The sequence below is a fragment of the Telopea speciosissima genome, chromosome 7 (genome assembly GCF_018873765.1).
Source record: "Telopea speciosissima isolate NSW1024214 ecotype Mountain lineage chromosome 7, Tspe_v1, whole genome shotgun sequence".
Lineage (NCBI taxonomy): Eukaryota > Viridiplantae > Streptophyta > Magnoliopsida > Proteales > Proteaceae > Telopea > Telopea speciosissima.
Genome location: NC_057922.1, coordinates 22,361,929 through 22,422,876, shown reverse-complemented (window position 1 = coordinate 22,422,876; position 60,948 = coordinate 22,361,929). Strand labels below are relative to the sequence as shown.

General features: G+C 39.6%; 2 protein-coding genes across 3 annotated transcripts in view; both read left to right on the top strand.

Moving 5' to 3' along the window:
* Positions 1 to 205: 205 nt before the first annotated feature.
* Positions 206 to 54,561, top strand: LOC122670103 (CLIP-associated protein-like). The gene is made up of 21 exons (XM_043867068.1): positions 206 to 670; positions 1,317 to 1,472; positions 1,581 to 1,643; positions 12,557 to 12,625; positions 12,793 to 12,958; positions 24,598 to 24,759; positions 26,629 to 26,726; positions 27,835 to 27,909; positions 27,993 to 28,061; positions 28,136 to 28,221; positions 28,333 to 28,450; positions 33,433 to 33,531; positions 33,612 to 33,963; positions 34,135 to 35,924; positions 36,069 to 36,164; positions 43,562 to 43,666; positions 43,760 to 43,834; positions 43,914 to 43,982; positions 44,087 to 44,155; positions 46,093 to 46,194; positions 54,096 to 54,561. Exons 1-21 carry the CDS (start codon positions 338 to 340, stop codon positions 54,255 to 54,257), a joined length of 4,314 nt encoding a protein of 1,437 aa, XP_043723003.1. The 5' UTR covers positions 206 to 337; the 3' UTR covers positions 54,258 to 54,561.
* Positions 54,562 to 58,555: 3,994 nt separating this feature from the next.
* LOC122670104 (chaperonin CPN60-2, mitochondrial-like) overlaps positions 58,556 to 60,948 on the top strand; it is a 23,955-nt gene continuing 21,562 nt past the window's right edge. For both annotated transcript variants that reach the window (XM_043867070.1, XM_043867071.1), the window contains exons 1-6: positions 58,556 to 58,698; positions 58,803 to 58,827; positions 58,974 to 59,105; positions 59,635 to 59,794; positions 60,257 to 60,432; positions 60,562 to 60,657. In XM_043867070.1, the coding sequence (XP_043723005.1) occupies positions 58,661 to 58,698; positions 58,803 to 58,827; positions 58,974 to 59,105; positions 59,635 to 59,794; positions 60,257 to 60,432; positions 60,562 to 60,657 (627 nt within the window). In that variant the 5' untranslated portion in view covers positions 58,556 to 58,660. The remainder of the gene's footprint in view (positions 58,699 to 58,802; positions 58,828 to 58,973; positions 59,106 to 59,634; positions 59,795 to 60,256; positions 60,433 to 60,561; positions 60,658 to 60,948) is intronic.

Below are 60,948 nucleotides of genomic sequence, written 5' to 3'. Positions count from 1 at the left end.
CTTTGTTCTACCTACGGTAACATGTTCTGGATCATTTACCCGCGAATTTTTTGAAAAAGAAAAGATGGAGTATAACGGCAAAGACAAGTGGCATACTCCCGTAAATTACTCGTAAATGACTGGTAATTTCATAACTACCGATACCAGATAGACATATCGTCCCCTCCGTCATTCCGGCAATGTTACGACCAAAGTTTTATTCACTCCCTTTTCAGTCACACACACTCTCTCTCGGCAAATTTTAGCGAGGCACATCGGCTAAATCTAGAGCAGATCTGCAGTTCGTTGACCAGATCTCGAAAAGAATCGGTGAGGTTGTTTGTTCCTCCTCACAACAATGGAGGAGGCGTTGGAGATGACTCGTTCTAAGGATACCAAGGAGAGGATGGCGGGGGTAGAACGGTTGTACGAGCTTCTTGAAGCTTCGAGAAAGAGTTTGTCGCCTGCAGAGGTTACTTCACTTGTCGACTGTTGCTTGGATCTATTCAAAGATAACAATTTTAAGGTTTCTCAGTTGGCTCTTCAAGCCCTAGCTTCTGCTGCTGTGCTTTCTGGTGAGCCTTTGAAGTTGCATTTCAATGCACTTGTACCGGCTGTGGTTGAGAGGTTGGGAGATGGGAAACAGCCTGTTCGAGATGCTGCGAGAAGGTCGTTACTTACTCTTATGGAGGTATGGTTTTTGTTCTTTCTCCGAATGAAATTTTATTATAATTGTAAGATTTAAGAAAAATCTATGTGCCGCGGAATCGGATTTGGGTTCGTTGTGTTGAGTTTGATTCATTTGGTTGCTACTTTATCTTTTAACTTTCCACTTATAATCCAAATTATTATATTTTTGGTGAGATGATTTTACTGTGTCTTTTTTTGTTTTTTTTTTATATTTATGTTGAGACGAGTTTAAATAGTGGTGGAATTGGACGACACAGATGACTACTGGATCAAGGACTTGGATTTAATTTTATCTTTTTAATTGCGACTGTGCGGATTTCAGTGCTCTTTTTCTTTCTCGTGAATTTTTGTTTCGTTGCTTACCATCCTAGTATTTGAAACTTCCTATTAGTCTAAACATTTATCATTCATAATTTGCTTATTTATAGTATATGATACTTTAAGATTTTGTACTTACAGTTTACTTTTTGTCATCTTTCGTTTCTGTATCTAGGCCTTCTGCTTTTATTTAGAGAATTTTATATTAGGTATTCGTTCTTAGTTTTATGGCATTTATTCATGTTGAATTTGATCTTACTTTTAACCATGGACAATGTTTATAGCATTTCTTACGCATGAATCTCTACTGGCCAATGATCTGTATATAGGTTTCTTCCCCAACCCTCATTGTTGAAAGAGCTGGGTCTTATGCCTGGATGCACAAGAGCTGGAGAGTCCGAGAAGAGTTCGCACGGACTGTCACATCAGCTGTTGGTCTTTTTGCCTCGACTGAGTTACCCCTTCAGCGGGTTATACTTGCTCCTGTATGGCTGCTACACACCATTTTGATCCATAACGGACTGCTTCCCATATCATTACTCCTGTTGGCATTCTTTTACCTGATGATACCTACTTAGCTTTTGCACTATCAGATTTTGCAGATGCTGAATGATTCGAATCCTGGTGTTAGGGAAGCGGCAATTTTGTGTATTGAGGTGAGTACAACCTTTTGGTTTAATGGTTCACGATGAAGTGCATTCTTTAACTAATGGGCTCCATTATATTATGACTCGATTTGGAGTTTTATCACATTGTTTTGCAAATGTATGTCCCTGCAACATTATTTGCATTCCTACTATTCAGAGACCAGACTTGACACTTCTTAAGCACTCTGTATCTTCATGGAGAATTGCATTTCACCGGGTCCATGTCGGAGAGCGGGGCAGTCGTTACACCATTATATACTATTATTTCTGGCAAATTTCATGGTTGATACATAACGATTCTTGACATATTAGTTGTGGTTTTTAGGTGTATTCTCCTGCTTCATATTCTAAATTAACTTAAAGTTAAGGTGGTACGATAATTCCAAGTGCTCCTTTAATTAATTAGTTATTTTTTATTTTTTACAGTTTGTGTCTTTCTGAATGGATAGAAGCACTGCAGGACTTAAAAGGGGATTTACAAAATTTGTAAGAACACCATGGCAACAGCACATCATAAATTGATACTGGCACTCAAATACTCAATTCATGTATTTATGTCAACAGAAATGCAACAAAGATATAATTTTTTTCCATTTTTAGCTAATTAGGTTGGAAAGAGATGGGACTTGGAAAATCCCTTTGGTCATGACATGCATGTCATTATACCCAGTCTGCATTTGTCAAGATGTCTGAGCCCTTTGTGCAATTCAACAAATTCTGTATTACTATCCCTCAGTTACATATATTTTCTTGTACGACAATTGGGGTTGGAAGGTAGGGTTAAATTGATTGGTATGATGTTGTTCAGTTTTCAAATAACCATTTTGTGTGTTGTTGGTCACTGTATCCAAGTGTGGTTTGTTGCTTAAAACCACGTTCTCATTACAACTTGATTCCCAGTGGCCTTGGGCACATCTTATGTTTGTGATGAGTTATCGTGGCTGTGAAATCTCTCTTGGATTACAAGATTCTCATTCACCTGACAGCCATGAAGTTAGATTTTGAACTTTTCTGAACACTTATGTTAGCCATTTAGTTTCAGTCCAGGAAACCTTAAATTGTTCAGATTGGCAACAATAATCCTCTGTTTTAGGATTCAGTAGTTCACTTTGTTTTAGGTAGGAAGATTTCTGATAGTGTACCTTGGTGCTCCTTTGGGCTGTAATGCTTGGTTAGACAGCATAATAGATTAGGTTGCTTAGTGATTTTAGAAGCTTAGACTAAGTGATGCAGGAGCACTTCCTTGGACCGGCCCAAAACTCGTCGGGGAGCCTAGATGGAGATGAACCGGGTCCAAATTAGTTTTGGTCTTGTAGGATATTAGTAGTTTATTTATGTATTTGGATTTATCATGTAATCTCTTGTTTCTTTGAATAAGCTACGTAGTGGTAGAGTTTCATACTTTCATTCCATTTTTAGTCTTAGAGTTTGATTCCATTATAGTTTTAGATTGGGATTAAGAGTCTTGTATTTTTTTTTATATATGCAAGTAATGTATTGACAAACTCAGAATTTGATAATGGAATGAAAGTTTGAGTGGTTACCTCCCTGGTTGTGGAGTTGTGTGACCAGGTTGGTAGGATGCGATCTCTTCTTCCCTCTTCCTTCTTTTATTCTTGTTGTCATCTCTCTTCTTCCTTATCTCAGGTACGTTTCCCTTCCATCTTCCCTTTCCTCTTTTGTAGTTATTTCTGTCCCTCCTCTGTTGGACGGTACTTTACAGGCAATACCTTGATCTCGATCTCCTTGATACTTGTTTACCCTGAAATTTTGGTCATAAGTTTCTCTTCTATAGGTGATCGTAATCCTGGGGTTTTGTTCATGGAACTAAATCTCGGTCATGATTGAGATATCTCGGCTTCGCAATACCGAGACGAGATGGTCATTGACTTTAAAAAGTCCTATGTTTCGACCCAACTCGACTAGTTTCGACCTGAACACCTATTTAAGTCACTTATCCTCGTCGAAACTTGAGGAAACCTGGCTAGAAACCAGGACAGACACTTATTTATGCCAAATAGCATTTTTTTGTTATTTCATTTACATAATATATTATTCATAAATAAGCAAACACCCCCTATTTGAATCCAATAAAAATAGTTAAAAAATCAAATTCCAAAAGGATAAAAAGTCAACCCCCAGTTCGAAAACAAAAACTGGATTTTCGGCGGTAGGTGAAATTTTCAACTTCAACCCCTTGGGGTTATCTTGCGCTTGGAAGAAGAAGTAGAAAAGGAAGAGGCAGTTGTGGACATGAATGCAGACAGGGCCGGGGGACTTGATGGATTTTCGGGTCATTTTTATGTTTCCTGTTGGGACATGAAAATCCAGTTTTGTTTTTGAACTTGGGGTTTGACTTTTTATCCGTTTGGAATTTTATTTTTTAACTATTTTTATTGGATTCAAATAGGGGAGGTGTTTGCTTATTTATGAATAATATATTAAGTAAATGAAATAACAAATAATAGATATAAAACCATTTACTTAAATGATATTTGGCATAAATAAGTGTCTGTCCTGGTTTCCAGCCAATGTTCAAGAACAATATCAATTATCAAACTTGGGTCAAAAACCACAAGTACCATTTTGAGTGTTTTTTTGTGTGAAAATAGTTCATGCATCGTGTTTAGAATGTCAAAAATAGGTTATATACAAATAATCAGATAAAAAAAAGCATTTATTAGGCCTCGAAACCACCAACTTGAGTTGGCTGGGAAAAAAAACACAGGTTTCGACCATTTTCGACCATATCTCGGTTTCTGGCTGGTCAAAACCCGAGTTTCAGAAGTTAGAACCTTGGTTTTGTTCCCAAACACCACCCCTGTTGTGCTAATCATAACCGGCAATTAGATTGGCTTGAACTCTTCTGCCAGTTGTGATTTCAGCAATCTATTTTTTGATTAATCATTGGTTGCCGGGGCTGGTACTTGTTGGATTCAGCAGCGTTGAGTGAAATGATTCATCACCTGGCCATTTGAGAGAGCTCTTTCACTCGAAACCATCTTTTCTTCCGCTGGTTTGTTGGCCTTTATTGTGAGGTTGAAGAAGAAGCTGGTGACAATCTTTTATTTGTCACCATACCATCCCCTTTCCATAAATACTTCTCCTTATTTTCTGTTATTACCTAGTCTGTCTTTAAACTATAATTCCTAATGCCTCTTATGTCCTCTCCTTTACCTACCCAGTAAACCTTTGGAAATTATGGTTTATTACAAGTTTGTCATTCCCTTCTAGTGCTTTAACCTTTGTCGACTCGGGTGGGCCCATAGCAAACCCAATTATGTTATCTTGACCCGGGATCACTGATGCAGATAAGTCACATAATGGGCTTATTTTATTGGAAATAAGCCTTGGGTGGGGTTATGTATACATTGGTCCTTTGATTCCATGTGTTTTCTTTGTAATGGGCCACTTTAATGGGCCTAAAATGTGGGTACAAGGAAGTCATACGGGATTAGGCTTATTAGTAGCTTATATTCATGTTCCTAGGTTAATTAATGTAGTGGGTTTTACTTTCCTAGGTAGGATTAATTGGTCTTTTAGTCTTCCTAGCTTAGTAGTCATTATATCTTGTTTGTAGTTCCATTGTCTTGGGAACAACTTTCTAGGTCTTGGGGATAGTTTCTATGTATGGGGAATTCCAAAGGGCTTTTGGAATTTTAAGAGTCTCTTTAATGTTATTGTGCTGTAATCAAGATTTCCATCTCTATATAATGCAAATCCTGGCTGCTCTCAAAGGCAACCCTGAATTTTGAAAACAAAATCCTCTTTTAGAACTTTTGCTTGGGACTCCTTCGATCGTGACCTTGGTGGGACTCCGACGGTTTGGCAACTAGTGGGACTCTAGGCTGCCACCTATATATCTTCATCTTCAAGTATCATCATCCTCATCAGCTCCATCACCCATTCCCTGCAGCCACCCTCCATCGACCTTCATCATACCTACCCATAACCCACTCAAACCAGATTCAGATCAGAACCCTCTTCCAGATTCGATATTGGCTTGCTTACCCATTCGGGTTTGCATCAATCACACCACTTAGAGTGAAAATAAATCCTCTCTTTTTGGGGATACAAATGTAGTTAATCTAGACTCTACTTTTTCTCATCTTCTTCCAATTTTGAAGAAGACTCAGAGGGACATCTTATGACATAAGTGTGGGGAAAAGAAGCATCACCTGGTTGATTGGAATGGTTCTCCACATCAAAGCAAGTGGGAAGGTAAGCTAATGTAGAACCGATTCCCAACTAGACAACTAGGAACCAGCCCCACAACAGGATCATTCAATATTAAAATCAGTATCAAAACTGGTCAATTAGATAGACAGAAGACAGGTTAATAACCAGGAAGATTCAAAATTCCATAATTAGTAATTACCAAGAACTACCCATCGGCTGAACAGATCAGAACCAAGTTTTGGTCGATGGATGAGTGATGCGGATCTGGTTCCAATAACTTTTATTGGAACGCTTGTGTGCCACTCGAACAATTAAAATCCAAATACAAAAGAGAGGTTGCAATTCTGTAAATAAACTGAAGTTTTCCAAAAAGGATGGCAATTTAGTAAAAAGCAGAGTCTTAAAAGCTCAATTAGGTAGACGAGAAGGAATGGACAAGTCAGGGATTACTGATTAAAGAGTAATACTGATATTAACACAAATTAAGGATAGACACAAGAGTTAAGAGGAAAGATGGGGGTAATAATGGAAAGATAGAATTAAGGTTTTAAAAAAAACATAAAGATCATCTTCTACCTCTGATAAACAGCAAACCAGCGGTGAATGAGTTAGGTTGCATGTGTGAGAACTCGTCCACGAGGAATCGAATCGAGCTGAAACTTCGGGAGATTAATCTTAACTGTCAACCCTCTTAGTTCCGATTAGCTTATCACCCAAAGATGCAGTTATGGAGTGAGTATACCAATCCTAAAATCAGATTTGGCGGATGTTACCGGAACTGATTGTAACTTGGATACAGAACTCACGGTAGGGAAAGAATCAGGAGGCCAGGTGATGTAGGACAGGTTTGGGAAACCACATCAAACCACAAACCAGTCCTATTCTAGCCACAAGTATGATTTATTGGGGTTTTCAGTAGTTGTAAGAGCAAATGGAATGCTCTTAGGAAATGATAATGGATGTTGGGAGAAATATGATAGAATAAATAACAATGGATTTGGGGGATCAAACAGGATGGTTTGCTGTAGATATAGAGTTTGAAACAGAGGAATGAATAGAAGAAGAACAAGAAAAAGATAGACAAGAAAGAAGACCATCTTGGATTCACTCCAAGAATTGAATAGAATCACTCATGCTTTCATTCTTTCCTTGCTTGTCTTCCCATCTTCAAATACAGTCTTTTTAAACCCAAAATGAACAAAAAGAAGGAAATAACTCCCTAATAACTACTTTTCCAGCAATAACTCCTTTACAACATTAGTACATAACAATTCTGGCCCCCAATAAAAATACAACAATATAATATAAAAAACTACGCATAATGCTGGTCATCTAGCCATAATGAAGTGACATGTGGCTGCATAAATCCTTGAGTGATGTCCTCATCACCAGGCCCTAGGGTTTCACTCGCCTAAGGCAGGCTTCCTTTGGTCCGAACCACAAACAACACGGGTAAAGATGAAGGGGGATTCAATGCAACCTATGGAACTGCGGGTACTATCCGAAACAGAGTATATTAAAGGGTTTTAATTTTTGAAATAAAGAAAGTGAAACAAACGAGAGAGATAAGCAGGTGAAAGAGAAGACAGGAGGATTAGGAGGGTGCCTGAGACGAGAGGAAATATCAGAACGGGAGAGATCTGTGCACACAGCTCTGGGCAGCAACAAGGTAACCTTTTCCTTCAATTCCAAAAATCCAGCTCCCAATCTTGGGTTACATGTTAATATGTTATTTTATAGAATAAATTCCTAATCCTACCTTGAAACTGAAATCATAACTTGACTCTTAACTCCATTTGACAGCAAAACAAATTCGAATAAAACTGGAATCTTACCTTCCTATGATTCTAGTAACATGAATAAAATAAGAAAAGAAAAAATTACAAACAATCCCTATTTTACCCTTCGCGTAACTGCATCAGCCAGTTTGGTTATTAGGTATGAACCCCAGAATATCTTGCGCATTCAATGGTTAGATGTAGAGATATAATCCTTTTATAGTTGCAACAAATAAAACGAAAACAGGGGAACCACAAATCAATTCTGACTGCAGTAAACCAGACCTATTGCAGTGGAAATAAAAGGAGAAGATGGTAGGGAGGAAGAGGGAATAAGCAGAATATGTAGCAATCTCACCTACTGTAGTGAAGGTATCCCACCAATCTCCACAAGGGCCTCTTACCCTGGCTGCCTCTTACAACAGTTGCATCTCACAGGTTTCAAAGCCAAGCTTTCTCTTCTTTTTTTTTCCAAACTCAAATCGTGGGAAAGAGGAGCCCATTCTCTATATTTATAATGCTTAACATAGTCATTACAAAATTAGCAACTCCTGATAGTGTGGGGAGGTTGCTTGGTTGCCAGAAACTGAAAAAGAAGAAACTAACATAAAAATAGGAACTTGTTGGAAAAATAGAAATCTAGCGATTGACTCAATAACAATGTAAGAAAATAAAAACTACTGAAACAGAAACTAATAGATAATATCCTAACAAATATTGGCAGCATCTCATCCAAGTCAGCTGTCAATATTGGCCCCCACAACAATGTTCACTTGAACAGTATTTTTGGTCCTTTTCTTCTTTATGCTTCAATCTACAATTCTACATCATAAGCTGCTTGGGTTGTGTCATGGGGGATATAAAGAAGTATCACCCTAGGGAAGTGGCTTTGGCATTTTTTTTGGAGGAAACTAGTCATTGCGCCTGGTTTGTTTTCAAAATCAGATACTTACCAGTTGATCGAGTATATTACTTAAGCCCTTGGGTGTGTTTTTTTTCCTGTATTTTGCTCCCCGAAACAGTAGGGGTGTCTCTCATAATTCCAGAAATTAAGAGTCTGTTCGTGGAATTTCTGAAGACCTACTAATATTTTTTTTGGGTAAATTACACATTACCCCCTGGTTTTCAAACGAAACTCAAATCACTCCCTGGTTTTTGAAAATACTCAAATCACCCCCTGTATTAGACCCCAATATGACAAATTAGTCCCTACCGTTAGTTTTATGCTGTTAAGTGATGATGTCAGCCAGTTAAATAAATTTAAATCCCTAAACTACTCTTGACCTCCAAACATAGATTTTGAAGGGTAGTATTGTAAATTTAATTCTAATGTTTAATACATGGGTAAAATAGTCCTTCACACCAATAACTAACAGCAGACTAACACCGTTACTGTAGAGGGCGACGGATGAGTATTTTCAAAAACCAGGGGGTGACGTGTAATTTACTTATTTACCCTTTTTTTTTTTATCAAAGATTTCTCATTTGATGTAGGTTTTGTTGATGGGTTTTATCTCTTATGAAGAAATTTCAGAATCTTAGATCTTATTGGCCACTGAGAATGTACCATGGTCAGTCTTAATCTGTTTACAATTTGGGTCCTTCCTTGACTCCTTGTAATTGAGGACCAGTCCCCAACTAGACAAATAGGGTCTAATTCCACAGCAGGATCACTTTTGTCAAACCAATAAATTACAGAATAGCTGAAATAACAGAATATTTCCAAAGTAGCAACTTAAGGAGAACAATGGTGTACCTCTAAGGCCAAGGAACTAAAACTCGTCTCGAGTACAGGTTTCGAGCTGCCCAAATAGGGAGTTGGGTTGAGATCTGGCGAGATCTCGATGAGTTGGGGTAATTTTTTTTTCCAACTCGATGGCTGGTTTCGCTGGGTTTTAGATCTATTTTAGGGCTGAAACTTGGTACTTAGCCTATTTTGGGCCATTTAATAACACTATCAGATTTTGAAAAATCAACGTCCAAATAGGAGTTTCACATTGGACCCTAGGTTGGTAGGCGATGACGTACTAATAGACCCTATTCTACGCATAATTTAGTAATTAAAAGCAATCAAAGCATACAATTAATATAAAACAATTTAATTGATGTGAAGAACCACAAATCATGCACAAATCTTGCACCATAGTAGCTGAATGATGTCTCCGGCTGCTTCTATGACGAAATCCAGGTAAAAAATGGCTGGCAGCAGCTCCCAAGCAAGGTTTTGGTCGAGATAGAGTCCAGATCTCGCATCTCAGTCGAGATCTGGAACTGATATAAGTGTTTCTGGGTCGAGATCTGGGTCGGGTCAAGATCTCGACTCGACCGAGATCTCGCCTGAGTTGGTGGTAATTTTTCGTATTGCCCCATATCTCGTCTCGAGGTTTTCAAAAAGCGAGAAACTTGTCGAGATCTTGCGAGTTTTAGTTCCATGTCTAAGGTATAGAGCCCAACTTCCAGTCGAGAGTAGGGTATTGGGAAACAATCAAATTTTCAAAAATTAAGCACCCCTTGTCGGCTAGATCAACAGTTATGCATGTGTTCTAGAATTAGAAACAAAGATGCAGATTTAGTAACTTATTGGCACATAAGTTTCTGGTCATTGGATGATCTTAAAGTTGTTGTTGAAGGAAGACCATGACAAATGGAATATCATACCAGAAGCATAGTTGTCAAGGCGTCTAGGCAACCCAAGGCGGTGGACAGGGTCCAAAATCAAGGCGACACCAACAAGGTGCCCAAGGCACCTGCCTAGGCAACCAATGCACTTGGACGCCTTTACAACTAGAGTGCAGAAGAATGGTCTCCAGTGATGGTTGGATGAAGAGATCTGTCAACTAGAAGTTTCTTTCATAAAAACTCCAGAACAGTAGATACCGCATGGTTACTTGAGAGCCCTTCTTCGACCAGCCTCTTGGATATTGAATGGGCCCAACTTCTGAGAACACACAGTAGCCAAAATAACCGAAAAGGGAGTCTCGGTTCTTCTCACAGTTCAACAGGTTGCAAAAAAAAAAAAAAAGGCGTACCCAGTGCACGAGGCTCCTACCACTGCGGGGTCTGGGGAGGGTCATAATTTTGCAGAAAACCAAAATAGAAATAAAAGAAGAAAGAAAATAGAGAAGAAGGGGATAGATGGTTTGAGTGTCACTTGCACCTAGGCATCCCACCTCAAGGTCTCTCACCTCACATAGGACTCTATCCTACACTGCCTCACACAGCCAAAAGCAAAAGTTATAAACTTCTTCTTCATTAAATCGTGTGGAGGATCCAATTAGTCCATTACATATACAGTGTAAGTTGCTAAAACCTAAAAGGAAAAAAAACAAAATAGAAAGTCTCTTACAAAGCATTATTGAGACCTATACAAAAGCTAACTAAGATCTTAGCTATTAACCAAAATAGAAAGTATTAAAGACAAATAAAATCTAAGCTACTAGCAACTACTATTACACGAAGAATCTTTAGCAAAATAGAAACTAACTAACAGCTATTAAAGTCCCCAATGCAAGGACTGTAACTTTTCCAGAAAATATCTCCATGCAATCAAGAATGGGTCCCACAGAATATTTTCGAAATTTTCTGGAATTCTTCTTCACGCAATTAGCTAATGGGCCCCACACTACTGTTCACATGAACAGTAAGTTCCTTGAACTGCAGCACGCTTCGATCTACATCACCTTGTGTTATTTCAAAATTTTTTTTTTTCTTTCAAAGTGTTATCATTGAAAGAATAAAAAAGAAGCAATTAAGTGCTTGGGACATCTTATGTGAGAAACCTGAGAGGGAACGTTAGTGTCCAAATTTCGAAGTTGCTTTATTCTTGGCTAGATCACAGGTATTGAGACATGATGTTGGGAGATAACTAAGGTATACTAGTGTCAGGTAGGAGTTTCAGACTAAAGATATAAAAATTAAAACTACTCGTTGTGGCGTAAAAAAAATACTTGGGTATATCTTCTTGGACTGGGGATGAGGGTGATGTAATGAATTCAATTCAATAGAATAGAGGAGGAAGGTTGTCTAACCTTTGTTAATACCACTGAAGCTATACAAATATACTAGCTAGTTTGATTCATAATCATTTGAGCTCTTGCAACCTGGCTTAATTTCATATTCACTTGAATGCCAAGATTAGTCAATCAAAAATCTGATGATTTGGCTAGGCAAGGGTGGTCAAACCTGCAAATAAATTGTTCCTTATCAATGGAGGCAAATGGTGCTGCTGAATCTTTTGTCAAAGTTAGTCGATTGAATTTTTTTTTAAATTTAATTTAATTTAGGAGATTCTTTTCTCTCACGGGTACATTTTCTATTATAACATTGTGCACACTTCGTTTTTAGCAAATAGTAAAAAATGCAAATTGTAACACTAGAAGATTGAGACTGTCACATGGAGGTATGATTATGATATCTAGTCTCTTAAATAAGGAAGTTTATGATAAAAAGGGAGTAAAAAAGAGATACTGTGGCATTCTCAATGCATTATGTTGGTGCTCATATGGTCATATTCTCCTATATCTTTTAATTCTTTACATGGATCCAGTCCTAATGAACTAGATTGAGTTAATGAAGGAAGATATCTGAAAAAGGGTGTACCCAGTGCATGAGGCTCCATCACTGAGGGTTGAGGAGGGTCATAATGTACGCAGCCTTACCCCCGCTTCGCGGAGAGGCTGTTCCCCGACTCGAAGCCACGACCACTAGATATCTGAATGACATCTAAATGCTACTTTTTGCCAGGTCTATAATGGTTACTTTTTTATGTGTATAATCTGAGGTGTTGGCTAGTTTGAAGTCTGTGTTTAGTTAGTTTTCAAGTATTTTAGTAAACATTATTGGTTCGGAGTTGCCTGGCTTAAATAATGCCACTTTGCAAGTATCCAAAAGGGGGGGGGGGGGACTTTGTTAATCAAGTGGTTTGGCTTGTCATTTGATTTATTTTGCTTGTTCTTCCCCTTCCAGGAGATGTATACCCAGGTTGGTCCACCATTTTGGGATGAACTGCAACGCCATCATCTTCCTACATCTATGGTGATTATCTGACTGTTGATTACCCCCCCCCCCCCAATATATGTTCTAGGCACTGTTAACTCTGCTAGAGTGTTCAGTTATATATTTTTTAATAGAAACAATATTATGTATGCAAATTTGTAAGCTTTGCTCAGTTAATGTCATTAAATTATATTAATGAATTGCAGATAAAACATATTAATGCTAGACTGGAGAGAATTGAACCAAAGATTCGCTCTTCAGATGGCCTTGCAAGTCATTGTGCTGCTGGTGAAACAAAGCCTGCGAGTCTTAACCAGAAAAAGAGCAGTCCAAAGACTAAGAGTTCCACACGTGAGATGTCTCTCTCTGGAGGTTAGCTGCTTTTGATACAAATGTTTTCAATTATCTATAGTTTTTAACTTTGTGTAGCCAAATTCTTGTTACAGCTATCTTACAGTGTCGTGTGAAGGTATCTGCCATTTCAGCTTGTCCTGTCCTATCCTAGTATACTTTGATACAATATCAATTTGTGATTCTTTTATTTTAAGGGTAATTTACACATACCACCCCTAAGGGTTGACGAAAGGATGATTTACCCCTCAGTTTTGAAAAATTATGCGTACCCCCCTGAGGTTTGCAAACGGTAACAAATAAGCCCATTCCGTCATTTTATGATTAACACCGTTAAAAACATGAGGTGAAATGGCAAAATTGCCCTTGCAAAGAAAAAAAAAACCCTGCAATTCATCTTCATCTTCCCAAATCGATTGGGGAAGATGAGTTGCTCTCTCCTCCTAATTGAATCTCTAATACTAATTGCTAAGAGGAGTGATCGAGGGTACCTTCGTTTTCTTTGCTGACGGAGATCTCAGAACCTTCTACTGATTCCTCCTCCAAATCCTTGGGTTCCCCTACGAGCCATTGGGTTTCAAATCTGGTTCCATACATAGCATCGTGGTTTCTGTTCTGAACATCTCTGTGGTTCCAAAATTTGATTTTGATAATGTTTTCTTAGAGTCCTATGGCAAGTATGGTTTCAAAAAACTCAGTTTCAGATTCCGTTTTCAAATCCTAATTTCAGGTTTCTCTTCTACTACTGAATTGAGTTACTCACAGCAACAATCTGTCCCCCTGCCGCCATCTCCATTTTTTTTGGAATATTGTACATGTGAGATATTGAAATAGATCATCATCTACCTCCCAATGGAAACAGAGCACGGGAAGGTGATTTCTCTTTCGAAAGTTGCAACCCCCTCATCCAAAATACCAAGGAATCTCTTGAATCCATGCCACCATAGCTCCAAAACCCATTATAATATTAAAAGTAATCTCCAGAAATCAACGTGGGTGATAGCTACAAAACAGTTATGGTTTCAAGGAAGTATATCACAGAAAGATTGGAGTTAGGGCAAGAGAAGTTTGGGATTCGAAAATGGGTTGCCATCTAGATACAACCATGGAAAGGGAGGTTAACCTTCCAGCCCCACCTGCAACTTCCCATTTAATTCACTTTCAATGGTGAATTCGGTAGAAGGATACCCATCTAATTAAGGTCCCATTGTTCAGACCGAGATGAAGAAATCGAGTTAGTGTCTAGGGCTGCTTGATCCAACCAAGTCATTAGAAATCGAACCCTATGATCACTCTCTTTTCAGATCCTTTGAACCCTCTCTGCCAAACCCCCATCTCTCCAAAACCCTAACTTTGTCCACCTGAAACCCGTCTCCTCTTCTTTCATTCCTCGATTCCAACCTCCGTCGAGGGCCCAAGCTTGCGAATTTAGAAACGGTGAGGGTTAGGGAGATGGAGCAAACAGGTTGCTAGAAAATTTAGGGAAGTCGGAGAGATTTCTACATAAAACCTGTAACTCATCTTCCCCAATCGATTTGGGGAAGATGAGTTGCAGGTTTTTTTTTTTGCAAGGGTAATTCCGTCAGTTCAAATCTAAATTTTAACACAGTTAGTCATGAATTGACGGAATGGGCTTATTTGTTACCGTTTGCAAACCTAGGGGGGTACGTAGAATTTTCCAAAACTGGGGGGTACAATCATCCTTTCGTCAAACCTCAGGGGTGGTATGTGTAAATTACCCTTATTTTAATTGGGGTAGTGAGGTTGATCTTGTCCATGATAAGAATGTATCCATGTCTCACCTACCGTTTTTTTACATAGTTTTGCCGTGTCCTTGTCTTCTCATAACATTCCTAATACCTACCATAGGCTTGTCTCATCGTGGATGGAAGTTGGCCATGGATGTTGAGAGGGATGCCTTGCTTGCTCGCCACACATTGTCCTTGGTGGATTTATCCACAAGTAAGGACCTAGTGAAGTCACTGAAGTGTCGATAGGTGTATACTATTAAATATAACCACCAATACACTATTGTAATTTGGGTTCAAGGGTATAATTGTCCTTGGGGTATATTTGGTGTTGCCCTAGGTGCTTTATTGTCTTTGTACTCATCTCTTATTATTATAAATAAAGGTGGGTTGTGTCTCATAGACAGTCACAATTCCCAAAATCATCATGGTATCAAAGCATAATCGACCTAGGAATTCTAACCCTAATTGGCTCTCTCCTCTCTTCTCTCTCTTTCTCGATTTCTTCCCAACACCGCCACCACCACCTCGCCATCGCCTAGCGCCAACATTACCACCCACCGCTACCTTCTACTGCATCTCACCCTCTTGGTCTCTCTCTCGGAGTCCCTCTCTCTCTCTCCCTTCTAGCGTCACCTAGAGGGCAATGAGACCACCTCCACCACTTCCGCTACTCTCGGTGGTGATTTACTAAGCCACCGAGGGCACTTTTGTCCCTCCTTTTGTTCTCCCTGTCCTTCCTCATGTTTTGAAGGACTGTTTCCACCTTTCCTTGGGGATTTTTTGGTGTTTGGTTCATGGTTTAGTTCTCCTCCAGCAACCCATATGATTCCCTTTTTTTTGGGCACCGATGGCATACGATTCGAATCTTTCTATTGCTACATCTGGAACTGAAAGGCAAGTTTGTGGTTCTCATGATAGCTTCCCCACTTTCCCTGTATGCTCCGTTTGTTTAGATGGGAGCAATTATTTGATGTAGTCGCGATCCTGCTATCTTGCCATTGACTCTGGCGGGTATTTGGGTTACCTTACTGGTACGAAGGCGAAACCCACCACTGAAGGTGTTGACCAAGAGAAGTGGAGTTCTGCCAACTCCCTAGTTATGTCATACCTTCTTAATAGTATGCAACCCCAACTTTCTCGAGGTTATCTCTTGTTGGACACTGCTGAAAAAATTTGGAAAGCTGCTCAGGAAACCTATTCGCAGGTTGGGAAAGATGCTCAGGTCTATGAACTGCACAAGAAACTTCATGAGACCAAGTAGAAGGAACTCAGCTTGTCCCAATATTATTTTGAACTGCATAGTTTGTGGCAGGAATTGGACTTCTATGATATGTTCCAGGCCTCTACACCTGCCGATGTTATCAAATTTAAAAAACGGGAAGATAAATTCAGGGTGTATGGTTTTCTTGTCGGACTTTACGTTGAGTATGATCAGATCCGTGCTCAGGTACTTAGCCGGGATCCCTTCCCTACTCTGAAGCAGGCTTATTCTCTGATTCAACTCGAGGACATCCATAGGGCTGCTATGTTGCCATCCCCTTCCCAAGACCGATCGATTCTTTCTGGTCCTGCCCTATAGCCTAAAGGTGGTTCTTTTGTCCCAATGATCGTTTTGCTGCTGACCGAGAACCCATTCGGTGTAATTATTATGGGAAGGAGAGGCATACTAAAGAATTTTGTTGGAAGCTTCATGGGCGTCCCACTGCCTCTTCTAACAAAGGACGTAGTCGTGGGAAACCTTCCGCCAACCACATTGAGACTGTTGCTGCCCTTGCCACTTCTCATTATGAGCTTATTAAGCTTTTCCGGCATTTGGTAACCAAATTGGACTCTTCTGCCTCTGCCAATCCTGCTTCCGCCTCTTCCTCCACTTTGGTACCTTCAGATTCTGCATCTCTAGGTATTTATTTTACTGGCCACTGTGCATCCATCGTCTCTCGTCCATGGATTATTGACTCTGGTGCTTCTGATCACATGACTGGTACTGCAAGCCTCTTTTTTAAAGATTCCCCTTATTCTGGTAAAGACAAGGTTCACATTGCTGATGACTCTCTTTTCCCCATCTCTGGGAAGGGATCCATCACATATTCTCCTACCTTAACATTAAATTCGGTATTACATGTTCCTAATTTTGCTACCAATCTTATTTCTATTAGTCGTCTCACTTCCGCCCTTAACTATAAAGTGACTTTTTCCCATCTTATTGTCTTTTCAGGATTTGGCAACGGGGGAAACGATTGGCTCTGGTAGGGTTCATGGTGGTCTCTATTTGCTCGACGAAGCTCCTGCATCTCACCATCATGCTCATCAGACTGCTTTTGCTCTAGTTCCAGTTGCTTCTTCTAACTTGCTCCTTTGGCATAGGCGTTTAGATCACCATCTAGTGGGTACTTTAGTTAAGGCTTTTCTTAATTTATTTTCCAAATGTAATTTCAAGGACCTTTTTTGTGATGCTTGCATTTTAGCCAAGCAAACCCGTTATTCTTATCACAATTTAAATATTAGAAGTGTTTCTCCATTTATGTTTATCCATTCGGATGTGTGGACCCTGTCCGTTGTACTTTTGTTTCTAGTTATAAATGGTTTGTTTCTTTTATTGATTGTCACACCTGTATTACTTGGTTTTATATGATGCACCACAAGAGTGAAGTTTTTTTGCTTGCTTTCAACGGTTTCACAATCTTGTTCGTACCCAGTTCAATGCCCAAATTAAAATTCTCCGTAGTGATAACGAGATAGAGTATAAGGATGGTGCATTCCAGGCATATCTTGTAGCTCAAGGCATCATCCAACAGACGAGTTGTGTTAATGCTCCAGCTCAGAATGGGGTGGCTGAATGCAAGAACCATCATTTACTGGAGGTGGCACGATCTTTCATGTTTGCGATGAATGTCCCACTACAATATTGATGTGAGGCTGTTTGGATTGTTGCTTACCTAATCAACTGCATGCCTACTTGTGTTTTGGGCTTTCAGTCTCCTCTTCAAGCTCTCTAGGGGTCAAATACCTTTCATATTCCACCAAAGATATTTGGATGTGTGTGATATTCAAGAAACCACCAGCATTCGAGTAAATTGGAACTGCGTGGGTTGAAATGTGTGTTCGTGGATATTCTCCTACCCAAAAGGGCTACAGATGCTACCATCCTCCGTCCCGCCACATGTATGTGACTATAGATGTCATTTTTAATAAATCTGCGCCCTATTTTTCACCGACGGTCAAGGGGGAGATTCTCCATAGGTTGGTGACGATATGCTTGATGTGCCGTCTGTTGTTGGTAATGATCACTCTCCTGTCCAGGGGGAGCCCCAATCTATTGCAGTGGTTACAACTCCTATTGTTTATACCCGTCAAGCTCGTGTGAAGCAAATAGACACCATCATAGCTGCACCGACCCTACCCAGTCAACTAGATCCTCCTGCATCAGATCCGGCATCTCCTGGTAATTTCTCTCCTCAATCTCCTATTCCTATTATTTTAGATCCTTCTCTAGATCTTCGTACTGCTGCTCGCGAAGGGGTTAGAACTTGTACGCAACGCCCTATTTCTCAGGTGATTTTGTATAAGTCTCTTTCCATATCATACTGCGCTTTTGTATCTTCTTTGTCTTCCGTCTCTCTTCCTCAGAATTGGCAAGAGGCTCTTTAAGACCCACGGTGGAAGGCAGCTATGATTGAAGAAATGCAGGCTCTGGAAAAAAAATGGTACTTGGGGCTAATTTCATCTTCCTCAGAAGAAGATGGTAAGCTGCAAGTGGGTATTTGCAATCAAACAAAATTTGGATGGTACTGTGGATTGATACAAGGCCAGGTTGGTTGCTAGGGGGTTCACGCAGACCTATGGGCCTTATTACCAGGAGACATTTGCCCTGGTTTCAAAGATGAACACTATCTGTGTGATATTGTCATATGCAGTTAACCTTGGATGGGAATTGCAGCAACTGGACGTGAAAAATGCATTCCTCCATGGTGAACTGGAAGAAAAGGTAAACTTGGATGTTCCTCCTGGTTTTGCTACTCAGAAGACTCATAGGAAAGTATGCAAGCTGAAACGTGCCTTGTACGGATTACTTTAATCCGCTTGAGCTTGGTTCGAAAGATTTGATGGTGCGATGGTATCTTTTGGTTACACCCAAAGCAATGCTGATCACACCCTCTTCATCAAGCGATCTAGATCCAAGATTACAATTCTTATCTTCTATGTGGACGATATTGTTGTCACTGGCAGCGACACCGAGGAGATATCTTGTCTCAAATCATATATTGGGAAGGAATTTGAGATCAAAGACCTTGGCCAATTGACGTACTTTCTTGGTATTGAGATTGCCTGTTCTACCAAAGGGATCTATCTCTCTCAACGGAAATATACCTTGGATTTGTTATCTAAAACGGGCATGTTAGGGTGTAAACCGTTAGATACTCCTCTTGAAGCAAATGTTCGTCTCTCTAGCAACACTGGTGACCCTGTGGATAAAGGGCAATACCAACGGTTGGTTGGGAAGTTGATCTATCTCTCCCATACTCGACCAAACATCCCCTTTGTTGTCAGCATGGTTAGCTAATACATGCAGGACCCTTCCACATCACATTGGGAAGTTGTGATCTGTTTATTATGGTACCTAAAGTCTGTCCTAGTCAAGGGAATTCTTTTCTCCACTCATGATCACCTGCAGGTGGAAGCCTTTACTGACTTTGACTAGGCCAACTCTCCTGATGATCGACGATCTACATCCGGTTATTGCACTTTTGTTAGAGTAACCTAGTTACTTGGCGGAGCAAGAAACAGACTGTCGTTGCAAGGTCAAGTGCTGAAGTTGGGTTCCGTGCCATGTCCCATGGCATTTGCGAATTAATGTGGCTCCAGGGATAATGTAGAAGGGGTTCAACTAAGAACCACTCTACAGTAGGGTCGATAATAGTTGTAGCAGATCATCAATAGTAGAAGCAAATCAGAATTAGAAGGTAGACACCAATTGACCAAAATAGAAGGTAATTTGTACTAGGTAAACCAGCCAGCAGTTTGGTGTCAAACTGGGAACGAAGGAAGGTCTGTCAGCAATAAGAAATCTCTTAAAATTCCAGTCAGGGTCTGACCAATGACTGCAGAGATATGACCTCCACAAGTTGCAGCAGCAATAGGATTGATAGACAAGGCAATCGGCTACTGGTTTGGGAGATTTATTGGTTCTCTCAGATCTGTAATCTGGAAGCATCCAAAGGCTGATCAAGTGAGGCTCTTGGGGGCCTGAAACAACCCTCCAAATCTCAGCCCTGTTGGGGAGAAGGATGCTAAGTTCAGAAGCTTCGAATCAGCAACCAGGGAATAGAAGGTGATGCAGCCACAGGTGTGGAGATGCACTTTTATGTTTCTGGGCAGCAACAGTAGGCTTTGTTGATATTTAGAATGTGTCCTAGATCTTCACAAAGGTAGTAGCGACAGTTGTTTGCAGTCACACAATAGCTGGAACAGTAGAGATCGAGTAGGAGTAGAAAGAGATGATAGAAGGGGATAGGGGTTTCGGCTCTCTCAGCCCTTCATCCTCTCACCAAGATAATAATAATGCTCAAAAGCATATTCTCATTCATCAACATAATCGTTGTGGGGCTCCTAAGAGCTCATACATATTTATGGGCAGCTATTGCTTGCCTTACAAGTAAGAGAAAATTAGAAACTTACAAGAAAAGGAAACAAATTGAAAATAGAAACTTAAGGAAATGGAAACTTAAGCCTACTTTCTAAATCTGAAATTAGAAACTAAATTGAGCTAAGGTTGCTTAGTAGACAACCATAAAAATATCTAAGAGAATAATTCTAAAATAGAAACAAAAACTGAACTCCTAAATCCATCACGCATAGACAAAATTGACTCTTCTAATAAAGCCTCAATGCAATCTGGTCTTGGGCCCCACAGGATCTCCTAGTAATATTCCCACCAAGGCAAATATGGGGCTGTGATACTGTTCACGATTGGTATGTTTTTCTTCATATTTTGACCTACATCAAGAGACTGTTGAAAGACTTGGCTATTCCTACATCTTTACCTGTGATGCTTTATTGTGACAACAAATCTACTATTAGTATTGTACACAATCCAGTCAAGCATGATCGCACCAAGCATGTGGAGATTGACCGCGATTTCATCAAAGAGAAGCTGGAACAAGGTTTGATTTTGCACTCCATTTGTCAAGTCTGGAGACAACTAGCTGATGTTTTTACTAAGGGATTAAGTGGTAAATTGTTTTGTCCTCTTGTGTGCAAGTTGGGCATGTGTGACATCCTTGCACCAACTTGAGGGGGAGTGTTGTAATATGGGATCAAGGGTATAATTGTCCTTAGGGTTTTGCCCTAGGGGCTTTATTGTCTTTGTGCTCATCTCTTATTATTATAAATATAGGTGGGCTGTGTCTCATAAACACAAGTCATATACAAACCTCATTAACCACAAAATTTAGTGAGCTATGCAAGAGCCATTTGGTTGCTAAAGGGTATACTCAGACCTATGGTGTGACTATTTTGAGACTGTTCAACTTGTTGCTCACCTTAATTCTATTCGGGTTCTCATCTGTTTGGCATATACTTCTTGTTGGCCATTATATCAGTTGGATATTAAGAATGCATTTTTTATATGGTGATTTACATGAGAAGGTATACATAGAGCAACCTCCTAGGTATGTTGCTCAGGGGGAGAATGCTGAGAAAGTTTGCAAGTTACGTAAGGCAATTTATGGTTTTGAAACAATCACAGAGCCTGGTTTAATAAGTTCAGCTCTATTGTTTCCCGATGTGTATTCACATATTGTTATTCTGATCATTCTATCTTTATTGGGACTCCATGATGATTGTGTTTGTGTACGTTGATGACATTATTATATTTGGTAATGTTTCATTTGGTATAGCATAGGTGAAACCTTATTTACATTAGTATTTTCAGATGAAAGATTTAGGTGCCCTTTGGTACTTTCTTGGGATTGAAGTGATTCAGAGAAGGAAGGGTATTAGCCTCTCTTAGAGGAAGTATGTGTTGGATTTTCTATCAGAGACTAGCGTCCAAGCCAATTGATACGCCTGAACCCATTTCAGAAGGTTGGGGCAAATGATGGTAAGGAGTTTGCAGATAAGCATCAGTATAAGAGACTTGTTGGTACACTCATCTATCTTACTGTTACCAGACTAGACATATCTTTTGCTGTTGGCATCATAAGTCAGCTTATGGAACCACCTAAAAAGGTTCATTGGGAGGTTACATGTCAGATTTTGAGGTAACTTAAGGGTGCTCCAGGGAAGGGCCTCATTTATAGACCTAATGATGTTGATTTTGTTGGATGCTCTGTTGCGGACTGGGCTGGTGCTAAAGGTGATAGGAGATCTACCACAGGTTAATTGTATGTTTATTGTTGGTTACCTTGTCACATGGAGAAGTAAAAAAGCAGGCTACTATGGCGAGGTATAGTGTAAAAGCTGAATATCGAGCCATGGTTCATAGTACTGCTGAATTAATGTGGTTGAGATCACTTCTTCAGGAGCTTGGGTTTAGTTACTAAACATATAAATATGTTTTGTGATAATCAAGCAACCATCTACATTGCTAGTAATTTGGCTTTTCATGAGAGGACCAAGCATATTAAGATTGACTGTCACTTTGTGAGAGATGCAGTAATGAGGAAACTGATTTTACTCTGTCTCTTCTAGAAATCAGTTTGGTGATATCTAAAGATTTATTTTGTCCAACCTTTGTTAAAGGTTATTCCAAGCTGGGCATGGGTGATTTATATGCTCTAGCTTGAGCTTGAGTATTGAGATTTTTATGTTCATTCTACCTCAAGGGGTAGTTTGGGTATTCCTTATATTTTCTTTATTAGGTGTACCGTTTTATAGTCAGCGTGAATATACTTCTAATTTTCTTTACTCACTTATTATAAATATATTAGTGTGCTCTTAGTTAGTTCATTCACTCTTAACTTAGAGCTAATTTCTCCATAGAGGCTCGCATCTCTTCTCTCCCCTTCTTCTTCTTCACCTGTTGTTCTGATTCTCTTGTTCTGGTATTGTTACACACCAAAAACCAATTCTTATGAGCAAACAAATCTTAAGAGAGCCAACCAAAAGTACCATTAACTCAAAGCAAAAGCCCCAATGTTTGAAATTGCAAGTGAAATATGTCGAAATTGGTAAAAAAAATTGTTTCCCTAAGGGAGGGATTTTGGCAAAAAAATTGTGGTATCTGCCAAGATTGGCAATATAATTCTGTTCCACCAGAGGCTGAACCACTCACTAGGCAAAATTTCCAACCGTTGAAGGGTCCAACTCAAAACCTTAATGCATTAGATGGAGAACTGGAGATAACTCCTAAAGTATATGAAGGCACCACAGACCGAACTTACCGATGTGGGGCTATACTCCTCTATAACTCCCAACATCTCAACACTCCCTCTCACGTGTAGCTTCAGCATACCTAGCTCTACACGTGGACGAATGACTTAGGGAAGACAATAAACGGACCTGGGCTTTGATACAATGTTGAAGGGTCCAACTCAAAACCCTAAGGCATTAGATGGAGATAACTCCTGAAGTATATGAAGGCACTAAGGACCGAACTTAACTGATGTGGGACTATACACCTCTATAACTCCCAACATCTTAACCCAAACCTTGCCAATGCCAACCTGAAAAAACGAAAATAATTTGAAGGGAAAAAGCGGGCATGGGAAATTAGGCCTAGGACGCATGTCGGATCCATTTCCCATCACCTGTAACCATCTCTTAACCATTCAGCTACCCTGAGCCACTTCAGTTTTTTAAGATTCACCCCCTTCTATTTTCTTTACCTAAGACCCTTATCCATATCTGATGTCAGCAGTTACGAAGAAATTGATCCTCCACAAGGATTCATTATTGGAGACTTAATGCAGGCAAAAAGGAAAGGCTTGTAAATGTGTGATAAAGCACAAGGAAATCAGGCCTGATTTGAAAGTGGTAAAGGCTTAGATATTTTGGCCTTTAGTATTTGTTCAATCCATGTATATTTTTGTCAGCGCAACTGGTCTGGAATACTAGCAAAACATCTCATGAAAGCTCAGTTTCTGTAAGCCACCAGGGCTTTGGTGGGAATCAAGTTCTGAGCTGTGCATGTCTGTGCAATTGATGTAGAGTACTAACAAATATTCATCATAGCTCAACATCTGTATGTAACAAACACCTGGTGAAATTAAAGTTCATTCATTTTTAATCTTACTTATTGCCTTACAGCTTTAATTTTTTGTTTCTGTTTGTTTCTTGGATTTAAAGTACTTAATGTGTGATCTGGTTTCCTGCATAGCCCACCTACGAAGGCCATCTTGACAGCCCTATTATCTGCCACATGGTAGATCAGGTGGGGGCCCAATTTTTGTGACCAAGTAAAACAATCTGTTCATTTGTCAAGTTTCAGCTCAGGAGTTGGTGACATGGCAATATAAGGCTTTAAAAATCCACTAGGAAAGGAATATTGAAAATGATTGACAAATGGACAGCTGAAAGTACAGGGGAAAATTTCTGTACATAGGGGATATATGATATAATTTGGCTCTAAAATTTGACATGTAGGCAATCCTTACCATGCCTTATCAATGCAACTGTTAGAGTTGGCACATCACCCTTCCACATGACATAATTAGGTTGACCACATTGGAAAGCCTTATAATGTGGGCCACGCAAAGAACCTTTTGGCTTCTTTTTTTTATGTGTTTTGCTGTGGACTTTGGTTTCATTGTAACCTTTATTAGTAATCCTATTAAGAAGTTACTTTGAGAAGATTATTTTGTAGGTGCACTTCTGGATGGGTCCCTCTCTCCACCTCAATGATTTTGTTGGGTGCATTCTTGAATCTAAAACTGTCCCTCTGTTTTGGTATGTGACTGTGTGGCTGTGCAGGAGAAGGTGATGTTACAGACAAACCTATAGACCCTGTTAAAGTGTACTCTGACAAGGAGCTTGTCCGGGAAATCGAGAAAATAGCATCAACTTTTGTTCCGGATAAAGATTGGTCTATTCGCATTGCTGCCATGCAGAGATTTGAGGGCCTTGTCTTTGGAGGTTTGTACTGAACTTACTCGTCCTTCTTTCTACCCTTGTTTTATCTGGCGTAAATTGTTGAACAAAGCGAAAATTTGTTGCCAGAAGGGGGAAATAAAAATGAGGTTAGTTCTAGGTTCATCCCTACAGTAACTTTTATCCATTGAGCAACAGCCTTTCCACATGGCACTGTCGAATCACTAAGTCCAATTTCGTCCCTGCTCGATAGGTGGGTCTTGGATTCAAGCTCCCTTTTGCCTTTACATTTGAGGACCAATTTCCGACTGGCCCAAGGAAAACTTTCATGCCTCTGTTACCCTTTCAGAATCCTACACCCCATAGAAACTGTCTACTAGAGACTGTCCCTTGGCCCGTAGGTCCTGAGTCTTCTGACACAAGGTTAGAATTCTAACTCTTCCAGAGCGGTTCTTACTGATGGCTCGGGCCACTAGGAAGGAAGCCTTCTTTGCCCTACACCTAAGCTGTGCAGGAACATGGGTGTGGGTGAAATGTCACTCTCAGCTCACTCGTATTTATGTGGGTTCATCTTGAGCCTTGCCAGGTTCATGCAATCTGAATTCCGTAGGTGTGCATCATAGTTGTCAAGGTGTCACCTAGGCGCTTTGGTCGACTTGGGCGCCTTGGTCAACTAGGCGGGCGCCATGGACGCCTTGGTCACCTACTTGGTGTTGCCTTGATTTTCCCCTCTCCAACGCCTTGGTTCGCCTAACCACCATGACAACTATGGTGTGCATGTGTTATTCAGGTGCAGGCACCCCAATTGTTATTGCTGGGTTTGGATTCTTGGTAGATCTGAACTCAGCCAGTTCCGCAATATAATTGCTCTCAAACATGACAGTTGGGGCTCACTAGCGTTTCTATGGGGCTTCATTTTCTCAAACCTGTCCAATTGCAATATGAGTATATGACTGCTAATAACAACTGAAGCAAGGTTTCGCCCCTGGTTTCGCCAGGCCACAAAACCGAGTTTATCGAGATATCAGCAAGATCTCGGTGAGTTGGTGTATTTTTTCCCATCTTGACTCGGTGGTGGGTTACGGTGGCCATATGGCCAAGATAGGTCCTGAAAGTTGGCATCTACCCTATTTTAGGCCTTCTAAACACAATGGAAACATTAGTCTTTACAAATTCAAACCCAAAATGGTACTTCGACTTCGGACCCTAGGTTGTTAGTTACGGCGTAAATGAGCTCTACATAGTCAATAAACAAGTATTAATCAGTTTCTATGAAAAAAAAATAGTTTTTGAGAAGTACTTTTTTTGCTTAAAACTGTTCTTGAGATGAAATGCAGCTCCCTCTCTTGATGTTGAAGCTTCAATCTTGAATCTCCTAGCTTTAATCTTCAGTTGAGGTGAGATTTGACAAAAAAAAAAAGAAGCACCAAAACCCTCACCTCTAAGTGTTTTTCCTTCAAAGCAGAGCGAGAGGGGCGAGATTTTGAGTGAGGTCGAAATCTCGCCGAGAGGGTGCCTTTTTATGGCTTGGTTTGTACCGAGTTGAACCGAGATCGAGATATACCACAAGATCTTGCTCAAATCCTGTATCGCCTACCGTCTCGTCTCGAGACTTCACAGAACCGAGATATTTTTGAGGTCTCAGCGAGATCTTGTACTATGAACTGAAGTGAACCCAAGGCAAAACAGAATGTAAACTCAGGATGTCTATGAGTCAAACAAACAATAGTGAATGGTGTACTACCTGCTAACTGGGCAGCCAAAGAAGGAATCCAGACAGAACTAAGATCAAGTCCAAGAGGGCATCAGGTCGCTGGCCTGACCATCAGAGTTTCTTAAATCCCATGCTTCCTGCTTTTAAAAAAAAATTGTCCAGCCTTCTTTGCACTTATTCAATTATTTATTTTCTATCAGGTGCAACTGATTATCCTAGTTTCCCCACACTGTTGAAGCAACTTGTTGCACCTCTATGCACTCAGTTATCGGACCGACGGTCTAGCATAGTAAAACAGGTTTGCTGGCACTTTTTTTCCTTCTCTGAAGAATTACTATTAGCTACCCGAAATATGAAATTCAAGATTATCTTTCATTCTTGTCTCCAGACACAAAAGAAATTATGCTGAACCTTTTTTTAATCAATAGAAAGTGATTCTTCCATATTGTTTGCGTATTCATTTGCAATTTCTCTTGAAATGGACTGCCACAGATATTTCACTTGGCTGCTTGAATTATTTTGTGTATGGTGGCAAATTTATGCTAAAGATATCTTTGTGAAGTTTCATATTTTATAAATTAAAAGTAGATTTTACAAATTTCCCCTTTTTATATTTTGGTGACTAGTCAATGAAATTTTATTTATGATACTTTAAATAAGACATTACATTTTATCTGCCTTTGGTTAGAGATCTACGGACTACAGCAACAAGGAATGTTTATGCCCCAAAAAAAAAATCATACAATTCCTTCATACAAAATTTCCTCGTTTTGGTTGGAAATGAAATCTGGCTTTGGGGGTGGAAATTGATGATGGGTATTTTAACCACTTGAAGTCTGTATTTCTAAATAACTTTAGAAATTTATTCGACTTACTAGCCATGCTACGACCTAGAACTTTAAGATATGAAGGACAAAATAGATCCATGCTGAAAATAACTTCCATCAACAGACTGAGCTTTCTTGAAACCTGTTATATAACATAATATGGTTACATGGACCCATACATATGGATGACTCCTCTCTCATGTCCCAACGAAGTTTTCTACTCTGTGTTGAGCTTGAAAAGTCGAACTAGTTGACTATGTGACTAAAACCTAAATCATGGGATCTTCATTTGTAATCAAAGCATATGCCCTGATTGTTTGTTCTTTCCATTGAATACTATGGTCCTGCAATAATTGAGCAAACAAAGCTTGCTTTGTAATTTAGAATGTTGGTTAGGCTCTACCGCTCTAGAGCTTAGCTTTTGTATGTTGCACATTGATTGTGTGCTGTAAAACTTTGAAATCATTATTATCAACATTGGTTGTAGTCATGTAATATAAGCAAAAGTAAACTAAATCAAGTAAGAAAGGGCACTTTAATCCATCTATTTCTGTCTAATTTAATTTTTCTTCTCTGCAGGCTTGTCATCTATTGAGCTTATTATCAAAGGAACTTCTGGGAGATTTTGAGGCATGTGCTGAGATGTTCATTCCGGTAACTTCTCTTCTTGCTGAGTATTGTTATTTTAATATGCTGTAATAGTTATCTGATATCGTCCTTAAAATAACCTTCTTCAGGTTCTTTTCAAGCTTGTTGTTATAACCGTCCTTGTGATAGCTGAATCTGCAGACAACTGCATAAAAACGGTACGTATGAAATATATTTCACACTCAGTTGTTTTGATCTTTTGCCTTTTTTATTTATCTTGAGGGCTTTCTAGATGTTGCGGAACTGCAAAGTTTCCCGTGTACTTCCACGAATTGCTGATTGTGCAAAGAATGACCGTAATGCAGTGCTTCGTGCCAGGTATGGCTTTGCATATTGGCAAAGATTTGAGTTGTTAAGTCTTCGGTTCCTACTTATGCACCCCCCGGGCTCTTCCTTGGTTACTCTTGTTGCTGTTTTCCTTTGTTACAGGTGTTGTGAGTATGCGCTTCTCATACTAGAATATTGGGCTGATGCACCAGAGATACAGCGATCGGCTGATATTTATGAAGATCTAATTAAGTGCTGTGTAGCAGATGCAATGAGTGAGGTATAACTGTGGCCGTTTCTCTGGAATCTGATAGAAAAATGGAAAAAGGGGAAGGAAAAACCTTATGTATTTGATGTCTGAAATTTATACCTTATCTCTGACTTATCTGCTCATATCATCTTACCCATCCATTAATATTTGCAAATGAGATTCGGCATTTTGTTGCCATACATTTACGTGCTCTTGTAGTTATGGTTGTCTTGTCAGTGGGTTCTGGTCTTAGTTAGAAGTTGTTCAGAGGAAGATCAAAGCAGGGGATATGGTACTAAGGAGGATGAAATAGTACCATTTGCAAGATGAATGGGGAATTGATAATTGGTAATTCACCTGTTAGGATGTAACAAATTTGCAGTAGCACTGAAATCTTGCTTTCCATCTGTTTTTGGCAACAACAGGTCCTTTGCAGCTGCTAGGGAGCTGATGGTTGGACCTTTTAAAAGGAATGTCTTTTGGTAGAAGTGAACATCTTTGACATTCTTTTTTAGGTGATGCTCTCTGGTGCATTTGGGAGGATAAGAGTTTGAGATTCTTTAATGATTCCTTTCACAGCATTCAGAAAATCTTTAGTGTGATCACAGCAAATTGGTGCATTAAGATTTTAAGAAATATCGGCAGATTTATTTAGCAGGACTAGGTAGATTGTGAGGTACTGGATGAATGTTGCTCGGTACATTCTTGTTTCACCTTGTGGGGTTCACTGATGCAGATAAAACACAATTGGTCTATTTTAACAGAAATAAACTTTGGGCTGGGTTATATATGTGTGGCTTTGATTCAATGTGTTTTCATTGTAATGGGCCACTTTAACAGGCCTATAATATGCTTAGAAGCTAGTCCTACGAAATTAGTTAAGTGTATTTACTTCTTTAATTTAATTGTTAATAAGTGTTTTAGTTAGGTTGGATTAGGATTCTACAAGTCCAGTCCTATTTTGAGCCAGTTTCCTTCATTATTTTAGTTTCTAGTCAGTTTATGTTACCTTATTAGATAAGGATTGGTTTAGGCCTTTCCTTTTTAGTGTTTGAGTCTTCTATATAAGTTGGTAAGGGGGTCCAGCCTTGTACATGAATTTTATTAATGAATGAAGATGAATTTTTGCTGTTCTTTTCTGTGGGATTCAGAATCTGGTTGTAGGCATAGTTATCAAGACGCCTTGAGCATGTATGAGTGAGTTACACCTAGATGCTGATGTTCAAGGTTATATTACACAATTGAATCACTTAATCAAGGAATTGCAAAATCACAAAATTACAAAACCAGTGCATCACATAATTGCAGAATTACAAAATCAGTGAATCACATAATTACAGAATTACATAGTCATCTAATCACAGAATTACATAACTTATACTAACGGATGCACAATTTAATCTGAATCATAGAATTACAGCAGCAGCAGCAGCGGTGGCGGCAGCCAAAGCTGCCGGCCACCACTAATAGAAGCCAGTCAGCCACCACTACTGACACTGCCATAGAAGAAGTCAGACGAGAAGAAAAATGAAAAAAAAAAAAGAAGAGAATATGATGACCATGGTTTAAAGTATCGATCGATACGATACGATACGATACGGACCGATACATATCGGTATCGGTCGATACCGATACGATACATGCCGATACGTCTCCTTTTTTTAAAAAAATGAACTGTCTCGAATTGTATCGACCGATACGATACGATACGACCGATACGTATCGATACCATCAATACGTCCAGTAAAGGGTTCAGTGGGTGGTTTAATACGTATTGATACGTATCGGCCGATACGGCTCGATACATCACCGATACATATCGATACACACCGATGCATACCGATACGCACCGATACATACCGATACATTCCATAAAAAAGCCATTTTCACTCACAGACTCTATACAATTCCTAATCTAACGAAAAAATGAAGGAAAACTCTCAACCAAGAGCCTAAAATCTTGCATTTAATCTTGGTTTTTCACACTTTTAAACTAAAAAACGAATCAAGGAGTGCTACAACATCATCCTTTGCATTATCCAATACTCTTCATAGCTATAGACGATTACAACATGTGAGAAACTTCATCTTTTATAACAATTTCAATTTAATGAACTTGTTTGGTTATACATTATTCTCCATTTTAGGTTTTATGCATGACACTTATTATATATTGCTTATTTATATTGTTTTTTGTTCTAAAAATGTATTTCCATGTGTATCTTGACCATTTCTATGCGTATTTGTATTGTTCGATACGTATCTCCGAAACGATACGATACGATACGATACATCTCTTAAAATCACCCGACCGATACGATACCCGATACCAATACTTTAAACCTTGATGATGACAAGGAACAGAGAAGAGGAAGAAGAAGAAGAAGCACACGGAACAGCGGAACAGAGAAGTGAAGAAGAAAAAGAAAAAAAAAATGCAGGCCAGAAAGGGAGCAGATGGGGGAGAGAGAGGGTTTCAGGAAAGAGGCACCTAAGCATCTGGAAGAAGTATTAGAAGAGGGAAAAAAAACCCCAGAAACAAAAGGAAAAGAAGGAGGAGGTCGGAAGAAGTAGAAGAAAAGAAGCCAAAAAAGCGGGAAGAAGTAAAAGAATAAAAGAGAAGGAAAAAAGAAGCCAAAAACAGGAGGAGGAAGAAACATACCTGAGGGAGAACTTACCTGTTTGCAGCTGCTGCAGCGGCGTTGGCATTGGCATCAGCAACAAGTTCTTCAAGTTCTACTTCTTCTCTTTCTTCTTTCTCTTCAACTTCGATCTCCTTATGTTTATGGTTTTTTCTTTTAATGTGCACGTATGATAAAGTCCATGTGCAGTGTATGTTAATAATGTAACAATCCAATCCTATTGTAAAAAAGGGAAACAGTTTTACTTTTTAAAATACATATTCATGAATCTATACATGACAGTGTATCGAAACTATTCACACAGTCCAATGAAATCATTAAAAAAAGCTTCAAATTTATATAATTAAAAAAAGGCGTGCAAACATAAGGCGTTCACTTGCCCATGGGTAGGAAAACTGACTGGACGGCAAGGCAGTGCCAAGGCGACGCCTTGAGTCTCACCTATGGCCTTGGTCAGTCTCTCACTAGTCACAAAGGCATCACACCTCTCATCTGCATCTCACAGCAACAATGGCATTAAAATCAAGCTCCATTCAACTCAATGTCCATGCCACCTCAAAATCAAAAGACATTCTCACAGCTTATCATGTATCGGAGCTACTCCTAAATCAGCTCTAATATGATCATTTATTATTTTATCCTTTCTAGCTTTACCACTCATCTATCTCAACGTCTCCATCTCAGCTACAGTAAGTTTATCTATTTGATGTTTCTTTACTACCAAACATTCAGCTCCATACATCATTGCCGGTCATAAGACTGTCCTACAAAATGTTCCTCCAAGTTTTAAAGGAATACGTCAATCACACAGCAGTACAGCACTCAGAACGCACCTCTCCATTTGATCCATCTTATTTTAATTCTCTGTAACATCATCCTCTATTTCTCCTTTATGTATGCTTGAGCGCAAATACCTAAAATAAGCGCTTTGTGGCATCTGCTTCTCATCAATTTTCACAATTTCATTATCCATCCTCTTGTCGCCAAACTTCATTCATCTGTCAAAATCGTGGGTGTATAATGGCCCTTACAATACATAGATGCATATAGCACTCTAGCAGGAAATAGAAAGTAAATTAAAAGAGGTCCACACGTATAGTGGTTGCCTTACACAATAAGAAACTCAAATAAAAGGAAAGAAACCATCCCATGTCCCACGATTCTGGTTTTTAGTGAACCAGCTAACACCCAGACCATGGACTTGGTCTGGCCTGAACCAAAGGTCCAGTTGAAGAACCATGGGCCTGATTCTTCGTAGGCCTTAGTGCTTGCTGTAATGCTTGTCTACATCAAGAATTTACATATATTTTGGGGGGGGGGGGGGGAATTATTGCATCTTATATCGTGCGAATTAAAATTAGTGTCTTAAACACTTCAGCAACTGCTAGGTTCAATCACCTACATTGATGGCACCCTAGGGGTAGCCTTCGAGAATTGATGGCGTTTCATTGCATGAGTTCTATGAGGTTTTCTGTCTTTTTTGTCTCAAAGTAGGTGCAGTGGCTCCTTAGATACATTGCTTGAAAGGAGAAGCTTGGGCCACAATCTTCATTTGCAGTTAAACCAAGGAATCAAAATTGTTTGCCATATTTCTAGACTCTGCAATCTAATTCATCTATTATATCGCGTTCAACTGTGGTTTTGGTGTTACTTTCTGTCTCTGGACCCGTGAAATTTTGCAAAACTTGCTCTATCTACTTACTCAGGACTGTTAGGTGACTAGCCTCACTGTCCAAAATCCACTCTCTGATATCTATCACTTGGTCCCATTCATGGATGTAGTTCATGGTATTGGCACCGGTATCAGTCGCCGGCAATACCAATACCAATACCAATACCAACCGTATCGGTCTGATACTGGATCAAAAAGTCATTTCTTCACCAAAAAAAAAATGGATGTTCATACCGTATCGGCTGATCCATATCAGTCAGGTATTGGTATCGGTTATGGCCAATCCAATACCTAAAACCATGATCCTACTGGGCCATGTCTTTGTCCCTCAAACAGGCCAGAAAACACATGCTTTTGGTGGTGCATCTTCAGAATATTTTCTTTCTTTTTTCCTTTAGGCTGTTTCCTATTTGTTTATTATAATTGACAATCCTGTAATCTATACCTATTACATTTTGCATCACTTGAACATGAATATTTCCTTGTGATTTGGCATTTGTTTAATGATCCATTTGTCATGAAAAGCTGTAGATGCTAACATATCAAGTGTTAGCTATTAAATAATAATAATAATAATAATAAATGTCTTATGAAATTAATTTGACTCATTTGCCTTAACAAAGTTTTCATGATTTCTTTGCTGGATATATTTTCAGATATTGACCCTTAAATTTATAACAAAACATTGAAATTTGCAGGTACGAGCAACTGCCAGAACTTGCTATAGAATGTTTGCTAAAACATGGCCGGAGCGTTCCCGTCGCCTATTTTTAGCCTTTGATCCTGTCATTCAAAGGGTATTTATTTTCATTGTGTTTTAAGAAAATCATGTATTTCTCATTGATACTAGTGCCTAATGTAATGGAGTTGTGCACAGATTATTAATGATGAAGATGGAGGTATGCCTAGAAGATTTGCTTCTCCTTCCCTCCGTGAGAGAGGAGCACCATTATCACGTGCTCCATCGCAAATAACTAATTCACCTGGATATGCAACTTCTGCTATTGTTGCTATGGACAGAAGTGCAAATCTCCCATCAAGGGCATCACTTTCTTCTGGTCTGCTTCTTTCACAATCGAAGTCTGTTGGGAAAGGCACTGAAAGAAGCCTTGAAAGTGTGCTGCATGCTAGCAAACAAAAGGTCACGGCTATTGAAAGCATGCTAAGAGGTTTAGATTTATCTGACAAACACAATTCTTCAACTGTACACTCAACTAGCTTGGATCTAGGTAGTTGATGAATTGCTCCATTTAAATTTATTTTCTATTGGCAATGCCATTTTCTCAGAATCAGTCTTTTAGCTGACTGACTGAAAATTCATCATCCCTGATGACTGATGAGCTGTCTGTTGAGACTCATTTGTGAATGGCTAATTTTTCCTGTTATTGGTCCTAGTGCAGAAGTTGACCCTCCATCAGCTCGTGACCCACCATTTCCTCCAGCTGTTCCTGCTTCGAATCATCACACGAATTCTTTGTTGGCAGATTCGACCACATCTAGTATTGCTAAAGGTGGTAATCGTAATGGTGGATTTATTATGTCTGATCTCATCAATCCACAAGTTCAAGCATCCAAAGATAATGGTAAATTATCCCATCACACGACAACTGAGCCTTTTTCAGCCCTATCAATGTCCTACACAACCAAGAGAGGTTCTGAAAGACAACAAGGAGGTTCAATTGAGGAGAACACTGATATCAGGGCAAATAGACGGTTTTTTAACACACACTTTGACAGGCAGTATGTAGACAGTTCTTACAAAGATATGAATTTCAGGGATTCACAGAACAATTATATTCCTAACTTCCAGAAGCCACTTTTGAGAAAGCATGTGTCTGGACGGGTTTCTGCTAGTAGAAACAGTTTTGATGATAGCCAACTAGGAGTTGGTGAACTGTCGACCTGTGTGGATGGTCCAACGTCTCTCTATGACGCACTGACTGAAGGTCTCAATCCTAGTTCTGACTGGTGCGTTAGGGTTGCTGCTTTTAACTATCTCCGAACTTTGCTGCAGCAAGGGCCAAAAGGTGTCCAAGAAGTTACGCAGAGCTTTGAGAAGGTCATGAAGTTGTTTTTCCAACACTTGGATGATCCTCACCATAAAGTTGCACAGGCAGCTCTTTCAACGCTTGCCGAGATTATTCCAGCTTGTAGAAAGCCATTTGAAAGTTACATGGAAAGAATCTTGCCTCATGTTTTCTCGCGGTTAATTGATCCTAAGGAGTTGGTTAGGCAGCCTTGCTCGACAACTTTGGAAATTGTGAGCAAGAGTTATGGTGTAGATTCTCTCCTACCTGCTTTGCTCCGTTCATTGGATGAACAACGGTCACCAAAAGCAAAATTGGCTGTGATTGAGTTTGCCATAAACTCCTTCAACATGCATGCAACAAATTCTGAAGGTTCTGGTAATAGTGGCATCCTAAAGTTGTGGCTGGCTAAGTTGGCACCTTTGGTCCATGATAAAAATACGAAACTGAAGGAAGCAGCTATAACAGGAATTATATCAGTTTATTCTCATTTTGATTCTACTGCAGTCCTGAATTTTATTCTCAGTGTGTCTGTTGAGGAACAAAACTCATTGAGACGAGCACTGAAGCAGTACACCCCTCGAATAGAGGTGGACTTGATGAACTTCCTACAGAATAAGAGAGAGCGCCTGAGATCTAAATCTTTCTATGACCCATCAGATGTTATTGCGACTTCTTCAGAAGATGGATATGTGGGTGCATCGAAGAAAGGTAACTTCTTTGGAAGGTATTCAGCTGGAGCAGTTGATGGTGATAGTGGCAGGAAGTGGAATTCCATGCAAGAATCTACTCAGATCACAAACTCATTTGGTCAAGCGCCTTCAGATGAAACTAAGGAGCATTCCTATCAGAATCTTGATGCTAGTTCTACTATTAGTTTCAAAGGCAAGGATCTGAATTTCGGTACTAGTACAATGGTTGAGAACGTTGGATCCTGGGTAAGCCGGGCTGAAAATGTGGATAATAGTTTAGGTATGGAGAGTTCTTTGTCAACTTCACATCGTGACCTTAATGGACTGGTGAACTCTGATCACCTTGGAACTGGATTGAATGTTGGTCAAGAAAGTTCTCCTGATGTGGATCCTAATCAAGAGAAGTCAAATGCTGTTAAAATCAACTCCAGTCCAGATTCTGGACCTAGCATTCCTCAGATTCTTCACCATGTGAGTAGTGAAAAATCAAGGTTTTGGGAACATTTCTTCAGTTTCTGCTAATTTGAAGAACTCTTTTTCTCTTTCAATCATGGTTGTATTTTAGAAACATTCATATAAGATTTTATCCTAATAGGGAGATTGTTCTGCTTGTAGATTTGCAATAGGAATCATGAGACTGAGAGCAAACGTGAGGCACTTCAGCAGTTGATTGAAGTATCTGTGGCCAATGATTACTCAATATGGACCAAGGTATGATATTCTTTGATACTTTTTTCCCCATTATTTGATATTTTGTTTGCAATCCTGATCTGATGTTGTGGTGTTGCATATTTAAATATTTCTCATTCTGGCCTTCTGTCTTTTTTTTTGTTTTTGTGTGTGTTTTTTTCTTTCTTTTTTTTTTTTGGGGGGGGGGGGGGGTGGGGGTGTGTGGTTGCTAGTACTAACAGTCGAAGCAATGAGTTACTTCTAGCCAATGGCTGTTCACTTCATGGGAATAGAGAAATGGAACCCTTAAAGAAAGAAGAACGAGGACACAAGGCTTTGGGTTGGGAGATTGCCCATAAAAAAGTTGACTGCGGATACTTACCAATTGGGAAAAGGAAGAAGCTGTCTTTCTCCCTCTACCTGTCATATGTGTAAAGAAAGAGGATGGGAATCCATTGAACATCTGTTCCTTTGGTGTCCTTTTGCTAAAAGAATATGTTCCATTTCTTAATGATTTTTAATCTGAGTTGGACTTCCCCAAAGATGTTTCTGGACTGGTGTGGTTGTGGCACCTTGTACCATTTGGTGGGCAGGTCTTATGGAGGGCAACTCTATGGGATGTCCTTTGGTCTCTTTAGGAGGGGATAGAAATGCAAGGCTTTTTTCGTGATTAGTCTTCGTCTGAGATGCCATGGAAAATCGGATTTTTAGAAAGGTCCCTTCTTTCCTCTTTGGTGATTAGGAAAATATTATCATGTCCTTTATTTCAAGAGATAAATATTGTTTCATGGGTCCTGCCGCCGGATGGAACTATCAAGCGTAACTTTGACGGTTCTTCTCTTGGTAACCCTGAGCCTTCAGGGTTGGGTTTGTAAACAGAGATAGTAATGGTGCAGTATTGAGAGCATTTTTTTATGAGCCAGCCAACCCAGATTCCAGATTAGGAATCAACGAATTGATCGGCTGCAATATAGGCCAGGTCTAGGTTATTTTCTTGACAAGCCAGTGGCTGAGAAGCTTGCTGGTTGTATGTTCCAGCAGCCTGTGATGGAGAAAGAAGGGACTGTTGCTTAGGGAAGAAAGCAGATCAATAGCAGGGAGAACAGAGGTGTGATCTGCAGAGAAGAGGGAGAGTGAACAGTACTATGACCAGTGCGGTGAACAGTAAAGAAGAAAGGAGAGGAATAGGCTAGAAGAGATAGAAGAGTGGAAGCCTTCTTGGCTATACAATTCAAATCTAAATTCTATACACCATTCAAACATAAAGGAGGGTGATTATATGTATTTAAAAATCCATAAAAAATAAATAATAGAATCCTTATAATATATAGTTTCCTAAAATAAGTAAACTAATAAAATACTATTAGGACTCTTATCTTGCTAGACTACCAAAACCCCCAGAACAGAAACTAAACCTAAAAGAATTCTACACTAAACAAAACTCTAATAGCTAAGAAATGGCCCCACAAGATCCCTATGAAAACTATTAATAGATAAATCTTAAACCAACCTCTAATGGGCCCCACCACTAATTTTTGTGCCACGCTTTAGACCCCACTTTTGGGCATTATAATTCAGCATATTACAACTAAAACCGAAAAAATTAAAAACCCATAGCCCATGGATATTAAAATAGGACCAATTTTTCGATCGATACTGCATTAATTTTCTGCTCCAGTAGTAGGGGACTTTTTTAGGGCCAAGCTTTTGGCATTGAAGATGCTGCTGTTCACTGTGACAATATTTTTCCAATTTGTTGCTTGAAGGAGATTTGGTCAGTCATTTCTTGGATGGGCACTGATTCTCAAACTCTTTGGAAGTGTGCCCATTCATCAGGTCCAGTAGATCCCTTGCCTACCCATATGAAATGCTCGTTCAACTGGAGGCCATGATCAACCAATGAGGTGGCAGACCATTTAGCCAAAGAGGGTGCCAATAGAATTTCTTTTTTTTATGGGAAATAAATTCCGCTTGAGGGATTGGGTAACGGCTATTGTTTTTGTAATCTCTGGAGTTGTTTTGTATTATTGATTTTGTTGTGCGATCCTGTACTTTCTCATTTTTTGTCATTCATAAAATATACTTGCTATTACCTATTCTAAAAAAAAAGAGAGGAAGAAGGACAAAGTATAATTGAAAGGGGGGGGGGGGAAGCGAATGCTATTGGGGCATATATGGGTCATGTTTTGACCTGTTTTTCCTTTCCAGTTATTCTTGGTGGGTACATGAGGTGGAGATCACTGTTCTACTTTTTATGGGATTAAATTTACCTTTTTTTTTTGCTATTTTCAATTGTTTTTACGTCTAAGGGGGACCCGGACCCATACTTCCTTAAGGACAGGGAAGATACGATAATGAAGTAGGAAGCCTGATGAAAACAGATAAATGTAACTTTCAGAATTAGACCGTAAATCCTGGTTCAGAAGAGGGACAGGAAGAACGAAAGGGAATGGGGCGAGCCTCGAAAGTGTGCTGGGAAGGCCCCAGGCGCCGTCAGGCCTAGGAAAGCTTCCCCCCTTGCGGTCAGAAACTCATTTACCATCAAGATGGGGGTATTTTTGGTTTTTGAGAGTGGGCTATATGAGGTTTCTTAGTTGTTAAGTTTGTTTTGGCATCTTAAACATTGTTGTACTGAGGTAGAGACCAGCAAATTGCCCCTATTTACTCCTCTCCTTGGAATTACATCGTTTGATCCATTTTTCTATCCCTCCATCAACCAACCCTGCAGTCATTCTGAATCCATGACTCTATTTTCCTTCTGGATTTTATGCAATTTACACAATGGCACGTCTGATCTAAGCCCTTAATTGTGGTTACTAAGGATTCTGCATTATTTGCATTCAGGATTGTCTTGGATTTCTATTCTCAATATTGTCTTGTTATAATACTCTTATTTTCATTATTCAATTTAGATTACAATCTTCTCAATCATAATATGTTTCATCAAGGTTCAAGTAGTTGCATCTCCTATTTTAGAATTCCTTCCTTGATAGAGGGCACGGAAATAGGATTTGTGTAGCTCACCCCAAGCAGCTAGTAACTTAGTTGAGTGAACTAGCATTTCAAGCCACATTAGCTCAGAGGGGTTTAAGGACTAAAATAATAAATGCTGAATCATAAGTTGCTAAGGCTCTCTTTGGTATAGTTTAAATTTATGTTTATCTGATACATAAGCATAAATAGATGTGTTTGGTATGATTTATACGCCCTATTTCTCATTAAAATAAATCAATATAAGCATAAATTCGTAAACAGCTTGAGAGTTGTTTATGATTTATCACCATAAACTGTTAACGTTTGTTTATGCGAGTACCATTAATGAACATGTGTAGAATTGCTACTTAATTGGGGATATAATAGTAAAATTATCGAAAATTAGAACAAAGCCTCTCTTTTGCCTCTCTCTCTCTCTCTCTCTCTCTCTCTCTCTCTCTCTCCCTACCCCCACCCCCACTCCCGCTCTAACATATATCATATTATATTATATAATATATATTATGTTATATTATAATATAACATAATATTATATTATCTCTGTGAAAGCAGGGGTAAGGTTGCGTACATTATGACCCTCCCCAGACCCCGCAGTGGTGGGTGCTTTGTGCACTGGATACGCCCTTTTTATGTTATATTATATATATAATATATTATTTAATATGTACTATATAATATTGTTTACCAAAAATTATATATACATATAATAATATATAATATAATATAAAAGGAAGGCTTTTGTATTATGAATAATATAATACATGATATATTCTTCACTTAAGCGTACCAAACCTATTTTTCATTATATAATCTATTATGTCTAGTAGTAACCATATGATTATTGTATATAGCCCATAACCTATTATTCTTGAATAGGTCATAAATATAAATATAAAGTATGCGAAAGAGAGCCTAAGTCTTTATATGAACTGCAAAAGCTGTCACCATTTGGTGTACCATTTTTGCTAAAAGGCTGAACACCTTATTATCCACAAAACTCTTACTTTTGGAAATGTTCCACCATGATGCAGCGGCAAGGTACTAAAACTCGGGTCTCGGTGCCAACTCGACTCTTGGAAAAACCGAGACGAGTCGAGATCTCGCCGAGTTGGTGCATTTTTTTTTTTTCAACTCGAAGCCCCAACTTTGGGTCAACCCAAGATCTGGACCCGAGATCCGAGATCTCGCCGAGATATGTGGAGTTTTGTCCAATTAGGTAAGGTATTTAAGTGGTAGGTGGGTTAAAATAATGGGTTGAAACCGAGATCCAACCGAGATCCGAGATATTGCACTTTTGAGACTCGCAAGCAATCTCGTCTCGAGATTTCAAAAATCTGAGATCTCACGAGTTCTCGAACCTTGTGCAGCGGATGAAGCTTGAATTGAAGAAGAAAGGGGAATTTCTTTCTTTAACTTGGAATGGTGTATTGTTACCTTTATTAGTCATTAATATCATTTAAACCTGTTGGTCCAAAAACAAAAGAAAAAACCTTTAGGCGATGAAAAAAATCCTCCTTATTGGATTTCAGGTCCTTCGGCTGTATCACACAACCTCAAGAAAGTTAATAAAGCTCGACCCAGCCTACATGCTCTGGGCCAAAGCCAGCTTAAGCTCCATCTCAATTTTAAACAGAAAAAGTAAACCCTTCAAACTAAACCAAAGGAAACTTGAAAGGGAAAATATGGAAAAAATTGTGGAGCCTAATACGATAGCCCCAAGATCTGCTAAAAAATAAATATACTCTATTACTTATTTGATTTTTTTGTAAGTGGTCGGGCTAGCAGTTTTTTTTTTGGTGAATATAATATATTGCCGAACCCCAGGGAGGGTCGGAAAGGAAAAAAAGGGGGAAGGGGATATACAAAGAGGAAGAGGGGGAGAGAGAGAGGGGGGGCAGCCCCAAGCCAACCTACGCAGAGGTGGGGGTCTGTAAAAATAGAAAGGTCAAGACCCCAGGACACAACAATGTTCCTGTTCCTTGGGGTATCAGTAACAGATCTATGAGGGATAAAACTAAGCTTGGATGAGACATCAAAAGAGATGGCTTTCCAAATCATATCAAAAGAGCTAGAGTTGGAAGTCCATCTCCTAAGATTCCTTTCCATCCAAATGTGGTAGATAACAGAGCCAAAGACCAGCTTTTCGACAATGTCACATATTGTGTTTCCAGTAAAGGTCATATCCAACCAGAGCCATTCCCTATCAAAGGCGAGGGGTCTCCTGCTATAAGACCAGATGGAAGTGATGGCTTTTTTCCAGATGATGGCGGTGAATGGGCAAGCAAAGAAGAGATGGGCTAAGTCCTCGGAGCCATTCCAACAAAAGATGCAAGAGGGGGAGACAGGGATATGACGGTGGAGGAGGAAAGCTTGGGTAGGGAGGCACTGGGTGAGGGATCTCCAGACAATGAAGTTGTGGCAAGGTATATGGCCTTTGAACCAAACGAGCTTATGCCAAGGGACAGGGGAGTCCTAGAAAAGTTCCAATCTGAACTAGAGCTAAAGAGGCCGATGGGAGAGGGGAGCCAAATAACCTTATCCGCTTGAGCTGGGGAGGAGGGGGGGGAGGGGAGGGAGGGGGGAAGAGACGGCCAGATCTGAGAAAGGATGGTGGGGAGAGGAGAGGGAGGGGACCAAGAGCCGCGAGAAATAATGAGAGAAAGGGGGGCAGATTTAGGAATGCCAGAGGAGTATATCGTCCTCGGCCCGAAGACATTGAATATGACACCGAGAGGGTGCCAAGGATCGAGCCAACAGGAGGTGGAGGATCCGTTTACAATGGAGGTGGAGATGGCTGTAAGGGCGAGGGGGCAAAGAAGGAGAATCTTACGCCAAATCCAGGACAAGTCGGAGGGGATGGGGACAGTCCAGAAGGAGTCCGATTTGAGGAGATGGGAGTGAACCCAGTTAACCCAGATGGAGTCATGCTTAGAGGAGATTTTCCATAAGAGCTTAAGGATGCCCGCGGTATTGGAGTTGCGAATGCGGCGAATACCCAGGCCTCCTTCAGCTTTAGGAAGGTAAATAGATTTCCAACTGATAGGATGAAAAAATTTAGAAGTTTCTTTACCTTTCCAGAGGAAGGCACAGAGAAGGTGCTCCAAGGCCTTGATGGTGGCTTTAGGGATACCAAAGATACCACACCAATAAATGTAGGAAGCTTGGAGGAAAGATCTGATGCATTCCAGTCTGTCAGCATAGGATAGGAGTTTGGCTTTCCAAAGCTGGAGACGCTAACGGATGTTGTCTAGCATGGGAATGCAGTGATGACTGGAAAGCCTAGCAGGGATAAAGGGAAGACCGAGGTATTTGACAGGGAGGGTGCCAATGGAGAAGCCAGTTAAACTCCGGAGGGTCTCTTTGTCAAACTCGGGGATGCCAGAAAGGAAGATTTTGGATTTGAGAAGATTAATGCGGAGACCAGAGAGGGTCTCAAAGAGATGGAGCGAAGACATAATGGTAGAGATGGAGGAGGGAGAGGCCTTAGAGAAAATCATCAGATCGTCGGCAAAGGCAAGATGGGTGAGGTTAATGCGCTTGCATTTAGGGATTGGGGAGATGAGATGAAGATCCGTTTTGGTTTGGACTTTGGACTCCTAGAGAGGACTTCCAGAGCCAAAGAGAAGAGGAAGGGGGAGAGAAGGCATCCTTGACGAATGCCGACTTTGGAGTTGAAGAAACCGGTGGGGGAGCCATTGACATGGACCAAGAAGGATGGGGAGGAGATACAGGTGTAAATCCAGCGGACAAAAGCCGGGGGAAAGCCCATTTGGGAAAGCACTTCATAGATGAAGTCCCAACGGAGGGAGTCAAAAGCCTTGTGAAGATCAATTTTCAAAAGGGCCGTAGGAGAATGGGATTTGCGATCAAACCCACACACGACCTCGGGTTAGCAGTTTTTGGATGTATGGCTATAGTTATTTTTGTTATTCATTGTCTAGTGCCTTGTTTAGAGTTGTCCAAGGTTGACAGTTGACTTACTTGCAATATTACCATCAAATGTCAGTACGCCTTAACTTAAGCAGCTGACTTAACAGGTCTGTTATGTATTATGGATTTATTTGTGGTGGTGTCTTCTTTCTCCCCACATACACATGCAAGATTATGCCAACAATCCAACCTACTATGTTAGATTTTGTATTGTGGTGCTTTATACCAGTGCAGTTTGGTTGATTTTCTGTAATTTTATGTGGCAGAAATGTTCAATCTTGAGGGGGAAATGCCAGAAATGCATATGCGAAGTCCTTTATATATATATATATATCCTCTGCTATCGACACTCTTTCTATACTATACGAGCTGTAGGATCATGAGCATCACCCACAAAGGCTATATATATTTCCCATGCTTTGTATGAACTATATCTGAAACATTCTATAGGCAACAGAAATATTTTAATTTTGCTTTAGTTGTTTGTTGATGAAATTTGTTTGGTTTATCTGCAGTACTTCAATCAGATTCTTACTGTGGTGCTCGAGGTCTTGGATGATTCTGATTCTTCAATCAAGGAACTCGCTCTTTCATTGATTGTTGAAATGCTTAAGAATCAGGTCTGAAGTATATCTTTTATTGCTCCATTGTTGAATTTTGCATGCTTGGTAATTACTTTGATGAAAAATTTTAATGGTCATTTTATATTCCAGAAAGATGCCATGGAGGATTCTGTTGAAATTGTAATAGAAAGACTGCTTCATGTCACAAAGGATACGGTTTCCAAGGTATCCTGCCTTCCAATAACTAAACTTGATATTTAATATTTTTTGTTTTGCTGGATCTCTACTCTGTTTCTGCATCCAGGTTTCAAATGAATCAGAGCATTGTTTGACTGTTGTACTATCTCAGTATGATCCGTTCAGATGCCTTACTGTAAGTAATCTAAGACTGTCCTGTTAATCATGATCCGTGGAATTGTTAGAAGCCCCAGGTTTGGACCTTACAGAACAAAAATTCCTCCTTTTTGGACACTGTAGGTGATTGTACCTCTATTGGTTAGCGAAGATGAGAAAACTCTTGTGACTTGCATCAACTGTTTGACCAAGGTATTCTCCAACACGAACTTCCCATTTATTTCTTGGACAGATATTGTTGTGAAGCAATCCTTCTTGTCATCAATTTGGATCACACGTGTCATGAATGTCCAGCTAACTTTGTATATCATATCAAATACTTTTGCTTGCTCATCCTGTTTATGTTCTTAATGCTCTGACTTGTATTTGTTTACCTGATTAATTTTTTTTGGGTGGTGGCTGTTATGCATCAAAACTAACAGACGTGTTATATATGCTTTTATGACTGAGGTTTATGGTTTTTTTGTGCTCCTTTCTTTATTAGCTGGTAGCTATCCAAGTTCCTTGTCTTTTTTTTCATCTTCATATTACTTTTCATCGTTGTTATTGTTTCCATTTTTTATTGGGGGAGGGGTTGCTTTTTTCCATCCAGCATCTGTTCTCTAATTTCGCATGAGAGGAATGGTTTCTGGATTTCCCACTTAGGAAGGCATTCCTGTATGGCACTTATATCTGCCACATAGAAGAGTGCCTGAAGCATTGTGATTGGCAGACACTTCATCATTGGGAAGCAAGGCTCCAAATTTCGGGTTCGACCTTGGTTGAAACCGAAATGTACCATCGAAATGAAATCTGTGAAATTGGCTCAAAATATGGTCAATTTCAAAGTTTAACTTGAAATGACCATCTTGGTGGCCTTAATGATGGAATTTTGCCCTAAAAGTTCTTGTAGTGCACAACTGCACATTTAAGCATGTTTACACGTTTGAATCAGTAGATTGGGGGAAAAAACCATAAAGTGGTAGTTTGGCTTCGAACATTAGGTTGCTAGTGTAAGTCATAACCTACCTGTATCTTGTATCTTATATAGCCTATTCTACGTATAAGTTAGTCCCATAACATACACCATTCAATAAAAATAATTGAATTATGTAATAGAAATGGAGGTCCATAAAGTTGCAAAGCAATACTCAATTTTGACTGTTACGGGCATTTCGCAAAATTTAGGACTGAAATCCTGTAAACCTTGCTGGTGGTTTCATTTCAACCAGGCCGAAATCGGGGTAAACCGTCGAAATTTTGGTATTTCGACTGAAATTTGTTCTATGTTGGGAAGAACTGCACGTTGAGGTAGGAGAAAGTGATGTTCAAGGGGGTTTTTCCTCTTGATAGTGTAGAACGCCCAAGTCACACCAGTTGATAACCTATGGAGGAAGCTTCTCAGCCTAGACATTTGGTCATCAACTTGAGGGGAAATTGTTGGAGTTACGGTTTTGGGGTCATTGCTTTGGTAATTTGGTCTTGTCTTTTCTTATTTTTAACTTTTCATATTGTTCATTAGTGGCATTTAACTTTAGTCCATTATCACCAAACAAGGGAGGAGAGGGACAGTTATATGTGGTGGATAGACACTAGCAACAGGATTGAAAGTTATTGTAATAGCTCGGCCGGGTGACACTTCTTCCCTGGATAAGTTCTATATATGTGTCTATTCTCTTTTCTTCCAGTTTCAATCCAGAACAATTATATATGGTTTCTATTTTTTAGACATAATCAGCTATAAAGCTGGCAATTGTTTGGTTCAACCTAGCAAAAAAGATAACTTCCAAGTTGTCTTAATTACAGCCCCATTTGGTTGCAAGGGACGTGAAATCACTTTCGAAAAGAAAAAGGAAAGTTCTGTAATCATGATTGTGTAAACAACCTAAAACTCTTACCATATTTGTTAAATATATTTTTCAATGTAATTTTTTTTTTACTTCTCAATAAAAGGAATTTGATTACACAGTAAGTAAAATTTAATAACCCAATTTGATATATTTTGGATTTAGCTACACCATCAAATGGTTACAAAAATTTCCACTTCAATATTAATTTGATTTTCTTGAATAGGTGTTTGTCTTATATTTGAAAAATATGTCTTTTTGTTCTTAGTGAGAGTACTAAATCTTACCTGCATTTTTTTTCAGCTTGTGAGCAGGCTTTCCCAGGAAGACTTAATGGCCCAGTTACCTTCATTTCTGCCTGCTCTTTTTGATGCATTTGGGAACCAGAGTGCTGATGTTCGTAAGGTATCCATAAGTGTTTTCGATCTGTGCAGATTTTATGGACTCTACTCTTTGGTTCAACTAGCTTGAATAGTGGAATGATTTTGGTTTTCTTGTTATATTGATGCTAATACATTCAACACTGTATGCTCACCTAACGCTTCATTAGACAGTATAAAATGTAAGCCATATTTTAAATAGTTGAGAGTTCACATGCAAATTCTTCTGTGTGTTGGATTGAAGGAAAGGGTTTGAAGATCTACTGTAGAATATTGGGAAACATGGAGGGAGAGAGTGAAGGGTGCAAATTATTGGTTGGGAACCTTATGAGGTGAACTTACACTATTGGGAAACATATGCACCGGATTATGTGTACATGTGAGGATTCCTTGAAGTGTTTACTCCTAGTACAATGGACCTCAGCCTGCCCTTGAAAACATGATATTTGAGTCCAAAACAGTTATGTACTTCATTGTCGAAGAATAAATTTTCAAGATGATTAATTTGAGAAATAACGAGATTTTTTGGATGGGGTCCTCATATGAATAGGAGATAGTGACTCATGGGTGTGGAGGAAGGTAAGCATAACTTCAGTGAAAAATATTTTGGTAAGACATTAACTTATGGCATCGTGGAGATAACTAAAAGTTGGGACTGGGGAAGATCCATACTACCTGGTGGAAGCATTTTCATGTTGGCCCTCAATTGCATGAATTTGGAGAATCTGAAGATCTTAGTAATACAAACTCGACCTCGAACCAGGGAAACCAGTGGGAGATCGATTGCAGCAGGATCAATACAATAAAAGGAACAAAAATTAATAACTGAAACACTTTCTTTTTTTATTACTTATTTTCTGTTTACATGTGAAGGAGAACACAAAAAAGATAAGAAGAAGAAGAAGAAAGGGATATAGAAGGGGGAATAGGATCAGCTCTCTCAGCCCATCATCCTCTCACCCAGGACCTCTCACCCACGGTCTCTCACCGTTGCTGCGTCTCACAGCTTCAACATTAACTCTTTTCTCTTCAATCTCTATCCCCTTTTCTGTTCGGCCACATACTTGTTTATAACAACCCAATTACAAAGCAACCCAATCCTAATCTAAGTAAGAAACCAAAGAATCCTTGGAAAAAGGAAATTACTAATTCATAAAACCCAAAAAATAGAAACTAAATTTTCGCTAATAATATCCCACTCGAGATATAAAAAGTTTTCCTAAAATTTAGGACTTAGAAGGTGTAGAAATAAGTGAATGGCTTGATAATGATAGCCCTCCACAATATGTATTTATAATAGAAGAAAGGTTGACACCTATTACAAATATAACTCTAATTCTAACTAGTTAAATAGAGCTAGAATAGAACTAGGAAAGGGAAAATAACTAAAATAGAAATAACACCCCATGGGTCGATCTTATATCATGGATCGACCCATGTCACACGTAATACCCAAATACCCATATTCCAACACTCCCCCTCAAGTTGGTGCGTAGATATCAGTCATGCCCAACTTGCACATTAGAGGTTGAAAAACTTTTCCACTTAAGCCTTTGGTGAACACATCAGCCAACTGTTCCCCAGATTGCACATAAGGAACACAAACCGTCCCATTATCCCGATTCTCCTTGATAAAATGACGATCAATTTCAATATGTTTCGTCCTATCATGCTGCACTGGATTATGGGCAATGCTTATTGCTGATTTACTATCGCAGTAGAGTCGCATAGGCAGAGTAATAGGAATACTCAAATCTTGTAACAAAGTCTTGAGCCACAATAGTTCACAAATACCAAGAGCCATAGCTCTAAATTCAGCCTCTGCACTAGAACGGGCCACCACTGTTTGCTTCTTGCTGCGCCATGTAACACAATTTTCACCCACAAATGTACAGTAACCTGTGGTGGATTTTCGATCATGGGAACTAGCCCAATCTGAATCAGTGTAGGCCTCAATCTGTAGATGATCATGACGAGAGAATAATACTCCTTTACCAGGAGCCGACTTCAAGTATCTCAAAATCCTGAATACTGCTTCCAGATGATTAGACCGGGGATCATGCATAAATTGACTGATAAGACTCACAGCATAGGCAATATCAGGCCTAGTGTGAGATAAATAAATTAGTCGCCCAACTAGCCTCTGATATCTCCCTTTGTCCACTGGTTCACCATCAGTGTCTCGGAAACGAGCATTTGCCTCAATGGGAGTATCCACAGGAGAACATCCTAACATACCAGTTTCAGAAAGAAGATCTAGAGTATACTTGCGTTGAGATAAGAACAGCCCTTGAGAAGAATGGGCCACTTCAATCCCTAGAAAATAGCGAAGTATGCCTAGATCCTTAATCTCAAATTCCTTGGCCAAATAATTCTTCAACTTGGAAATTTCAGCAGGGTTATTTCCAGTTACAATTATATCATCGACATATACTATGAGGAGAGTAATAATGCTACCCGATGTCTTGATAAATAAAGTGTGATCTGCATTGCTTTGTTTATAACCAAATGTCAACATCGCTGTCTGAAAACGACCAAACCATGCACGTGGTGATTGTTTCAAACCATACAACGCACGCTTAAGTTTACAAACCTTGCCATGAGTTGCAGCAGATGAGAACCCAGGAGGGACATCCATATATACCTCTTCCTCTAATTCACCATGGAGGAAGGCATTTTTAACATCCAGCTGCTGTAGACTCCATCCTAAGTTCACAGCACAAGAGAGAATTACCCTGATAGTGTTCATTTTGGCAACAGGTGCAAAAGTCTCCAAATAATCTATCCCATATGTCTGAGTAAATCCGCGAGCAACCAGCCTTGCTTTAAAACGATCAACAGCTCCATCAACTTTTTGTTTAATTACAAAGACCCACTTGCAGCCAACAGTCTTCTTTTGTGGTGGAAGTGTGACAAGATCCCATGTACCACTCTTCTTTAGATCTAGCATTTCTTCGATCATGGCCTCCTTCCACCTAGTATCTGCAAATGCCTCCTGCCAAGTCTGTGGTATGGAAACAGAGGATAAAGCGGAAACAAAAGCATGAAATGATGGGGATAAAGATTCAAACGAAACAACCTGTGATATTGGATGTTGCGTACAAGACCTTTTTCCCTTTCTAAGAGCAATGGGTAGATCAAGTGATGGATCAGAAGTAATAGGAGAAGTAGCAGCATCTAAAGGATTAGAAATATTACCAGAGGAGGTGTCATACGATCCTGGGTCAGAGGACAACTCTTGGTCTGGTAATGTTGCAGTGGTGGGCTGTTGTTGCCCCTTTTTCTTTCGATAATACTGCTGTGTGAAATCTTTCACTGGCTGTACCTGCTGCTCTCCTTGAACATCATTATCTAAAGGTACATGATAGTCATCAATAGGTTCATGTAGAGGAGGAATGGGAATCGGCACTTCTTCTAGAGTAGGAATGGACTCCCCCTGAAGAGGTGCCGAAGATGGAAAGAAAGCCACGGCCTCATGAAAAACGACATCCATGGAAACAAAAACACGACGAGATGTAGGATGATAACATTTATACCCCTTTTGGGTGGGAGAATAACCAATGAAAATACAGCGGAGACCGCGGGGATCAAGTTTGCCATGGGCATAGTGGTTTCGAACAAAACAAACACATCCAAAAATTTTGGGAGGAATAATATAAGAAGACCCCTTCAAAAGATCAAGAGGAGATTTATAGTCAAGTACCCGAGAGGGCATCCTATTGATAAGATAAGCAGCTGTTAAAACAGCCTCTCCCCAGAAATGAGAAGGAACATGCATTTCAAACATAATAAAGCGAGCTACATCAAGAAGATGTCTATTTTTGCGTTCAGCCACTCCATTTTGGGGTGGAGTGTCAACGCAACTGGTTTGATGAATAATACCCTGAGTAGCAAGAAATAATTGAAAGACTCCATCTAAATATTCACGACCATTGTCACTCTTGAGAGTTTGAATGGTAGCTTGAAACTGAGTTTGAACCATGCTATAAAAGACTTTAAAACAGGAAAAAACTTCACTCCTGTGTCGCATTAAGTAAACCCAAGTGGTGCGTGTGTGGCAATCAATAAAGGTGACAAACCACTTAAAGCCAGAAATAGAAGAGGTACGTGAGGGACCCCAGACATCAGAATGAATCATAGAAAAAGGCTTAGAACATCTTTTATTTGAACTAGAATAAACAGAACGAGTTTGTTTTGCAAAAACACAAGCCTCATATAATAAAGAGTGAGGGTTACAATGCTGAAATAAAACAGGAAAAATCTTAGCTAAGGTTCCTAAAGGTGGATGGCCCAGTCGACAATGCCATCGGTGCAATTCAGATAAATGATGTTCAGCAGAAGTAGCAGTAAGAGCCTGGCCAGACATAGTAACAGCATTAGAGATAAGATCATCGTCAAGCAAGTAGAGACCACCACGCATTTTACCAGTTCCAATCGTTCTCCCTGTCCCCAAGTCCTGAAAGACACAATGTGAAGGATAAAAAATAGCTTTGCAATTGAGATCAAATGTCAAACTACTGATAGAAAGCAAATTAGAAGTTAACTTAGGAACATGTAAAACAGAGGACAAAGATAAAGAAGGAGAACAATGGATGGCTCCCTTCCCTGAGACAGAGGAAAGAGAACCATCGGCTATTTTAATTTTATCTTTGCCTGAATAGGGAGATTAACGCAAAAATAAATTGGATTGGCCAGTCATGTGGTCAATGGCTCCGGAATCGATCATCCAAGGATGAGATAATGCCGAAGCACAATGACCAGCAAAAGAAATACCTGGTTTGGAGAAAACAAGGTTCGATTCAGAAGAGGGAACCACAGTCGAGGTAGAGGCAGGTGCAGATGAAGAGGTGAAGGTAGTCATCATACGACGAAAGGCAACAAGTTCCTCTGCAGAAAGTGTGGTAGTAGGGGCTGTTTCAGTAGCTTCAAAAAGATGGGCCTGTATGCCACCACGACCACGGCCACGGCCTTGACCACGACCACCACTACGACCATCAAAAGAGTCAGATGGCCGACCATGTAACTTCCAGCAAAAATCCACAGTATGTCGTTCCTTTCCACAATGAGTACATTTAAGAGGTTCCTTCTCAGACGAGGAACGTGTACTAGTACTAGAAGAGCTACCTCTAGAAGAAATTAAAGCAGATCTCTCTGGCTGTGTAGTTGGTAACATGGTGGAACGACGAGTATCTTCCAATTGTATCATAGAGTAGGCTTGCTCCAAAGTGGGAAAAGGTGAACGACTCAGAACTTGAGACCGAAGCTGATCATATTCCACATTAAGGCCAGTCAAGAAAGCGTATACTCTGAATTTATCGTCCCTAAGCTGAAATTTGGTAATATCAGAAGGACAATCAAACTGAAAGTTATCATAATAGTCAAGCTCTTGCCACAGGCTACGGAGTTCACAGTAGTATTCAGATAAAGTAAGTTCACCCTGTTTGGTTGCATGGATTTTGCGTTGAATATCATAAACTTGTGCATCATTCCCTACCTGGGAATAGGTACCTTTAGCAGCTTTCCAAATTTTTGCGGCTGAATCAAGTAATGTATAGCCACGGGCAATGGATGGAGTCATTGCACTGAGAAGAAAAGCCATAACAAGAGAGTTGCTGGAACTTCACTTGTCTTGTAATGAACCAGCTTCACTTGGTTTGACAGTGGTACCATATATATATCCCTTATAGCCCCTTGAATCAATGGAAAGAGACATTTGTGTAGACCAAAGTAAATAATTAGTGCTATCAAGCTTTATCGGGCTGACTGGAAAAGAAGGATAATCATGATGGGTCCCTTGTGTAGAAGATTGGCCAGTGTTGGTGGTAGCAATGGATGCAGATGAATCAGGCATATTGATAGAACTTCAGTAACCGAGAAGTGCAGGAAATTGCAGAATATTTTGCAATAGGTAAATAGGCAACAGTTCTTCAAAATAAACTCTGCAGGTTGTATAAATAAACAACTACAGTGTTGTCAAACAAAGAGAAGCTGCAGATCTGTATACAGAAAAAAATCTGCAGGTCTTCAAAAAAATACTGTACTCCTGCAAAAAAAATCTGCAGATCTTCAACAAAAAGCTGCTGCAGGTCTTCAATAAAAAAAAACTGCTGCATGTGTTTTAAAACAGCTGCAGGTCTTCAAAAAAAAAAGGAAAGGAGTCTGCAGATCTTCGCACAATATGGATTTGCAGGTCTCGAAAAAAATTCTGCAGGTCTCGAGAAAAAAATTTCAGGTCTTAAAACATCTGCAGGTCTTCTAAATAAAATTCTGCAGTGCTTCAGTCTTCAAACATGGAGAAAAAAATACTGCAGATCTTCAATCTTCGAGAAAAATAAATCTGCAGGGCTTTAATCTTCGAGAAAAAAATCTGCAGGTCTTCTAAAATAAAATCTGCAGTTCTTCAATCGTCAAACATGGATCTCAGTGTGCATGGAGATCATAAAATAGGATAAAGTAAAGGAGGTAAACTCTAGGGTAAGTACTAGATCATATTTAGATCACCTCAAAGTACTGCCCCCATGAAATAATGGAAACGAGAGAAGGGAAGAGAGAAGGAGGGTCTCGGTTGATTTAGGGTTTTAGGGTAATGGGTTAGTTGATCTAGGAGAGATCAATTGTGGAGGGAGACGATGGAGGAGAGTAGAATTAATTTCTCAGATATCGAGTTTAGGCTCTGATACCATGTAGAAATAAGTGAATAGCTTGATAATGATAGCCCTCCACGATATGTATTTATGATAGAAGAAAGGTTGACACCTATTACAAATACAACTCTAATTCTAACTAGTTAAATAGAGCTAGAATAGAATTAGGAAAGGGAAAATAACTAAAATAGAAATAACACCCCATGGGTCGATCTTATATCATGGATCGACCCATGTCACACGTAATACCCAAATACCCATATTCCAACAGAAGGCTTATGTAATTCCTCCTTCCGCTAGCTGTCCATGGGCCCCCACAGTATTCCTTGATTTATCTCCTCCATGCGAGATGACCATGGGGCCCCCTCGAAATCTGGGAAAAAACTTCCTCTCGCATGGCATCTTCGATCTTGATCTCCAAACTAGCTGACTGTGGTCCCACACAATCTGTTTTCTTATAATAAAAAACTCCATGAAATCAGCAAGATCAATAGCTATATTCTCCCCCAAATAAGGCTGGCTCGATGGGTTTAATTAAACCCAGAACATGGGCTGAAAACATAACTGATCTGCATCACTTGGTTCTTGGCCTTCGGTGCCTGAATTTGGTTAACCTGAAGAAAGAGGGTCTTGCTCAGCAAAATGATGGTTGGTGTGGAAGAACAGTGCTGTGACATGCATTTTTAGCAGTAGCAATTAAGGATCTGGGTAATTTTTGGTTAATTGGGGTCGACAAGGGTATAAATGTCAGAACCTTTTTAACATTTTCAAATCTTGGTGTCCTCTCTGCTTTGATAATCCTTCTCATGTGTTGTGGGGTATTTGGAAAGAGAAGGAAGGGAAATTTTTAAGACACAAGGAGATTCGGCACGTAGTCAAGAGGAAAAGGTTTTTATTGATGGAAATTCTATACAATTAGTCATCTACCATTTGGAACTCTGATTGACTGTTTAATACTTTCGTAAATGCTATTGTTCTGTTTTTTTAATTGTTCTTGAGGAATGCTTTTCCTTGTGGTCTTATATTTTTCTTAATGACTTCCATTACTAAATGTATCTAGCCTTGGCAACTCGTGGTATGCAACAAAGTAAGTTTCCAGGACAAATTGAATGGACCCGACCACATGCATGTGTGATTAGCATGGATACAAAACAAACATAGATTTAGAATTGTGAATAATTGCATCCTTAAAATCTCCACTACATGTTAACCTTGATAGCAGGCTCTTTGCGTACCAACGTTTTTTACCTGTTCTGACCATGTTTGTTGTTGCTGGTTGCAGACAGTTGTTTTCTGTTTGGTGGACATCTATATCATGCTCGGAAAAGCATTCGTTCCATACCTGGAAGGGCTTAACAGTACACAGTTGCGGTTGGTGACGATCTATGCTAACCGGATTTCACAGGCCAGAACAGGCACAGCAATAGATGCCAACCATGGTTAGTAGATGATTTAGCATGGATGGAAATGGTGGCTCCACGGTGTTGTGATATTCTTATTCATTGTTGTGTATTTGTATAGTTTTGAAATGTTTGATTTTTATTAGGAAAGGTAGGGGTTTGGCTTTGTGAGTGCTTTGGTTTTGGGGGAGTGCCGGTGGTGGTGTAACAAAAGTAGTGTGAAACTGTATTTACATGTGCCGATTGAATGAGTGAGAGTGTTGGGGGTTGTTTTTGAGTTGCATAAATAATTGTATTGAAGTGAGAGCATATAGTGGATATTGTACCCCTTCTGTGACGGGAACTGAATTCTGGGCTTTATAATAGATGTTGTGGCAACAAAGGCATGCATTTGTTTTTAGCTTTGTAGATGGCCATTTTATTTGCTTGTTGAGTAACCTTGATATCTATGGAAAGATAGGCTTATAACATGGAGTGATCTTGTATTGGTTTAGTGAGGTGAACTCGGAAGGTGTCTTTGTAAAATTTGGATTTCCATATGCCTCAGCCCTAAGCCCTTGGAAATGAGGAAAACGTTATTTTCTGCAGCTTTCAACGAAACCAAGATCAGAAGCAGATTTTATTGTGTTCACATGCCCTGCTACGAAATCTTTTTTCCTTGAAGCTGGTGCTGAAAGTTTTCAGCTTGTCAATTGCTAGTAACAGTCGTAATCATAACAGGTAATTCCCATATCATAAAAAAAAAAACAGCTAATTCCCATGGGGTTGCCCGGCCATCATGTCTGGCCAATGGATCAGATCTGCTCTGAAAAGAGCCATTGAGGACTCCAACGGCTCTATTTTTGGGGCCATTTTTCTTCAGTTTAAGAGAAAGATAGGGAGAGTTACTAAAGACTTTTTTGTGCTTAATTGGTACATCATTTTCTCAAGTCTTGAACCTCCAAGGATAGAACAACATGTTTAATAAACTCAGGCCAAAAGAAACACTTAAGCGACAAGCTTAAGTACAAGAGAAAGCCGTTAACTCTCGACTACTCACACCAAAAGCGTGAGCAAGAAACTATACACGGCTCCAGCCAATCAGAGATTCTCCACGATGCCAGTTGGCAATACGAACAGATTTTGGTAACCATTCCCACTCTGACCTTCCGCCAAGAAAATCTAGAGAATACATGATCCAAGGGCAGAGACGCTTACGCGAATGAGAGACATTCCTTCAAGTCCATATAAATAAGACGATAGTGATCTTCATTCCATTCCAATTCTCTTGAGTTCTATCACTCTTGAGAACTAATATTCACCCTTCGTCCCTAACCTCGCAACTATTGTTTCTTTGGGATCTGAGTTAGGCACTGGAGAGGCTTCCGTCGGAGATCGCTCCGACCAATTCCTTTGCTCTGTCTCATGATTCTCGTGTGTGCAGATACGTGCACGGCCGATCTCGGCAGCAACAAATAACATTTGTAAATCCATCTGTAGAGGTTTTGGGTTTTGTACTTAATTTGCTTATTTCGCTACTTAACCATCATGACTCTCTTCATTGGGAAGAGCCTTGAATGGTATTAGTGAGCCTATAAAATTGAGTATGAGCTCATGAGTCTCTTAGTAGTTATTTGTCTTATTGGTGAATTATTATTATCACAATGGCATGTTATTTTTCCAAACGTCACAACATAAACAAATGATATGTATGTTCATTCATGTGTATTGATCCTCTTGATATTATTGTGCTCTCACAACTCTTAATAGGAATAGTTTTTAGATTATAAAAAAACAAAAGGAGAAAATTCTCAATGGTATACGCCCTACACTAGACATAGGGGGGGGGGAATTGATTGCTCCACCCCCATGAAAATTAGTAATGATCGTTTGTTGATGCTGCCGTGCATGTTTCTATTAGCCCCCCGTACACATATAGAGGCCACGCTCCCCCACAAAGAACTCTTCCCCCATACAAAAACATAAAAATAGATTACAAAGACTTACCTTGTGATTTTCGTAAATTTTCCAATTGTTACATGGATAACCTTTTTTTTGTTTTTGTCACAATGTATTCTTTTAGTATTGTATCATCTTCATGGTATCTTAATGTCATATATAGTCATGAATACATTAGCATCATATATAAATAAAGCAGCATTTTTCTGTTAGTATTCCATTCTACAATTTTCCCAACAAGAAACTATTTCCTGCCACATAAGCCTAGCTAATTAAACTAGATTTGGATCCTCTACTGTCAAGCTGCCCGGCAGGACCATGCTGTCCAGACACGGCGTTGCGTGCAATGTTCGCCTTACCCCTGCCCAAATGCCTTGCCCGAGTGGGGGTAAGGCAGTCTTTGCGTGCAGCGCCATGTCTAGGCAGCACGGTCCTGTCGGGCAGCTCGGCAGTAGAGGATCCAAATCCAATGCACGCACATCGAGCTCTAATCAAAAGAGTGGAATCCCCTCATAAAAAATAAAAAACAAAGGAATTCCAAAACACAGTTGACCCAAATTCATGGGAGAAAGATCGCCACCCCTGCGCCATGACATGGGGGTGTGTGAAATGGCCACCGCATCGTTATCATTTCTAGGGTTCGGTGTCGCAGTCATTTCACGCACCGTTGTGTTGGGCCACAGAGGTAACATCAGGGTGGTTAGGGCTTACAACTAACCATACAACCATGGGATTGTAACTTTATCCGTCGTAAAATGCAAAAGATCCACATCAAGCTGTAAATATAGATGAAAAACACAATCCAAGGGCGGCCAAGGCCTAGTTGTAAAGGCAACATGGGCCGCCGTCCACTCACCGAGACTCAGAATCGGTGAAGGCAGATACCGATCCAATACCAATCTGAATCAGTTAAAATCAGTCCAAATTGGTCAAAAGTAGCCAAATTCTTCGCTTTGTTGAATAGGTCCTAGAATCGGTTAGTATCGGTCAGTAAATATAAAAAAATAAAAATAAAAATCGAAAAAATCACGCGCGATATTACAAACCATTGTTTCTCTGTCAAGAAATACTCACTCGTGCACACCAACCATATAGATATTGGGAGAATATTCTCTGTGCCGCAGCACAGCCTATGCCCAGGCACATGGGCAGCCTGTGCAGGGGGCAGGGTGGTCATTGCGCCCACCCCCATGTGCTTGGACAGTTGGACGCAGGCTGCACTGCGGCACAAAGAATAGCGCCCCATAGATTTTTAGAACCTTCTATTACGAACCATTTTAGGATCTATTGATATCAATCAATCCAATCCCAAGATTTGGCTAATCCGATTAGATAGACTGATCCAAGGAACGATCCACTAATAGCGGATAGAGTGAATCACTACTTGGGAATTGGGATCAATCTAGACCGATACCAATACAATCCGAACGATTTTGACCGATCTGATCCTAGATTACGAACCATGGGGTGTGAGTGACCCAGGGCCATGACGTAAGGTGTCAAAATGGAACCGAAACCGACTGTTTACTATCGAACCGGACCACACCCTATAAAAACGATGTGATTTTGCTTTCATAGGTTCTATTACCGGTTCGGTTCGCTTCAAAACCGGAAAACAGTCACTTAACCAAATAGAAGAGTAGGAATATTCGGATTTGTTTAAAAATAGGGTTAAGCACTCTAAAATATTAATATTCCTTACTTAGATTTTTTTGAATTTCAATTTTGAGTGTCAAATTCATGAAGGGACAAAAGGTTTTACTACAAGCATGTCTTAGTGGACATCACTTAAAATTATCATTGCAACTAACATATCTAAGTGAACTTGGCCTATAGTTAGATATGTATGAAACAATATAATTTCTTAAGGATATGGAAAATTAAATTAAAGGGTACAAAAGTAAAACTAGTATTACAAACCGCATATAAATCGGATAACGAAAACCAAATAAAAACCGCTAAAATCAAACCGCATATAAAGCGATTCTGATTTTGAGTAATTCTTATCTAATGCAGTTTTGATTTCTACCTTGCGAAATATGCATGGAATTGAAACCACATCGTATAATCAAAGCATACGAAACGATTCTGATTTTGAGTAATTTTTATCTGATGCAGTTTTGATTTTTACCTTACAAAATATGCACGAATCGAAACCACACCATATAATCAAACCACACCGTATAATCAAAGCCGCACCAATTAACACCCTTACCGTGAGGAATGGATGACCTAGAAGATGAGATGAGCAGCCTCTTTGAGGTTTTGATGTTTGAACGTTAGAGCCTAAAACCCTAAACCCTAGAAGGCGCTTCTAGAGTCTTCGCTTCTCTAGAAGCAACTCTGTTTCAGAGTCCAGACCCTCGCTCTCTCTCTTTCTCTTTATTTACATCCCTCATTTACGTGCCGTACCGCCCAACACTACGCCCTGCAAAGCGACACGCTCAATTCATATCGAAACTAGTATCAGTTTTTGCTTCTCCTTTGCTTTTCTGCAGCACTAACAACCATGTATCGCGTGGCTGCCAACCTCGCTTCTAAAGCCCGGTTAGTGTTCGTTTCGTATCGTTTTTTGTTTCTGGGTTCTGCCATTTTCTTACGACAATTCTTCACCATTATTAAAATTTCCACTTTTGTTATTGGCTTTGCAGGATCGCTAGGAACAGTAGCCAGCAGGTGAGGATTTGTATTTCACTTATTCGTTTTTTTTTTTTTATCCGGATTATATATTTGTTCTTATTGGAGTTTATCAATTTCGTGTTTTGGAGTGGTTTGAATTTTTTTTTCTTCGTTCCTTGAATTTGTTTGGGTTATGTTTTCAGATTGGTAGCAGGTTGAATTGGAATAGAAACTTTGCGGCCAAGGATATCAAATTTGGTGTCGAAGCTCGTGCTTTGATGCTTAAAGGTGTTGAAGAGCTCTCTGATGTTGTTGGAGTAACCATGGGGCCCAAGGTAAAAGAATGTAGATTGCTGCTGCGTATGTTATTTTAGATATTGGTTGGGTGTTGCCCTGATGTCTATGAAACCCTATACCCTAAACCATATGCGGCCATTGCTCTTGCTATGGATAAGGTTTCTGGCATTATACTCCGTGGAAAAGAGGCCAACTTGGTTCAAACTTTGAACCATTTGAGTGCATGGTGCGAATTATGTGGAACTAATTTATAGAAATTCAAAGTCATTTAAAGCTAATATTTTCTTTCATTGATAATCGATCGAGAAAATCACATTGCAGGCAATACACGTGTTTTATCTTCCTGAGTCACACTATGCATTACTTAGTGTTTCTGGAGTTCTTATGGTGGTTCTAAGAGGATTTTTAGGATCCATTCCTTCTGGAATGTTCTTTGTTACAGCTAAATTATTTGAAATGAATAGTTACAGGAGTATAGTTTCTTTTATATCTTTATTGTGTCAAGTTCTTTGTTTTTTATCGCCTGGTTTATATGGTTAAAGGAATGTGTGTTTTATTTTCTTAAAGGGACGCAATGTTGTAATTGAACAAAGTTTCGGTGCCCCCAAAGTGACAAAAGATGGTGTTACTGTAGCAAAGAGCATTGAGTTCAAGGATAGAGTTAAAAACGTGGGTGCAAGCCTTGTGAAGCAAGTAGCAAATGCAACGAATGATGTGGCAGGCGATGGTATGGTTCTAAACTCTATGTTAGGGGTTCGGTTCATTGAAAGATTGAGCAAGGTAGCAAATACTTGTGTATTTTAGAATTTAACTGTTTAAGTTAGCTTGGCATGCTTCTTTTTCAAAGTTTTTGACTGCTACTTACTGATTTTATAGACTAATACAATGTATAATGTCCTTGAAAGAATTCTTTTTAGCCACTTCCTTCCCCTGCTCTTTACTCATGTTTGGCGTTCTTTGAACCCTCCAAAACCTTAAAAAGAAAGGGTACAATAGAAAACTTCTGGTTCTTTTTCATATTGTTTTAATAAATAAATCATTTTGTATGGAGGCATCTGTGGGAAAAGATTTAACACCAGTTACTTAATACTGGTTCTGTTGGTTAACTTTTTTTTCTCTCATCTGGTTCATCACCTAGCTAGCCATGTTAATGAGTGTGGCTAATGCAATGAATCTGTCATTTACGCAGGTACAACCTGTGCCACAGTCCTCACCCGTGCTATATTTTCTGAAGGCTGCAAATCAGTTGCAGCTGGGATGAATGCAATGGACCTGCGCCGTGGAATCACAATGGCAGTTGATTCTGTTGTTGCAAACCTCAAGAGCAGAGCAAGAATGATTAGCACATCTGAAGAAATAGCACAGGTATTTTTCTTTTTCCTGTTTTGTTGCAATATTTAGAAGTGAAGGGTAGTAACAAACAAGTACATCAATTTGGTAGTAGAATGGTTTTTTATTAACTAGGCCAGCTGATTTCATTCTGTTTGGGGAAAGGTTGGCACAATATCAGCAAATGGAGAGAGAGAGATTGGTGAGCTCATAGCAAAAGCTATGGAGAAAGTTGGCAAAGAGGGAGTCATCACCATATCCGTAAGTTGCTTGATGCTCATTTTTTGCATGCTGCTGTTGGAGCCTCCTTCCCGTCTTTTTCTTCTTTCGTTTCTTACTTTACCTCATGTTCATTCATCTTCTTCTTAATGTTTTCTATGCTTGGTCCCTCTTCTTCGTTGCATTATATCTGTTATTGAAGGGCAGGGGAAGAAACGAAGAGAAAAAGAAAGAAAGTGGATGGTGTTTTCCCATCTTGCTGATGCCATTTTTCTTCCCATGGCGTTGAGTTTATTTCTAAGGGTGTAGTTGTGATGTTGGAATGCCCATATT

Coding starts and splice junctions, on each gene's coding strand:
- LOC122670103 (XM_043867068.1), top strand. CDS start 338: ATGGAGGAGGCGTTGGAGATGACTCGTTCTAAGGATACCAAGGAGAGG. Junction 12,626..12,792: donor ATCATCTTCCTACATCTATG/GTGATTATCTGA, acceptor AATGAATTGCAG/ATAAAACATATTAATGCTAG. Junction 26,727..27,834: donor GGTCTAGCATAGTAAAACAG/GTTTGCTGGCAC, acceptor TCTTCTCTGCAG/GCTTGTCATCTATTGAGCTT.